The 55946-nt window shown below is 35.4% G+C and overlaps 7 protein-coding genes, 1 long non-coding RNA gene and 1 pseudogene across 8 annotated transcripts; 3 read left to right on the top strand and 6 right to left on the bottom strand.

The window, feature by feature from the left end:
* Positions 1-887: 887 nt before the first annotated feature.
* Positions 888-1490, top strand: LOC114749207 (uncharacterized). The gene is made up of 3 exons (XR_003740531.1): positions 888-1114; positions 1238-1324; positions 1411-1490. It is a non-coding gene; the product is annotated as an uncharacterized LOC114749207 (long non-coding RNA).
* Positions 1491-2690: 1200 nt separating this feature from the next.
* Positions 2691-7477, top strand: LOC114749214 (uncharacterized). Its single transcript, XM_028937706.1, has 8 exons — positions 2691-2723; positions 3240-3393; positions 3941-4118; positions 4225-4816; positions 5215-5327; positions 6207-6450; positions 7064-7282; positions 7385-7477. Exons 1-8 carry the CDS (start codon positions 2691-2693, stop codon positions 7475-7477), a joined length of 1626 nt encoding a protein of 541 aa, XP_028793539.1.
* A 1028-nt stretch (positions 7478-8505) lies between these two features.
* LOC114749206 (defensin-like protein) lies at positions 8506-8908 on the bottom strand (annotated as a pseudogene).
* A 9966-nt stretch (positions 8909-18874) lies between these two features.
* On the top strand, positions 18875-22329 carry LOC114749213 (uncharacterized). The gene is made up of 7 exons (XM_028937705.1): positions 18875-18918; positions 19158-19392; positions 19519-19605; positions 19689-19858; positions 21479-21618; positions 22171-22271; positions 22324-22329. Exons 1-7 carry the CDS (start codon positions 18875-18877, stop codon positions 22327-22329), a joined length of 783 nt encoding a protein of 260 aa, XP_028793538.1.
* Positions 22330-26576: 4247 nt separating this feature from the next.
* Positions 26577-27168, bottom strand: LOC114749205 (defensin-like protein). Its single transcript, XM_028937700.1, has 2 exons — positions 27086-27168; positions 26577-26927 (listed from the first exon to the last, which is right to left on the bottom strand). The coding sequence occupies exons 1-2, from the start codon at positions 27147-27149 to the stop codon at positions 26758-26760; spliced, it is 234 nt and encodes a 77-aa protein (XP_028793533.1). The 5' UTR covers positions 27150-27168; the 3' UTR covers positions 26577-26757.
* A 3033-nt stretch (positions 27169-30201) lies between these two features.
* Positions 30202-30872, bottom strand: LOC114749212 (defensin-like protein). The gene is made up of 2 exons (XM_028937704.1): positions 30763-30872; positions 30202-30586 (listed from the first exon to the last, which is right to left on the bottom strand). Exons 1-2 carry the CDS (start codon positions 30824-30826, stop codon positions 30417-30419), a joined length of 234 nt encoding a protein of 77 aa, XP_028793537.1. The 5' UTR covers positions 30827-30872; the 3' UTR covers positions 30202-30416.
* A 4325-nt stretch (positions 30873-35197) lies between these two features.
* LOC114749211 (notchless protein homolog) lies at positions 35198-41674 on the bottom strand. The gene is made up of 13 exons (XM_028937703.1): positions 41433-41674; positions 40989-41070; positions 40739-40828; positions 40197-40322; positions 39647-39774; positions 38885-39084; positions 37973-38036; positions 37478-37588; positions 37006-37143; positions 36118-36260; positions 35969-36023; positions 35758-35814; positions 35198-35662 (listed from the first exon to the last, which is right to left on the bottom strand). The coding sequence occupies exons 1-13, from the start codon at positions 41589-41591 to the stop codon at positions 35579-35581; spliced, it is 1437 nt and encodes a 478-aa protein (XP_028793536.1). The 5' UTR covers positions 41592-41674; the 3' UTR covers positions 35198-35578.
* Positions 41675-45535: 3861 nt separating this feature from the next.
* LOC114749208 (uncharacterized) lies at positions 45536-46466 on the bottom strand. The gene has a single exon (XM_028937701.1). The coding sequence runs from the start codon at positions 46303-46305 to the stop codon at positions 45736-45738; it is 570 nt and encodes a 189-aa protein (XP_028793534.1). The 5' UTR covers positions 46306-46466; the 3' UTR covers positions 45536-45735.
* Positions 46467-47601: 1135 nt separating this feature from the next.
* LOC114749210 (coatomer subunit delta-like) lies at positions 47602-53228 on the bottom strand. The gene is made up of 12 exons (XM_028937702.1): positions 53131-53228; positions 52961-52991; positions 52016-52055; positions 51480-51703; positions 50822-51064; positions 50552-50726; positions 49873-50177; positions 49225-49423; positions 48978-49131; positions 48503-48565; positions 48312-48408; positions 47602-47986 (listed from the first exon to the last, which is right to left on the bottom strand). The coding sequence occupies exons 2-12, from the start codon at positions 52961-52963 to the stop codon at positions 47897-47899; spliced, it is 1593 nt and encodes a 530-aa protein (XP_028793535.1). The 5' UTR covers positions 52964-52991; positions 53131-53228; the 3' UTR covers positions 47602-47896.
* Between the last annotated feature and the right edge of the window lie 2718 nt (positions 53229-55946).

The raw sequence follows: 55946 nt of genomic DNA, 5'->3' as shown, positions 1-55946 counted from the left end.
ATTATAGCGAAAACTCATGAGTGGCTTAATTTAAGTCTTGTTATGAGTTAACTACTCCTCTCTTCATCTCATGGATATAGATATTTAGCCGTATTTTTCCAGACAAATGGCTAAAGGACTTCATTATGGCTTACCTAGATTTTTTTGCAGTTTAATTTATCCTCCCTCGAAAGTGAGATAATTTCCACTTTTAACTCTTTGTTGAGTTATTAACTCCTCTTTGAAAGTTCTCTTTTATTATCGTGATCATATGGTTGCATTATATTGGAAACATCAATCATTCTAACTGGAGAAGATACCTTAAATTCTTCATTGAAAGTCTGCAATTCGTCAGCCCTGTTCTTTAGTAACCCTTTTGACTTTTAGATGGGTAGTTTTACTTGTTCAAGTCAAGTCTCAGTCCAGTGTATCAAGTGTTTTGATTTCATTTTGAGTCTATTTGGACCGTTAAATGGGCTCTAATGTAAATTATGAGCAATATGTTTGGACTCACTCCTGGCATTAAATGCTGAAATTTTGCTGATACGGGGCAATGCGGATTGCATTTGTCCATATTTCACATCTTTATTAAAATATGATATTTGAAGTTAATATATTACTATGACAGTTCAGAAGTTATCAGAAGAGAATGGCAGGTGTTGCCGGTGAGTAAAGAGAAGCGTAGAAGTGGAATAAAAAGTATGGTCTGGAAGCAGTTTTATCAACAAAAGTGTGTCTCATAGATAGATAAGATCTAGTAGAGTGTAGGACTATGGGATATTTTTTTCTGGATATGCTTGGCCACATCTGAAATCTGAACTCATACGCTTATTTTGTCTTCTGCTTAAATTCGGCAAAAATTGTTAGTCTTTAGCCATCACCAAATTTTAACAATTTTTGCAGATTCTTCAAGTCTCCACAGAAGAATTGCAACATGGCTTTGACTCTGAGCTCCCAGTTGGTGTCAAAGAACTTCTGACTTATGCTAGAAATCTCTTAGAGCATTGCTCCTATAAAGCACTTGAAAAAATTAGTCGAAGTCAAGATTATTTAAGTGACAAGGAATTTCGTCGTTTTACCTATGACATGATGCTTGCCTGGGAGGCACCCACTTGAATGTGATCCGCCACAACATGTGAGACAGTTCATTCTTTCTTGTCTTAGCATCTGTAAGATGCAATAGAACTCTATTTTCCTCTAATACATGATACTTCTTACATATTGGGTTCTGACCATGCTGCGGCCTACTCAACTGCAGGACGCTACTTCTTGCTTTAAGTCCGAAATGGTGGATGAAGATGAGGGGTCCTTATTTTATTCAAGTTCCACAAACATGGCACTTCAGGTGCTCTTTGCCACCATCACCCCAGTTTAATCAAGTTTCACCAATGATTCATGGGCTTTAATGCTCATTTTCCTCCTCTTAATCAGGTTGATGCTGACAAGACAGTTGGTCCGGAAGCCTTTGCCCGCATAACTCCTGCTTGTGTTCTTGTAGCTGATATAATGACTGTCCACACTCTTTTTGATGCACTCACGAGTTCTTCAGGACGCCGCCTTCATTTTCTTGTTTATGACAAATACTTGAGGAGCATTGATAAGTATGATCTTTTTTCTCCAGCGCGGTTGTATTTTTTTAAGTTTGAACTCTAAAGTAATTTGAGTTTTTTTTAATCAGTCTTTTTTTGGCAACAATAAACTCTTAAGTTTAATGATGAATGGATTGTATTATGTTCCTTTCGCTACCTTTTTTCTGTTTTGGGAAAAGCTGAAGACCCTACTGTGTATATAAGCATCTTGTAACTTCAACAAGATAGGGTAGTAAATTGTCCAACTTGCCATTTCTGCTATTGTTTGGCTACCCATCCAACTTATAACCCGGCTTCATTAAATAGACTGAATTGCTGCTATATGCACGCCTATTGATTTCAACTCTTCACTAATCCTTGTAGCCATCATACCTCATATCAAAACCTGATCTGATACCAAAGTTGTTGGAACCCAATGATAATTCTGGCAAATTTTATGTCACAAGGCTGGTTTGCACCCTCTGAACAGTAGTAGTGGAGGAATATAGCCAAGAGAATTACAAAATGATGTAAAACAGAGCTAAAACGAAAGGAAAAGATTTCTAAGATGCCCACCTCAAGCTTTTGAGAGTCTAAGACTCTTAAACATGTCCATCACTTGACCCCTTCTCTCTTCACCCTCTCCCCATATGCTCTGTTAGTTATCATGTTTTGTCTTACCCTACCTCCCAAGCTTGAGCACACTGCACACCTTCCTCGGACCTATTTGGGCCCTTAAATGTGATGCTTTTTGTGCAAGGCAGAGGCAACACTTAATATGTCACTAGATTTGCTGCTACACCATGCTTCGTTGAGCAAAATTATGCCACGTGGGATGCTGAAAATGACATTGCTCAATCTTGGTTAATGTATCATAATGTGAGGAATTCTCATGCATTATTGGAATAGATGCTTGGTATAATAGGAATTAAGGTATTAAAGTTGTCTTAAAATTTGCAGTACACAAGATTAAAAAGAAAAGAAGAAGAAGAAGGAAGACAATAACAGCACACAAAGGCGCCAGTCAAATATCTAGGAAAGGTGGAAAAAAAAAACAGAGAATTAAAAACAATAACCGTACTTAAATGCTTCATAAAGAATTGACCCAGCTTGCACAAGATCTAGGCTTAAGCCACGGCCGCAATGGGCCGCATTTTCATAGATAAAGGTTGCAGTGTACTGAATGCTAACACTCCCCGCTCCAGCTGAGGAGCAGATAACAATCAACCTCAGCTTGTATCCAAGCTTTTCGAACCTACTTGAGCTAGGCCTTTGTTAAGACATCCACAACTTCAGTCTTAGTTAGGATGTATGCAAAGTCAATAATTTCTGAATTCACCCTCTTTGATGAAGCGTCGGTTTATTGCGGTGTTTTTTTTGGGGTCGTGTTAGACAATGTCATTTGCTATATTGATGGCTGCCATACTGGAATTTGGCTAATTACTCTTCAGGAAGTCTCTTTAACCAAAAGCTTTAGTAAAAACATAATTAGCTTAATTAAAAGGATCACCTTATGCTACCTATTAGCACTTAGCAACTATGGTCAAGTAAGATCTTTTGAATAGCATAATTAGCTTAATAATTATCGGTAAAGAAAAATGTTTGGACAATCTGGTACTTAAATTTTTTTTTATAATGCCAATGCATCTTGTGTCAATTGGTGATTGTTATTGTTTGTATTCTTTCTAACAGGAAGCTTTATGCAGAGTCATAAAGAATTCAAAACATGTAATAGACACTTCAACGGTGAATCTTCAGCTTGCTGATGGCGAGGTTGTCATTGATCTTGATGGAACAAATCCAACTCAACCAGTTCTGCAACACATAGGGATCTCTGCGTGGCCTGGTGAGTCGTTGGAAGTCTCAAAATGGGTTGCTTATCACGGACGAAAGGAGTGTAGTTGTCATCTTTGATTAGAACATTATTTATGCAATAAGACAATCCTTCTTGATTAACAGGTAAGGTAACATGTGAGCTTGTAATTGTCCTCTCTTTAAGAGCTTTCATCACGTCCCATTTTTCTCTTTCCCAAAAGGGCATTGAGGGGCCCCAAACAAATAAGGTTAGGGAGCTGGGAAAAGCGGGATGGAAGAGGGAAAACTGAAGAATGTTAGGGATATTTTAGTCAACAAAAATGCATTTTCAAGAAAGTGGGCCTTGTGCTCACACAAAGCTTAAAGCAAGCTGTGTTTTTTATTGCTTATAAACATGGCAGCTCTATGGTAATTTCACATGATGTGCTGCATGTCGCCTCAATTTCAAGCTCTTGATAGTTGAGCGCCTGTCTGGAGTGTCTCTTCGTACTATTATTTGTTTAGGTTGGCTTTTATTGTTCATCGTCTACTGACTATATCTATATATATAAATATATATATTCTTATTTACTTTGTAGGACGATTGATCCTCACCAATTATGCTTTGTACTTCGAGCCTCTGGGACTTGGGTTGCATGAGAAAGGTGTTCGATATGATTTAGAAATGGATATGGAACAGGTCATAAAGCCTGACTTGACCGGACCCCTTGGTGCTCGTCTTTTTGATAAAGCCGTGATGTACAAGTCAACTTCTGTGTATGTTATCTGGTGATATAGATAACTAACAAGTAGTCAATATGTGTTATCACCACAGGCTTCCTTTTCGATTTACCTTTTATGAACTTTCCATATGTGTTGACAGAGCAGAGCCTGTTTATTTCGAATTCCCCGAATTTAATGCAAACTTGCGTCGTGACTACTGGCTGGAGATTTGTCTTGAGATCTTTCGTGCTCATAAGTTTATAAGGAAATACAACCTTGAAGAGATTCAGAAATCAGAAGCACTAGCGAGGGCTATTTTGGGGATCTTCCGATATCGTGCAGTTAGAGATGCTTTTCAATATTTCTCTTCCCACTATAAAACTTTACTTGCATTTAACCTCGCTGAAACTCTTCCTGGAGGAGATGTCATCCTGGAAACTCTGTCTAGTTGCCTGACAAATTTGACTTCTGTTGCTGATAAACATGTTTCTGGTACCATAGATACTAAGATGCACCAGGCGGTATCCCTGGCATCAGTTTTGACACTTGCTCGTCTTGGTTTCGTACCACTGAAGAAAGCTGATATTTATGAAGAAGCAGCTGTTTACGGCGATGTTCGGGTCGGTGAGACAACTCAATTGGAAGTGGCAGTGAAAAAATCCCTTCTTGACACAGGAAGGGCGCAAGCTGCACAGGCAACAGTGGAGCAAGTGAAGGTTGAAGGCATTGACGCAAATGTTGCAGTAATGAAGGTTGATTTGATTTTCATTTCATAAAGTTCTATTGGCGGAAACAACAGATACTTCTGGTATCAAGAAAAGAGCAAACTAAAGACTGCGAAGATTTTTGTTATACTCTAATTAGAACTTCAAACTCAGCACTGAAAATGCTCGCGGTGCATTAATTTGTATTTATAAGAACAAAAACTGAATTAATTCTTTCTTCTTTTTCCTCTTAATATCCAAGCCCAGTTTGAATTCCTCGTTGGTACCTTGAAAACATAATCTGATAGATATGCTCTATGAGTTTAGTTATCCATTAACTGGTCTAGCTTCTCATGAGCTCATGATAAGGTGTTTTCTTGAAGATGAGAGAAAAATCAAAGCAGTATATTGATTTATATATGGATAACTCTCTCTACTCCTTGCAGGAACTATTATTCCCCGTCATTGAAGCTGCTGGTCGTCTGCGATTTTTAGCCTCGTGGAAAGACTTCTATGGATCAGGATCGTTTTTGTTACTCTCCTGTTACGTGATTTTATGGTAATTGTTTTCTTGGAATGCCAGCATATATGATCATGATTACATAAAAGCATGTGTGTTTGTTGGTTGCCTGTGATAGAAATGTCAATCTGATCTACATCATAAAAATATTTTGTCGTTGAAAATTGTGGGGGTCCAGTTTAGAAATGTATTTTTTCATTGTGGTAACATTCTGTTTTGACACGAGCACGTGCCGATTTTGAACATTTTTATAAGATGGTTTTTCATATTGAAGGTACTCATCGTAAGTGACCTCATAAAAATGGATATATGTGAAGGTTGTTTTTAAGATGGATGCAAGCAAGGTAGCCTAATAGCTGCTTAGCGTATGTCGTAGTTAATGGTGGTTTATCATTGGAAGAATAGCAGCGGCTTCTAGTATGCCAAATGAATTAAAGTATGCACCGCAAAGTCCCCCCGGGGTGAAAGCACCATGAAATCTTTAGGGAGAAAGCGACCGGGGTCAATAGATTGCCACAATAGATTGTCTGAATAGGCCCCAAAGGTCAAGCACCTTTTGGCGCCTGACTGAGGGCGTCGCCTCTCCCACAATGAGAGGTGATGAGCATTTTTGGTGCGAGCAAGTGCCTTTGACAACTTTGGTTGATCTTTCATTGTCATTTATTTTACTTCTTGATTTTTAATAGTATAGTCACTACCGAAAAGTGGATCTGTATTATGAACTGTTGTACCTTAGCATGGTTACCCAATATTCTGGAAGTCACTACCTGAGACTCCTATATGGTTTCTATAGTTAATGGTAGATTGAATAACTTGCAGTGCTTTAACTTCATTCAAAATGTTCATTGGCCCCATGATGAAACAGTGATGACTTTAAATAATGATATTCTTGGCTTAAAATTGCCTTCCATTGTACAGGGGGTGGATCCAGTACATATTGCCGTCGATTTTAGTGTTCTTTGCAAGTCTGATGCTCTGGCGTAGGCATTTCAACAGTGGAAGACAAAGAGGAGCTTTTACAGTAACTTCTCCCCCAAATCGAAATGCAGTAGAACAACTATTACAATTACAGGAAGCCATCGCCCAAGTTGAATCACTTATTCAAGCTGGAAATATTACTCTCCTGAAAATAAGAGCTCTTCTACTCGCTTTATTACCGCAAGTGAGTATCCTAGTCATGGTCCATTTCCATGGGGCAAATATTAATATGATGGACAGACAGTGTGCATTTTAATATAGGTTTGTGCTATATCTCAATGTGCATAGCCTTTGCTTAATTTGGGCTGCATTGTGCAAATCTACTTGGAATGAAGAAGATTTTTTCTAGTACATGAAGTACGGAAACCCCCCCCCCCCAAAAGATATCTATGATAATCCAACTAATATGTCCTCAGCATGGAGAAAGAGGGAGAATTTGGAAATCAGACTTGAAATAATCTCGATTAGAACAGTTAACCTCTCTATCCAAGTAACCATTACACACCTAAAAGAAATACGTTAACACAACCATGATGTACCTGAATCTCTTATGTGGCCCCGAAACAAAAAATCTGAATGTCAATCTTACTGCATCATATGTGAAGAATGATTGTAAAGGAATAATTGTTCCATAATTGATGTCATAATTCTTGGGCTTGCTTTTTTATTTTCTCATAAAGCCTATTGATTCAGCTCTATCATAAGATGCGTGATTAAATGATGGGAGTTTCTGTAATGCACACATGTTTTCACAGGAGGAATTCCCTCTCACCATAAATTATCCGTTTGTCCTTTAGGCTACGGAGAAGGTTGCATTGTTGCTGGTTTTCATGGCTGCAGCGATAGCTTTTATTCCTCTCAGACACATAATTTTGGTGGTCTTTGTAGAGTTATACACGAGGGAGATGCCTTGTAGGAAACAAAGTAGTGAGAGGTGGATCAGGCGGGTTAAAGAATGGTGGGTAAGGATACCAGCAGCTCCTGTCCAGCTTATTAAGCCTGATGACGGCGAGAAAGTTAAATGATAAATGTTTTCATGTATTATATGAATTCTAGTTTTAAAATGTGCTTGTATATTCTTTTCTTTTGTTCTTAAATTTTTGAAATGTTCATTCTAGGCAGCAGCTTTACTCACATATGCCTTCTGTGCTTCCCCTTTTCCTCCTTCATGTTATAGGATATGGGGCATGAGTGTTGGGGTTGGCACTTGACAATTCAGCTCTTTCAATTTGACTGATGTTTTACGCTGCCAATAAAGGATTTAGCGCATTATTCTTACCCAATGCTACCCTTGAATAATTAAGGAAGGATGGTCCATCACATGAAAATGAGAAGGAAAAAAAAAAGACAAGATAATAAACTTGACTACCACTTAAAGTAACAATTTTACTAGTTTAGACATTATTTTTTCATGATTCAATTTTTTCATGTTCCTTCTATAAATGAAAGGGCCCACGGGCTTCTGGAGCAGTGGCAGCAATTACTGCTTTTTCTGAGTAACAAGGACGGACATGGACGTGATATCTGCTAGGAAGCGGGACGCAGACGACGACGAGAACGGAGTCGTCCAGGAGGACGTCGGACGGGAAGCCGTTGGAGGCGGCGACGGCGGAAGCCTTGTCGAGGGAGCAGCTTGAAACAGCGTAGAGAAATTATGGCACGGGAAACCTTGGGCAGGCCTACCAGGCCCGTCCTTGGAGCATCACCGAGGAAGAAATCTCAGACTAGGAGTTGGATGTAAATGAAGCTACAGAAGAGGGTCTTCTTGCAGAATAAAAATCTGGGGCTTTGAAATCTTTAAATAAGTTTCATTCCAGATGATGACCAGTTTCCAGCTCCAAAACGAGAGAAAAAACTAGGAAGAAGAGGAAAAAATGGTCAAGCATATGAAAGGATGAGTTACTTAGCCAGAACGGATAACTGAGGCCTTGAACTGCCTTAGGACGTGAACCTGCGGAAAGGCTCTGATTTAAAATAATGGTTAAAAATTGGAAAAGGACGTTGCTTAAGATGCACGTGAAGGCATATCCATAGATGAATAATCCGTTAATTATGCATAAAGTAGAAGCAAAAGGAGAACGAGAATGAACAAAGGAGTCCATTGTTATTCATACCACTTTCATAGCATCAGCCATGCTTCACCGAAGAACCTTCCAACACGCAGGAACCAAAGACTAGACTGAAAGCGTCAATAACATTATTTTGCAAGCACAAACACGACACGTAGTGGACCCCATCCCTAACATGGTTTGTCGCAGAAGCAACGGCGACGGACGCCACTGCAGTGGCCGTCGAGGAAGCCCTCGGTCTGGCAAACGGCGGCTCAGTTAGATTTGCTCAGACAGGTCCCCTTGAAGCGGTGGCTCTGAGACTCGCACGTCCTTGCTTCTGCCGCCATCGGCCCCATTTCTGATCAACACATAACGTAAAAACGGCAGCGTTACGGATCAAAGAGATAGCATTTGTTTTTTAAACGTAACAAACTCTTAATCTTTTTCTGCTTGGACAAGCAAGACATACGTACAGAAATACTGGTTAGAGGAAGAAGTGGCCAAGAGATACGTACCAGTGGCGACCAAAAGGAGAAGGAGGACGAAAATGGTGGAAAAAAGAGGCACAGATTTCGCCATGTCTGAGAATATGAAAGGAAGGGCCTTAGAACGCAATACAAAGAGGCGACGTGGTGGTCTTAAATAGCGAAGTTAGGGTGGTGAAAAACAGATGTAAACAACAACATCATCGTCATTGTTTGGGTGGAGTCTACGTCCATGCTTTTGTTTTTGTTTTTTTTCATATACATTGCTTTTACGGTAGAGAGTGAGTCTTATATTTAGGATAACTGGATATACAATTCATTATCTCTACTCACAACAAGAAGAGTTGATCTCTTACGACTCGAAGGTTGAATTAGCCGTCTGGATAAAAACTAAGTTATGGTTTTAAAAATAAATCATGATTTTAAAAATAATTTTACAATATAAAAAATAAGCATATGAAGAAAATTTTGTTTCAATTTACATAAAAATACATTTTAAAAGTACTTTTTATGTTCCCAAATACTAAGAGGGTGTTTGGTTACACTTCAAAGTAGGTTTAAAAAATATTTTCATTCAAATCGAGATAAAACTCTTCTCATATGTTTATTTTGTATATCATAAAATTAATTTTAAAATTATATTTTATTTTTTACCAAAATACTATTCAACATCCAACATTATCTCGAACATGCCTGTGAGAATATATATATATATATATATATATTGTACGTTCTCTATATAGCGTCTCCTCCTTTCTTCTTCTCTGTTGCATGATGTATGTATTGAATAACATATTTAAATATTATAAGTTGGTATTGTATAAAACTTTTATTTCCATATTAAAATTTAAAAATTAATAAGTTTAGATTACTAAAATTAATATAACTAGACGAATCAAAACTTACAAATTGAGAGGAAGCGGGTAGAAGTGAAATGAAAGAAATTGGTGTGTGATACAATAAGCTAAAGCAGTTTACTCATGTTTTTATAATCCTGTTAAATTATGTTTTTTCCAAGCAGATGGATAGGAAAATTATCACATCATTTATAGTCTGTAATAAATAATTTTATTTATTATTATTCCATAATATAAGAGCTGGTTAGAATTTTAATTTGATTCTAAATATAAGATCCCAATTTATTTTATCTCTCATATTTATTATTATTTTTAAATAATCTTTATAGTAGTTGTATATATTAAAATTTTTATCAAATTGTAGCTTTAATTAATACACTTAGTAAGAATATTTTAAAACAAATAATTAATTTAATTAACTATTTTAATTTATATCAATTAACTAAATTTTATATTAAGCATTGAAAATACTACCTTCAATTTTAATTCTAAAATCTTGTTTATAATTTATAAATAAAATTTCATAATTAGAAACGGAAGTAGTATATATTTATGTTCTGTTCTGATTCCAATTTTGAATGATTGCCCAGCGCTTCTCAGTTCTCCCATTTCTCCCATTATGAGGCGATTGGATCCGTAGAATTTTGTCATCACGCCTATGCGATCAGATCCTGCCTGACGCGTTTAACCCCCCCTCGGTCCCACGTTGCGACTTGCCGAAGAATAAAATCTTGAGGAGAAATGGAGTTTTTTAAAAAAAAATATTTTTTAAAATAGTTATTATAATAGTTACACATATTAAAAATTCTATTAAATAGTAGTTTTAACTAATATATATAATTAGTAAAAATATTTTAGAAAAAATAATATATATTTATTACAAATAACAAATATTTTTAATCTGATCAAATTAATTAACTAACTCTTGTACTAATTACAATACTCTTCCGTCCTTTATTTATAAGCAACAACTACCATTTCTTTCTTGTCTCTAAATATAAGCAATATTTACAAATTGTTTTAAATTTTTGTAGCAAATTTTCTATTTTACCTCCATTAATTACTTATTTCAATACCTAATATATTTATTATCTTTTTTTTTTAATCTTCATCTCTTTGCATCCACGTTCTCTCTTTTATAATTTTTTTTATTATAATAATTTTTTTATTCTCTCTCTTATACTCTCTTTTCTATAAATAAGAGTATTTTTTTAAAAAAAAAAACTCTAATTTTTATTTATTTACTCCTCCGGTCCTAATTATAAGACCCAATTGACTTATTTGAGGAGATTAAGGAAGTAAGTTAAGTTGGTTATTTATAATAAATAAGTGTTGTCATTCCTAAAATATCCTTGCTAATTAAGTATATTGGCTAAAACTATCATTATTAGAAAGATTATCTTGAAAAAAAATGCATAAATATAAGAGACAAAATGGATTGGGGTCTTATAATTAGGACCAAATAAAAAGTCAAATGGGGTCTTATAATTAGGACCGGAGGAGTATTATTTTTAACTTACTTTTTTATCTTCATAATTCGTGATCAAGTTCAATATTATTTATAAAGTCCAATGCAGTCCAATGTTATTCCCAGTCTTTCTTGTGGCGTCTCCTGCTCTTTGCAGCTCTATTATTGTCCTTTCCGCATTCAGAAATTGAGGTTGTTTGGGATTAGACTCTGCAGTCACCAGCCATTCATGTTCCATCAAACTCCAATCAGTACTATGAAGTGGGAACCTACTTATTGTGGATTTAGGGGAAATTGGGAAAAAAGTGGTGTGATGACTCATCATGTTGTTTTTTTTTTATTTTTTATTTTCTCTATGATTTATCATGCTCTAATGATCACTGGAAAAAAAGAAAAGGGAATGCATGACACGGGAACCGGCCCAGGAAAATTACAAAGATTTCGCTTTCACAGAAGATTTTCGCTGGTCATCCCCCGATGGGGACCGGGCAATGGCACAATATTTTTTTTTTTAATGAAACAAGAGTATTCCTAAATTATACTACCTCCGATCTTAATTATAAGAGCCAGTTGACTAATTTGAGGAGATTAAAGAAGTAAGTTGAGTTACTTATTTGTCCTAAATAGGTGTTGTCTTTTCTAAAATATCCTTGCTAATCAAGCGTATTAACTAGAACTCTTATTATTAGAAGGGCTACTTTGAAAAAAAGTGTATAAATATGAGAGACAAAGTGGATTGTGGTTTTATATTTAGGACCAAAATAAGAGTCAAATAGGATCTTATATTAAAGACCGGAGGTAGTATTAAACTTGAGACTTTTGGCCAAAAAAAAAACCTGAGATTAATTCTTTTTGAGTCTGGAATGGTTAAGGAATAGCTCTCCCAACAAGCGCCTTTCTCATGATTCAAACTTATGTTCTCTTCTTTACGAGAGTGAGGCTGTTACCACCTCAACCAACAATTTGTTAGTAGAGAATGGCACAATATTTTGTATTCATGAATCATGATTTATGGGTAAAATTACTATGACATCCAAAATCAAATATAATTATCAAAAAATTTTCCATGGGGGGAAATGGTGTTTTAACTTTTAAAGGCGAAAAGAAGGAAATGTGATGCTCTGAATGGTGTGGGGCGGGGGGGGGGGGGTGAAAGGCGGGGCCAACTTAGTGCGGGCTCCTGCCTTGGCAAAACACAAAACAACGTTTGCAGCCAAACGCACACACCCACACCACACAAAAGCGCGCGCGCGCACCACACAAAAACACACACAAAAAGCAACGTCTCCCCTCCTTTTTGTTCTGATCCTAACTGTCCCAACTTTTTTTTTTTTAAATCTTTAACTACGTATTTAAATGTCAAATGCTTATAAACACGCAAATGAGATAAAACTTAAAAAAGTAAAATAATTTTTTTTACGTTTTTATTTCATATTTTATAAATTATATCTAAATTGTTATCTCCGGTCTTAAATATAAGAGCTAGTTGATTGATTTGAATAGATTAAAAAAATAAGTTAAGTTAGTTATTTGTAATAAATAAGTATTGTCTTTACTAAAATATCTTTGCTAATCAAATGTATTGGCTATAACTATTATTATTAAAAGGATTACTTTAAAATATATATATAAATATGAGAGACAAAGTGGATTGTAGTCTTACATTTATTACCAAAATAAAAATCGAACGAATTCTTATATTAAATACCGGATGTAGTATTATTTATAAATGATTCCAAACAAACTCTAAATCTCTATAAGTGTTCAATTGGGAACCATTCTTATTGTATCCTGACAATTTCTAACTTCTTTTTTTTTTTTTTTTTACCAGCGACAATTTCTAACTTAATACATTGTGTTTAAACGGTTAAAACACTTTTTTACTAAGACCAACACACGTTTGTTCAATCCACTGTTTATATAAATTTAGTTTGTGTCCCTCTCTCTTGTGCACTGATCGTTAAATTTGAACCGTCTGAATTGTCTAAATTAGAATTAAATTATATTCTTTTTTATGAGAATATTTTTATATTCTTGATGATTTAAAATTCTAATACGTATAGAATTTAAGATAAAAAATATATTTTAATTGTTATCTTAAAAAATACTTTTTATTTTAAAATTTATTAGTTTAATATTTTAACTCAAAATTATTAAAACTATATTTTCAAGGTGGAAGTCCCACTGCGACTGAGATTGGTTGTGTGCGCGTAGATTAAATATTGAATTATACATGAGTTTTCTTAAATTTTGGAGCGTTAAAATAATTATATGATCCAGTGAATGACACATAATAATTGAATATTGCGTAATAAAAAGAGTAGATCCTCAAAGAAGGAAATAAGTTCTCACAACGCAATACATTGAACAACCCATTGAGCTAACGACAAGAAAAAAATGGCTAAAAAATTACGATGTAAGACGTTTTAAGGACCTGTTTTGTCTTTTACTTTTGTTAAAATTGAATTAGGAACCATATGATAAATTCACGTCACCACTTTAAGTCTTTAACCCGTTTATGACAGAAAATTTTAGCACCAAGATGACTAAATTATAAGGAGTCAAACCAAAATATTCCACCACAGGTTTAAAATTTAAAAAACCAAAACTAAAATAAACTTAAATTTAAACCAAAAATTACATTAACCTCGATGATAATATTATTACCAGTAATGGTAATTTCGCATAAAGTAGGAAAGCAAATTAACGAAAGAGCCAGTTTATTGATTGATCACTTTCACACCACAGGCGGTTCTCCTAAACCCAGGAAGATGAGAACCCCTAACACACAGAAATTAAAGACAGAGACAAAGCAGATGAAGCGTTACAGAAAGACTCAAAAGCATTATTCTCAAACATGCACGGACGGTGCAACTTGAGAGTGAAGCCAAAGTTGAAGGATCAACAAGGTCGGGTGCAGAAGCAGCGGCGTCGGAAGCCACAGCAGTGGCATCCGGGGAATCCCTCGGTCCGGCAAACGTTGGCGCAGTTAGATTTGCTGATACAGGCTCCCCAGAAGCGGTGGCTCTGAGACTCGCCCGTCCTCGCTTCTGCCATTATCGGCCCCGTCCTCGCTTCTGCCATCATCGGCCCCGCCTCGGACCATCACAAAGTGATAACAGATCACAGAGGAAAAAGATGTGAAGGAAGTGGAATCTGTGCGTTCCGATTTAACAAAAGCAGAACAAGAGGAACACTGTAGAACCAAAATATAAGGGCCAGATGAAGAAAGATTGGAGAGATACGAAGCAGTGGCGACAAGAAGGAGAAGGAGGACGAAAATGGTGGAAGCTAGAGACAGAGACCTAGCCATGGCTGAGAATTATGAGCGAGAGAGAGAGAGAGAGAGAGAGAGAGAGAGTGAATCGAAGGTGAAGATTGAAGCGGGAGGCAAGGAAGCTGGAGGGGGGGGGGGGGGGTTTAAATAGCCAAAAGTGTGCGGCAGGTGAGATGGGAATTGGGAAGGGCTACAGCATGGTGCCCGAATTCCAACTGCCAAGTTACTTCAACTGTTGAACCCGCCTTTTCACACTTTCTTCGGTGGGCACCCAGTCTAATTTTCGATTCATTTAATTCATTTAATATTTAGAAAGTAAACTTTTTACTCGTACTTAAAATTTATATAAGTTTTTAGTTCAGTCTTCTAATCATAAAATCGTTAATCTTAAATGATAATTTTTTATTATTGTTTTAAAAATTAAATTTAATATGTTATCATTTAAGAATATTTTATTAACATTCAAAATTTCAATACTATTATTTTTATTATTTTTAATTTCACTCACACATCAACACATTTAGATGCTTCTAAAGTCTTAGCAAGCCATCGTGTACGCCTGGAATTTTTATTTTAAAAAATATCATTATTTATAATTCACAGTATTATAATTTAAAAATGTTAGTTTAGATGTGAAAATATATTAGCCTTTTGAAATTTTAATAGCATATTTTTAATTTTAAATTAAAGACGTCTAACTATGCACACGACTATGTTATTCAGCTGTGAACTGTTTTTAGCATAAATTTAGAATCCAAAGCATTTTGATAAAATGTTCTTAACATTAATTATGGGGGGAAATAGTGTTTTACAGTAACTTTTAAAGGCGAAAAGAAGGAAATGGAAAAAGGGGGGAGTCAAACGGTGGGGCCTCATTGGGCGCAAATAAAAGAGATAAGGAAACAAGTAGACATGCTGACTTCTTCGCACGAAAGGCCCAAAACTTGATGGAAGAATATTTGAATGGGTGGGGCCAAGTTAGTGCGGGCTCCTGCCTTAAAGGCTTAAACAACGTGCCCCCTCCTTGTTCTTCCCATTTTATTTGTCCCAACTTTTTTTTTTAAATCTTTAACTACGTATTTAAATGTTAAATACTTATAAACACGTAAATGAGATAAAAATTTTTGAATGAATTTTTTCCACATATCTATTTTGTATTTTATAAATTATAACTAAAATACTATCTCTGGTCTTAAATGTAAAAGCTAATTGATTAATTTGAGTAAATTAAAAAAATAAGTTAAGTTAGTTATCTATAATAAATAAGTGTTGTCTTCCTTAAAATATCTTTACTAATCAAGTGTATTGGCTATAACTACTATTATTAGAATGATTATCTTGAAAAAAAAGACATACATATAAGAGACAAAATAGATTGAGATATTATATTCATGATCAAAATAAAAATCAAACTAGATCTTATACTAAGGATCGAATGTAGTATTACCTATAAATGATTCCAAACAAACTCTTGAATCTCTATAATTGTTCAATTGGGAGTAACTCTTGTGTTCTGACAGTGTCTAAGTTAATGCGTCGTGTTTAAACGGTTAAAAGGCTTTTTTACTAAGACCAACACGCGTGTTCAATCCACTGCTTATATAAACTTAGTTTGTGTGCCTATCTCCTGTGCACTGGGCGTTAAATTTTAACGCGTATAGAATTTAAGATAAAAATTTTATTTTAATTGTTATCTTAAAAAATGGTTTTTGAAATTTATTAGTTTAATATTTTAACTCCAAATTATTAAAACTATATTTTCACGGTGGAAGTCCCGCTGCGACTGAGATTGTTTATGTGTATATGTATATAGATTAAATATTGAATTATACATGATTTTTCTTAAATTTTGGATCATGTATAGATAATTTTCTTAACATTTAAAAATTTACAATAAAAATACAATTAAATTTTAAAGATTAAAGAAATTTATTTTACACGATTTAAAATTTAGGAGAATTTTGTATGATGACACACAGTAGCAAACTATATGCTTCTTGCAGTAACCACTTATTGATTTCTATGCCCCGGTTCATTTATATTTTATACCGAATCTCACGCCAATCTCTGATTTTTACAACCTCGCGAGAGTATATTGATATTGATTACTATTTTTTTAATTAATTATTCATGCATTCTCACCTAACCTTTGCTCCACAAAATTAAAGCCAGCCACGTTAGTCCCAAGCCCAACCCATTATGATGCTGTTTTCAATGGATACTTCATTGATGGCGATTGATTCAGTCTCTTTCAACAAATACGCTTTTTAAAGATTAAACTCGTATTTTTTTTTAATTAGAAAACTCAGATTACTCACCATCTCAGCTAAGTGTTTGTTGGTTGATTTTTTGTTTTTTTGACCAGCGTTTGTTGGTTGATTTTTAATACAACTATTTAATATTGATTTTAAACTAAACGAAAGTGCCCTAATCACGAAAGGGCCCACTTGACGTCTGAACGCGCGCGTGGGTCTTCCTTTTCGTGATCCATCATTCATCTTTGCCACTGCTCACCTCCCACTTCTCACCTCTCTTGATTTCATAATCTTTGTCCCCATCAATTATTTACTTTTCAATTTCCATTCCTTATTTTCTGTTTTTCTTTTCCACTTGGATTTTCTCTTTCACAAAGTGCTCGTCGCCTTTGTTTTTTCTCATTCTTTGGTTCTATTAGTCACAGTGAAAATGTTCGTTGCCGATGCCTCTCACAAAAGAAAAGGAACATTGAAAGATGACTGTAATTTCGCTCATGCCAAACTTTTTGCATTTTGTTTCTTCTCTCTTCTTTGTTTTCCATTTATATATTAAATTATTTTGACGCTGGCCTGAACCCCCTATGGCAGAGCCTGATTACATTTAACATGCATGATGTCACCATCTAGTAAGGGAAAAAGAAGGGATAGAGCTTGTGCGTTTGACAATGCGAGACTGGGAAGAATAATGATATCTGCTGTTAGTTATAAAAACTAGTTGACTAATTTAAGGAGATTAAGAAAGTAAGTTGAATTATTTATTTGTCCTAAATAGGTATTGTCTTTCTTAAAATATCCTTGCTAATCAAGTGTATTAATTATAATTATCATTGTTAAAATGGTTACTTTGAGAAAAATGTATAAATATGAGAGACAAAATAGATTAGGGTCTTATATTTAAGATCAAAATAAAAATCAAACAAGATCTTATATTAAGGATGAGAAGTTGTATTTTATTGCCACTCGAGTTCGCGTTATCGGAAAGTATATGTTATGCAATATGCAATATATATTAATATATGCAACGTTGGGTCGAAAAGGAATGTATAGAGATGACGGGAAAATGCGGTTTATTATTCGTTTGAATTTTTGTCCATCAGCATGTTGTTTTTAAATTCTCTGTCCTTTTGTTTTTATGAAACATCCTTTTCTAAAATTACTTTCATCGTGCCCTCCTTCATCACAGGCTTGGCTCTTAAAGGTGCAATCATATGATCAAACTATAATACTTTACCTCAAATTTTGCTGTCTTCCTAGTTCTTAGTTCTCTTTATCCCCCTTCTTCCTCAATCAAATTTGGTTTCTTTAAAAGCAGGCTATGCCGGGAAAATTCCGATCGGTTGATTTTGCATAATGCTAAACTTAATTGGAAAAAAAATGTTTCAGAAGATCCAGAAATCTAGTTTAGAGAAAGACTAAGTAATCTAAAACTCAAAATCTATCCTTTGCTTGCCCCAAAAAAAAAAAAAAGGGATTCTATTTTGAGACAAGCAGAAGTTTGGTGGCTGGCAGCAGATTTTGGATTATTCGGGAAACGCTTTCACAGAACTTCCCCTAAGCTTCTCTCTAGCCTTCTCTAGCAGTACCTCTTCAGACTTCCCCCCTAGCGTTTATCCTCCAATTATAGCGAAAACCCATGAGTTGCTTAATTTAAGTCTTTGTTATGAGTTAACTACTCCTATCTTCATCTCATGGATATAGATATTTAGCCGTATTTTTCCAGACAAATGGCTAACGGACTTCATTATGGCTTACCTAGAGATTCTTTTGCCGTTTAATTTATCCTCCCTCGAATGTGAGAAAATTTCCACTTTTAACACTTTGGTAGAGTTATTAACTCCTCTTTTATTATCGTGATCACATGGTTGCATTATATTGGAAACATTAATCATTCTAACTGGAGAAGATAGCTTAAATTCTTTATTGAAAGTCTGCAATTTGTCAGCCCTGTTCTTTAGTAACTCTTTTGACTTTTAGATGGGTAGTTTTATTTGTTCGAGTCTCAGTCCAGTGTATCAAGTGTTTTGATTTCATTTTGAGTCTATTTAGACCGTTAAATGGGCTCTAATGTAAATTATGAGCAGTATGTACTTGAATGGTTTTGGACTCACTCCTGGCATTAAATGCTGAAATTTTGCCGATACGGGGCAATGCGGATTGCATTTGTCCGTATTTCACATCCTCATTAAAATATGATATTTGAAGTTAATATATTACTATGACAGTTCAGAAGTTATCAGAAGAGAATGGCAGGTGTTGCCGGTGAGTAAAGAGAAGCGTAGAAGTGGAATAAAAAGTATGGTCTGGAAGCAGTTTTATCAACAAAAGTGTGTCTCATAGATAGATAAGATCTAGTAGAGTGTAGGACTATGGAATATTGTTTTCTGGATGTCCTTGGCCACATCTGAAATCTGAACTCATATGCTTGTTTTGTCTTCTGCTTAAAATTCGGCAAAAATTATTAGTCTTTAGCCGTCACCAAATTTTAACAATTTTTGTAGGATTCTTCAAGTCTCTGCAGAAGAATTGCAACATGGCTTTGACTCTGAGCTCCCAGTTGGTGTCAAAGAACTTCTGACCTATGGTAGAAATCTCTTAGAGTATTGCTCCTATAAAGCACTCGAAAAAACTAGTCGAAGTCAAGATTATATAAGTGACAAGGAATTTCGTCGTTTGACCTATGACATGACGCTTGCCTGGGAGGCACCCAACGTTGAATGTGATCCGCCACAACATGTGAGACAGTTCATTCTTTCTTTGTCTTAGCATCTGTAAGATGCAATAGAACTCTATTTTCCTCTAATACATGATATACTTCTTACATATTGGGTTCTGACCATGCTGCGGCCTCCTCAACTGCAGGACACTACTTCTTGCTTTAAGTCCGAAATGGTGGATGAAGATGAGGGGTCCTTATTTTATTCAAGTTCCACAAATATGGCACTTCAGGTGCTCTTTGCCACTGTCACCCCAGTCTAATCAAGTTTCACCAATGATTAATGGGCTATGCTCATTTTCCTCCTCTTAGTCAGGTTGATGCTGACAAGACAGTTGGTCCGGAAGCCTTTGCCCGCATAACTCCTGCTTGTGTTCTTGTCGCTGATATAATGTCTGTCCACAATCTTTTTGATGCACTCACGAGTTCTTCAGGACACCGCCTTCATTTTCTTGTTTATGACAAATACTTGAGCAGCATTGATAAGTACGATCTTTTTTCTCCAGCGCAGTTATATTTTTTTGAAGATTGAACTCTAAATAATTTGCGTTTTTTTAATCAGTCTTTTTTTAGCAACAATAAACTCTTAATTGAAGTTTAATGATGAATGGATTGCATAATGTTCCTTTCGCTACCTTTTTTCTGTTTTGGGAAAAGCTGAAGACCCTACTGTGTATATAAGCACCTTGTAACTTCAATAAGATAGGATAGTAAATTGTCCAACTTGCCATTTCTGCTATTGTTTTGCTACCCATCCAACTTATAACCCAGCTTCATTAGATAGACTGAATTACTGCTACATGCACGCCTATTGATTTCAACTCTTCACTAATCCTTGTAGCCATCATACCTCATATCAAAACCTGATCTGATACCAAAGTTGTTGGAACCCAATGATAATTCTGGCAAATTTTGTGTCACAAGGCTGGTTTACACCCTCTGAACAGCAGTTGTGGAGGAATATAGCCAAGAGAATTACAAAATGATGCAAGACACAGCTAAACGAAAGGAAAAGATTTCAAAGATGCCCACCTCAAGCTTTTGAGAGTCTAGGACTCTTAAACAAGTCCATCACTTGACCCCTTCTCTCTTCGCCCTCTCCCTATATGCTCTGTTAGTTATCCCCCTTTGTCTTACCCTACCTCCCAAGCTTGAGCACACTGCACACCTTCCTCGGACCTATTTGGGCCCTTAAATCTGATGCTTTTTGTGCAAGGTAGAGGCAACGCTTAATATGTCACTAGATTTGCTGCTACACCATGCTTCGTTGAGCAAAATTATGCCACGTGGGATGCTGAAAATGACGTTGCTCAATCTTGGTTAATGTATCATAATGTGAGGAATTCAGATGCATTGTTGGAATAGATGCTTGGTATGATAGGAATTAAGGTATTAAAGTTGTCTTAAAATTTGCAGTACACAAGATTTAAAAAAAAAAAAAAAGGAAGACAATAACAGAGAATTAAAAACAATAACCGTACTTAAATGCTTCATAAAGAATTGATCCAGATTGCACAAGATCTAGGCTTAAGCCACGGCTGCAATGGGCCGCATTTTCATAGATAGAGGTTGCAGTGTGCTGAATGCTAACACTCCCCGCTCCAGCTGGGGAGCAGATAACAATCAACCTCAGCTTGCATCCAAGCTTTTCGAACCTACTTGAGCTAGGGCCTTTGTTAAGACATCCACAACTTCAGTCTTAGTTAGGATGTGTGCAAAGTCAATAATTTCTGAATTCACCCTCTTTGATGAAGCGTTGGTTATTGCAGTGTTTTTTTAGGGGTCGTGTTAGACAATGTCATTTGCTATGTTGATGGCTGCCATACTGGAATTTGGCTAATTACTCTTCAAGAAGTCTCTTTAACCAAAAGTTTTAGTAAAAACATCATTAGCTTAATTAAAAGGATCACCTTATGCTACCTATTAGCACTTAGCAACTATGGTCAAGTAAGATCTTTTGAATAGCATAATTAGCTTAATAATTGTCGGTAAAGCAAAATGTTTGGACAATCTGGTACTTAAATTTGTTTTTATAATGCCAATGCATCCTGTGTCAATTGGTGATTGTTATTGTCTGAATTCTTTCTAACAGGAAGCTTTATGCAGAGTCATAAAGAATTCAAAACATGTGATAGACACTTCAACGGTGAATCTTCAGCTTGCTGATGGGGAGGTTGTCGTTGATGTTGATGGAACAAATCCAACTCAACCAGTTCTGCAACACATAGGGATCTCTGCGTGGCCTGGTGAGTCGTTGGAAGTCTCAAAATGGGTTGCTTATCACGCACGAAAGGAGTCTAGTTGTCATCTTTGATTAGAACATTATTTATGCAATAAGACAATCCTTCTTGATTAGCAGGTAAGGTAACATGTGAGCTTGTAATTGTCCTCTCTTTAAGAGCTTTCATCACGTCCCATTTTTCTCTTTCCCAAAAGGGCATTGAAGGGGGCCCAAACAAATAAGTTTAGGGAGCTGGGAAAAGGGGATGGAAGAGGGAAAACTGAAGAATGTTGGGGATATTTTAGTCAACAAAAATGCATTTCCAAGAAAGTGGGCCTTGTGCTCACACAAAGCTTAAAGCAAGCTGTGCTTTTTATTGCTTATAAACATGGCAGCTATATGGTAATTTCAAATGATGTGCTGCATGTCGCCTCAATTTCAAGCTCTTGATAGTTGAGCGCCTGTCTGGAGTGTGTTCTCTTCGTGCTATTATTTGTTTAGGTTGGCTTTTATTGTTTATCGTATACTGCCTATAGCCATATATATATGTATATATTCTAACTTATTTACTTTGTAGGACGATTGATCCTCACCAATTATGCTTTGTACTTCGAGCCTCTGGGACTTGGGCTGCATGAGAAAGGTGTTCGATATGATTTAGAAATGGATATGGAACAGGTCAAAAAGCCTGACTTGACCGGACCCCTTGGTGCTCGTCTTTTTGATAAAGCGGTGATGTACAAGTCAACTTCTGTGTATGTTATCTGGTGATATAGATAACTAACAAGTAGTCAATATGTGCTATCACCCCGGGCTTCCTTTTCGATTTACCTTTTATGACTTTTCCATGTGTTGACAGAGCAGAGCCTGTTTATTTCGAATTCCCCGAATTTAATGCAAACTTGCGTCGTGACTACTGGCTGGAGATTTGTCTTGAGATCTTTCGTGCTCATAAGTCTATAAGGAAATACAACCTTGAAGAGATTCAGAAATCAGAAGCACTAGCGAGGGCTATTTTGGGGATCTTCCGATATCGTGCAGTTAGAGATGCTTTTCAATATTTCTCTTCCCACTATAAAACTTTACTTGCATTTAACCTCGCTGAAACTCTTCCTGGAGGAGATGTCATCCTGGAAACTCTGTCTAGTTGCCTGACAAATTTGACTTCTGTTGCTGATAAACATGTTTCTGGTACCATAGATACTAAGATGCACCAGGCGGTATCCCTGGCATCAGTTTTGACACTTGCTCGTCTTGGTTTCGTACCACTGAAGGAGGCTGATATTTATGAAGAAGCAGCTGTTTATGGTGATGTTCGGGTCGGTGAGACAACTCAATTGGAAGTGGCAGTGAAAAAATCCCTTCTTGACACAGGAAGGGCGCAAGCTGCACAGGCAACAGTGGAGCAAGTGAAGGTTGAAGGCATTGACGCAAATGTTGCAGTAATGAAGGTTGATTTGATTTTCATTTCATAAAGTTCTATTGGCGGAAACAACAGATACTTCTGGTATCAAGAAAAGAGCAAAATAAAGACTGCCAAGATTTTTGTTGTACTCTAATTTGAACTTCAAACTCAGCACTGAAAATGCTCGCGGTGCATTAATTTGTATTTATAAGAACAAAAACTGAATTAATTCTTTCTTTTTTTCCCCTCTTAATATGCAGGCCCAGTTTGAATTCCTCGTTGGTACCTTGAAAACATAATCTCATGGATATGCTCTATGAGTTTAGTTATCCATTAACTGGTTTAGCTTCTCATGAGCTCATGATGATAAGGTGTTTTCTTGAAGATGAGAGAAAATCAAAGCAGTATATTGATTTAGATATGGATAACTCTCTCCACTTCTTGCAGGAACCGTTATTCCCCGTCATTGAAGCCGCTTGTCGTCTGTGATTTTTAGCCTCGTGGAAAGACTTCTATAGATCAGGATCATTTTTGTTACTCTCCTGTTACGTGATTTTATGGTAATTGTTTTCTTGGAATTCCAGCATATGTGATCATGATTACATAAAAGTATGTGTTTGTTGGTTGCCTTTGATAGAAATGTCAATCTGATCTACATCATAAAAAGATTTTGTCGTCGAAAATTGTGGGGGTCCAGTTTAGAAATGTATTTTTTCATTGTGGTAACATTCTGTTTTGACACGAGCACGTGCTGATTTTGAATATTTTTATAAGGTGTTTTTTCATATTGAAGGTACTCATCGTAAGTGACCTCATAAAAATGGATATATCTGAAGGTTGTTTTTAAGGTAGCCTAATAGCTGCTTAGCGTATGTCGTAGTTAATGGTGGTTTATCATTGGAAGAATAGCAGCGGCTTCTAGTATGCCAAATGAATTAAAGTATGCACCGCAAACCCCCCCCCCCCCCCGGGGGTGAAATCTTTAGAGAGAAAGCGACCAGGGTCAATAGATTGCCACAATAGATTGTCTGAATAGGCCCCAAAGGTCAAGCACCTTTTGGCGCCTGACTGAGGGCGTCGCCTCTCCCGCTATGAGAGGTGATGAGCATTTTTGGTGCGAGCAAGTGCCTTTGACAACTTTGGTTGATCTTTCATCATCATTTATTTTACTTCTTGATTTTTAATAGTAGAGTCACTACCGAAAAGTGTATCTGTATTTTGAACTGTTGTACCTTAGCATGGTTACCCAATCTTCTGGAAGTCACTACCTGAAACTCCTCTATGGTTTCTATAGTTAATGGTAAATTGAATAACTTGCAGTGATTTTAACTTCATTCAAAATGTTCATTGGCCCCATGATGAAACAGTGATGACTTTAAATAATGATATTCTTGGGTTAAACTTGCCTTCCATCGTACAGGGGGTGGATCAGGTACATATTGCCGTCGATTTTAGTGTTCTTTGCAAGTCTGATGCTCTGGCGTAGGCATTTCAACAGTGGAAGACAAGGAGGAGCTTTTACAGTAACTTCTCCCCCAAATCGAAATGCAGTAGAACAACTATTACAATTACAGGAAGCCATCGCCCAAGTTGAATCACTTATTCAAGCCGGAAATATTACTCTCCTGAAAATAAGAGCTCTTCTACTCGCTTTATTACCGCAAGTGAGTATCCTAGTCATGGTCCATTTCCATAGGGCAAATATTAATATGATGGATAGACAGTGTGCATTTTAATATAGGCTTGCGCTATATCTCAATGTGCATAGCCTTTGCTTAATTTTGGCTGCATTGTGCAAATCTACTTTGAATGAAGAAGCTTTTTTCTAGTACATCTGTACATGAAGTGCGGAAATTCTTTTTTTTCCCCCCATTATATCTATGATAATCCAACTAACATGTCCTCAGCATGGAGAAAGAGGGAGAATTTGGAAATCAGACTTGAAATAATCTCGATTAGAACAGTTAACCTTTCTATCCAAGTAACCATTACACACCTAAAAGAAATACGTTAACATAACCATGATGTACCTGAATCTCTTATTTGGCCCCGAAACAAAAAATCTGAATGTCAATCTTACTGCATCATATGTGAAGAATGATTGTAAAGGAATAATTGTTCCATAATTGATGTCATAATTCTTGGACTTGCTTTTTTATTTTCTCATAAAGCCTATGGATTCAGCTCCATCATAAGATGCGTGATTAAATGATGGGAGTTATTGTAATGCACACATGTTTTCACAGGAGGAATTCCCTCTCACCATAAATTATCCGTTTGTCCTTTAGGCTACGGAGAAGGTTGCATTGTTGCTGGTTTTCATGGCTGCAGCGATAGCTTTTATTCCTCTCAGACACATAATGTTGGTGGTATTTGTAGAGTTATACACGAGGGAGATGCCTTGTAGGAAACAAAGTAGCGAGAGGTGGATCAGGCGGGTTAAAGAATGGTGGGTAAGGATACCAGCAGCTCCTGTCCAGCTTATTAAGCCTGAATGCCTGATGACAGCAAGAAAGTTAAATGATAAATGTTTTCATGTATTATATGAATTCTAGTTTTAAAATGTGCTTTTATATTCTTTTCTTTTGTTCTTAAATTTTTGAAATGTTCATTCTAGGCAGCAGCTTTACTCACATATGCCTTCTGTGCTTCCCCTTTTCCTCCTTCATGTTATAGGATATGGGGCATAAGTGTTGGGTTGACACTTGACAATTCGACTCTTTCAATTTGACTGATGTTTTACACTGCCAATAAAGGATTTACTGCATTATTCTTACCCAATGCTACCTTTGAATAATTAAGGAAGGATGGTCCATCACGTGAAAATGAGGGGGAAAAAAAAGAAAAAGAGACAAGATAATAAACTTGACTACCACTTAAAGTAACAATTTTACTATTTTAGACATTATTTTTTCATGATTCAATTTTTTTCATGTTCCTTCTATAAATGAAAGGGCCCACAGGCTTCTGGAGCAGTAGCAGCAATTACTGCTTTATCTGAGTAACAAGGACGGACATGCACGTGATATCTGCTTGGAAGAGGGACGTAGACGACGACGATAACGGAGTCGTCCAGGAGGACGTCGGACGGGAAGCCGTTGGAGGCGGCGACAGGCGGAAGCCTTGTCGAGGGAGCAGCTGGAAACGGCGTAGAGAAATTATGGCATGTGAAACCTTGGGCATGCCTAACAGGCCTGTCCTTCGAGCATCACCGAGGAAGCAATCTCAGACTCCAAAGAGGAGTTGGATGGAAATGAAGCTACAGAAAGGGGTCTTCTTGCAGCATAAAAATCTGGGGTAATGAAATCTTTGATTAAGTTTCATTCCGGATGATGCCCAGTTTCCAGTTCCAAAACGAAAGAAAAAATAGTCAAGCATATGAAAGGATGACTTGTTTAGCCAGAACGGATCACTGAGGTCTTCAACTGCCTTAGGACATGAACGCGTGGAAAGGCTCTGATTTAAAATAATGGTTAAAAATTGCTGAAGGACGGTTGCTTAAGATGCACGTGAAGGTATATCCATAGATGAATAATCCGTTAATTATGCATAAAGTAGAAGCAAAAGGAGAACGAGAATGAGCAAAGGAGTCCATTGTTATTCATATCACTTTCACAGCATCAGCCATTCTTCACCTAAGAACCTTCCAACACGCAGGAACCAAAGACTAGACAAATGATGAGCGAAACGTTACAGTTACTGAAAGGGTCAATGACATTATTTAGCAAGCACAAACACGACAGATAGTGGACCCCATCCCTAACATGGTTTGTCGCAGAAGCAACGGCGACGGAAGCCACTGCAGTGGCCGTCGGGGAAGCCCTCGGTCTGGCAAACGGAGGCGCAGTTAGATTTGCTCAGACAGGTCCCCTTGAAGCGGTGGCTCTGAGACTCGCACGTCCTTGCTTCTGCGGCCATCGGCCCCATTTCTGATCAACACATAACACAAAAACAGCAGCGTTACAGATCAAAGAGATAGCATTTTGTTTTTTAAACGTAACAAACTCTTAATCTTTTTCTGCTTGGACAAGCAAGACATACGTACAGAAATACTGGTTAGAGGAAGAAGTGGCCAAGAGATACGTACCAGTGGCGACCAAAAGGAGAAGGAGGACGAAAATGGTGGAAACAAGAGGCACAGATTTCGCCATGTCTGAGAATATGAAAGGAAGGGCCTTAGAACGCAATGCAAAGAGGCGACGTGGTGGTCTTAAATAGCGAAGTTAGGGTGGTGAAAAACAGGTGAAAACAATAACAACATCGTCGTTGTTTGGGACTTTGGGTGGGGTCTACGTCCATGTTTTGGTTTTTTATTTTTTCCCCATATATATTGCTTTTACGGTAGAGGGTTACTCTTTTATCTAGTATAAGAGGAATATAATTATCTCTACTCATTACAAGAAGAGTTTATTTCTCAAAAGTTTGAATTATCAGCGTGGATAAAAACTAAGCCATGATTTTAAAAATAAATTATGATTTTAAAAGTGACTTTACTATATAAAAATAAGTATGTGATAAAAGTTTTGTTTTGATTTGAATAAAAATACCTTTTAAAAGTGCTTTTTAGGTTTCCAAATATTAAGAGGGTATTTGGTTACACTCGAAAATAGATTTAAAAAATATTTTTTACGTAAGTTAAAATAAAACTTTTTTCATATACTTATTTTGTATATCATAAAATTACTTTTAAAATCATATTTTATTTTTTACCCAAATACTATTCAACATTCAACATTATCTGGAACATGCCTGTGAGAAAATATATGTATGTGTGTATATATATTAGGTTCTCTATATAGGGTCTCCTCCTTTCTTCCTCTCTGTTGCACGATTTATGTATTGAATAAAATATTTAAATATGACACTTTGAAATTGTATAAAAATTTTATTTCCATATCAAAATTTAAAAATAAATAAGTTTAAATCACTAAAAATTAATATAACTAAACGAATCAAAACTTGCAAATTGAGAGGAAGCGGGTAGAAGTGAAATGGAAGAAGCTGGTTTGTGACACAATAAGCTAAAGTAGTTTACTCATGTTTTTATAATCCTGTTAATAAATTATGTTTTTTCCAAGCAGATGGATATGGAAATTATCACATTATTTATAGTCTACAATAAATAATTTTTTATTATCATCAGTCCATAATAAAAGAGCTAGTTTGACTTTTAATTGGTTCTCTAATATAAGATCTTAATTTATTTTATCTCTTATATTTATCTATTTTTTAATATAACTCTTATAATAGTTGTACATATTAAAATTTTTATCAAATTGTAGTTTTAACTAGTACACTTAGTAAAAATATTTTAAAATAAATAACTAATTTAATTAACTTCTTTAATTTATATCAATTAACTAAATTTTATATTAAACATTAGAAATATTATTTTTAATTTTAATTATAAGATTGTATTTATATTTTATAAATAAATAAAGTTTTATAATCAGAAAGAGGTGGTAGTATGTATTTATATTCTATTCTGAATTCTGATTCAAATTTTGAATGATTGCTCAGCGCTTCTCAGTTCTCCCATTTCTCCAAATGTGGGCCGATTGGATCCGTAGAATTTTGTCTTCGTGCCCGTGCGATCAGATCCTGCCCGACGCATTTAACCGCGCTCGGCCCCACGTTGCCGACAAGTAAAATCTTGAGGAGAAATGGAGTTTTTTTTTTAAAAAAAAAAAGATATATAAATTCAACAAATTTTTTTAATATAATCAAATTAATTAACTAATTTTTATACCAATTACAATACTAATTACAAGGAGTAGATCTCTTCTAGCAAACACGATTAATTCTATAAGTGGATCTGATCATGATATCTCTTGAACCGGCACGCGCGCCCCAGAGCAAAGATGTTCGTATTCTGAAACGACGTCGTTTCTGAATACGCTCCGCTCCTTGACCGACCCCACTGTTCCTGCTGGCGCTTCCTGCTCTTTGCAGCTGTATTATTGTCCTTTTCACAGTCAGAAATTATGATGTTGTTTTGGATCAGACTTTTACAGTACTGTGAAATGTGAATATGGATTTGCGAGAAGAGAAATAGATGCTCTGCGAGGATCAAATTGGGGAAAAAGTGGTATCATGACTTGTCATGTTGAGTTTTTTGTTTTTTCAATTTTCTCAATGATTTATGATGCTTTAATGATTACTGGGAGAAAAAAAGGAAAAGGGACCGGATGACACGTGAACGGTAGGGTTACAAAGATTTCGCTTTCACAGAAGATATCGTTGGTCATCCACCGACGGCGAATGGACAATAGCGCAATATTTTGTGGTCATGAGTCATGATTTCTGGTGATGACAGTAACAGGGTAACATTACCATGAGATCCACAATAAAATATAATTATAAAAAAAATTCTAATGATACTGAGTTATTACGAGATTTTTTTAGTAAATTTTTTCCTTTCTTTCTAAGGACACGTAGCCCACGTTTGGACCGGTTATGTTCTTAAGCCGTTTTGAGCCGGAAACTGAAGTTAGACGAAAAGCGAAGTAATAATAGGAATTAATATAATTATATGATTTACTAAATGACACATAGTAATTGAATATTGTGTAGATAATAAAAGAAGTAGATCCTCAAAGAGGGAAATAAGTTCTCTCAACGTAATACAGCAAACAGCCCATTGAACTAACGACAAGAAAAAAGTGGCTAGACAATTACGATTTAAGACATGTTAAGGACCTGCTTTATCTTTTTATTTTGTTAGCCACACAAAATTTAACTAGGAATCATATGATAAATTCACGTTACCACTTTAACCCGTTTGTGGCAGAAAATTTTAGCACCAAGATGACTAAATTATAAGGAGTCAAACCAAAATATTCCCCTAAAACTAAAATAAACTTAAATTTAAACCAAAAATTATACTACCTCCTGTCCTGTTCTTAATATAAGATCCTGTTTGACTTTTATTTTGATTCTAAATATAAAACACCAATCCACTTTGTCTTTTATATTTATATATACATTTTCTAAATAGCCCTTCTAACAATAATAGCTTTAATTAACACATTTGATTAGCAAGGATATTTAAAGAAAGACAACACCTATTTAGAACAAATAATTAATTTAACTTACTTTCTTAATCTCCCCAAATTAATTAACTGGCTTTTATAATTAGGACCGGAGTTAGTATTAACGTTGATAGTAATATTATTACCAGTAATGGTAACTTCGCAAAAGGTAGGAAAGCAAATCAATGAAAGAGTCGGTTTATTGCTTGATCACTTTCACACCACGAGCCATTCTTTCTTCACCTAAACCCAGGAAAATGAGAACCTCTAACACACAGAAATTAAAGACACAGACAAAGCAAATGAAGCATCTCAGAAAGACTCAAAAGCATTATTCTCAAACATGCACGAACGGCGCAACTTGAGAGTGAAATTAAAGTTGACGGATCAACAAGGTCGGGTGCAGAAGCAGCGTCGTCGGAAGCCGCGGCAGTGGCCGCCGGGGAATCCCTCAGTCCGACAAACGTTGGCGCAGTTAGATTTGCTGATACAGGCTCCCCTGAAGCGGTGGCTCTGAGACTCGCACGTCCTCGCTTCTGCCATCATCGGCCCCATCTCTGATCATCACAACACAACAACGGAATCATCTATCAGCAGTGATAACAGATCACGGAGGAAAAAGATTTGAAGAAAGTGGAATCTGTGCGTTTCCATTTAACAAAAGCAGAACATGCAGAACACGGTAGAACCAAAATATAAGGGTCAGATGAAGAAAGAGTGGAGAGACACGAACCAGTGGCGACGAGAAGGAGAAGGAGGACGATCATGGTGGAAGCTAGAGGCTGAGACCTAGCCATGCCTGAGAAATATGAGAGAGAGAGAGAGAGAGAGAGAGGGTATATGAATCAAAGATGAAGATTGAAGAAGCGGGCAAGGCAGAGTGCTGTTTAAATAGCGAAGGGGTGGGCATTATGAAACAGCAGGATCCTATTTTCTGAAAGCAGACGAAAACAGCGTCATAATAGCATGGAGCCTACTTTTTAATTCTAATTTTAATTTAAGTGTTTAACCTGCCTTTAAAATAAAGATGAGTTACATCACACTTTCTTCTGTGACAACTAGAGAGTATTTGAATAAAAATAAAATTATGATTTCAGAAATAATTTTATAGTTTATAAAGTAAATATGTGAAGAAATTTATCTTAATTTATGAAAAAATAGTTTTAAAAAATACTTATCGACTCATCCAAACACCCCTTCACTCTAATTTGCTAATCATTTAATATTTTAGAAGTAAACTTTTTAATGGTACTTAAAATTTTAAAGTATTATCAACCACTTTGAAAGATTTTGATTAAAGTATATATTTAATTTTTTAATTTTATATGAGTTTTTAGTCCTGGAATTTTTATTTAAAAAATATCATTATTTATAATTTACAGTATTATTTGTTAAAAATGTTAGATTATACGTGAAAATAAATTAGCCTTTTGAAATTTTAATAACATTTTAAATTTTAAATTAAAGACATCTAACTATGCGCACGACTATGCTATTCAGCGTTCAACTGTTTTTAGCATAAATTTAGAAACCCAAAACATTTTCATAAAATGTTCTTAACATTGGTTGTTGTGGGCGGGGGGATAGTGTTTTGGCACCGTCGTGATAAGCGTGGGGGTTATTTATCGGAATGATCGGGAAAAAAGGTGGGAGTGAAAGGGTGGTCCTGGCGCGTCAGTGCCTGCCTTCTGCTTTTGCTTTTTGAGTTTTGACAACGTGCCCCTCTTCTTTTTCTTCTGATCTTATCTGTCCCAACCTTTTTCATCTTTAACCACGCATTTAAGTCTTGAATGCTTATAGGCAGGTAATTGGAATAATTTTTTTTATATAAAAAAAATAAACTTTTTCACATACTTGTTTCATATTTTATAAATTATAACTAAAATAATTTCAATTGGGGACAATTCTTATAGTATTCTGACAATTTTAATTTAGGGGAGTGTTTGGCAACAATTAAAAATGCTTTTAAAAAATATTTTTTTATAAAATGAGACAAATTCCTTCACATATTTATTTTATATACTATAAAAGTATTTTTAAAATTATGATTTAATTTCTACCAAAACACTCCTTTAACAGTGAATACATTGTGCCTAAACGGTTAAAACAACTTTTATTAAGGCCAACACATGTTTGCCCAATCCAGTGTTTATATAAATTTAGTTTGTGTGCCCATCTCTTGTGCACTGAGCGTTAAATTTGAACCGTCTGAATTGTTTAAAATCTAGATTTAATATAATTTTATTTTTATATTCTTTTATTATGAGAATATTTTTATATTCTTGATGATTTAATATTTTAATGCGTATAGAATTTAAAATAAAAATTATCTTTTAATAGTTATCCTAAAAAATACTTTTTATTTTAAAATTTATTAGTTCGATATTTTAAATCTAACTTATTAAAACTATATTTTCATGGCGAAGTTCCACTGCTACTGAGATTGGTTGCGTGTGTGTGTGTATAGATTAAATATTGAATTTTACATGATTTTTCTTAAATTTTGGATCATGTATAGATAATTTTCGTAACATTTAAAAATTTACAATAAATATCTTAAAATCTTACATCATACAATTAAATTTTAAAGATTAAAGAAGTTTATTTTACACGATTTAAAATTTAGGAGAATTTTGTATGATGACACGCAGGCGCACGCTATATGCTTATCACATTAACGAGTTATTGACTTTTATGCCCCGTTCATTTATGCCTAATCCAACGTCAATCTCTGATTTTTATAACTTCGTGAGAATACATTGATGTTGATTACTATTTTTTTAATTAATTATTCATGTATTCTCAGCTATGCTCCACAAAATTAAAGCAAGCCACGTTAGTCCCAAGTCCCCACTTATTATTATTATTATTATTATCATCATTTTGCCAACAGTCACAGCTTATTATAAAGAGTATAGCTAGTAACAACCAACTTCATTAAATAATTGGTAATAAATCTTTTATAAATTAAATACTTATCTTTTTGTCTAGATGTGCTGTTTTCAATGAATACTACGTTGATGTTGATTGATTTTTTCTCTTGATTTAGGGGGTGTTTGGCAAAACCAAAACCATGGTTTCAGAATCACTTTTCCGCAAAACGAGATAACCTCCTCCACATATTTACTTCGTAATCCGTAAAAGCACTTCTGAAACCATGGTTTGGTTTATATCCAAACACCCCTTAATAAATATGTTTTTTGAAATTTAAATTTATTTCGAAATCAAGGAGTCCTAGTCTCTTTTAATAAATATGTTTTTTGAAATTTAAATTTATGTTTTTCTTATTAAAAGGCTGAGGTTGCTTACCATATATCAACTAAATACTTGTTGGTTGATTTTTAATATCATTATTTAATATTGGTTTTAAACTAAACGAAAGTACAGTATGGGCATCTCTTTCAATAAAAATTTGAACCTTATTTTGTCATATGAAAACTATAGTTTTAAAAGTGTTTTACAGTGTATGAAGCAAATATATGAAAGAGTTTGTTTCGTTTCGGGTAAAAAAAAAACTTTGGTGCTTCTAAGCATTTTTTTTTTTTAAGAGGGACTAGTCATTTTCCAACCCTGGTTGGCAATTTTTGTGTTAAAAAAGGAGAGGCGTTTCGCGACAATTATGGGCCTACTTTCCGTCTGAACGCGTACGTGGGTTTCCCTTTTGGTGATCCATCATTCATCTTTGCCACTGCTCACTTCCCACTTCTCACCGCTTTTGATTTCATGATCTTTGTCTCAATCACTCATAAAGAACTTTGTTTTTATCAATTATTTACTTTTCAATTTCCATTCCTTATTTTCTGTCTTTCTTTTTCACTTGGATTTCCTCTTCCACAAAATGTTCGGTGCCTTTGTTTTTTTTCCCCCCTCAGTCTCTAATTCTATTAGTTACAGTGAAAATGTTCGTTGCCGACGCTTCTCAGAAACGAAAAAGAAACATTCAAAGATGACTGCAATTTCGCTCATGCCAAGCTTTTTGCAGGATAATTTTGACCTGAAAGCCAGAAAGAAAGTCCCGCTCGCTTCTTTAAAACTGTTTATATAAATAAAAACAAAACTTTTTTACATATATTTATTTTGTATATAGTTAATTTGTAATTTAAGAAGCTGCTTTTAAAAATTAAAACCTCCAATTCCAATTCCAAACAAACCCCCACAGGTCAAGTCATATCTCGTGTTTCCAAAATCAAGCTTTCCACTGAACGAGTGAAGTTGCCAAACAAAAATCCAATCACTATTTTATTTAATATACTGTCATAAATATAAGAGATGCATTATAAAATAGGTTTTATATTTAAAATCATAGTACTCCTCCGGTCCTTAATATAGGACCCAATTGGTGAGTTGGTTTTGGTTCTAAATATAAGACCCATTTCTCATATTTATCAATTTTCTCTAAATTACCCCTATAGATACCCCCTCAATCATAATCAAGTGTAGAAGAGGGAGGGGGTATTAAGAAAGATGATTATGGTGTTTTAGGAAAAACATGTCACATTTTTTATAATTAACTAACTTACCTAACTTCCTTAATCTAATCAAATTAGTTAAATGGGTCTTATATTAAGGACCGGAGGAGTATATCAAAACATATTTATAAGTCACTAACAATATACTACCTTCCGTTCTAATTATAAGACTTAGTTGACTAATTTAAAGAGATTAAGAAAATAAGTTAAGTTAGTTATTTGTAATAAATAGATGTTGTCTTTCTTAAAATATTTTTACTAATCAAGTATATTAGTTAAAACTACTATTATTAAAAGGACTATCTTAGAAAAAAATACATAACTATAAAAGACAAAATGGATTGGAGTTTTATATTTAAGACCAAAATAAAAATCTAACAAGGTTTTATATTAAGGACCAGGAGTAGTAATTTATTTTAAACTCCGTGCAACAACACTATCTAACCTGGACAAACAAGTCTGACAATCTTTTTTCCCTTTTCCATTATTGAAAAGCATCTGGATCTACAAATCCACTGAGCTCGCTGTAAAGGTACACCGTCAGAAAATACTTAATTTCCAGCCGAGCAATTCTTTTCAGACTTGAAAAATTATGCTTGATTCCAATGGTCATATAACTCAATGACACAAGAGCCCGCGAAAAGTCGCGCATCCAATCCTATTTGTAATCTTATACTGCTAATATCTACTTCTTTAAACTAAGAAAAGAAAAGGAAAGTGGATTGCTATCGTTTTAGTTTTCAAAATAGCCTTGAACAACAAAAGTCATTCTGTTCATATGGCTTGCAATACATGATTGCTTATCATGTAGTTCATTGACTTTAATTTTACTTTCACTCGGTAACCTCCAAAATTAATCACTAACCACGAGGGCTAGCGATGGACAAACAAATATTGAAGCCAGAATTGTGGTATCTAACCTATTAATTATACAAGAAGAGCATATGGCTATTAGCTTCTTTAAGTAGTGCTCTGATCAATGGTTGCGCCACCCCCCACTGTCAAAATTCTACAGTTCCATGAAATCTGCCAAATATCAACCGAAGACCTCGTATCGTTCTGGATGCTCGTTGTCAAAGGCTAGCCCATCCACAACTTCAAAACTTTATCCTTACCACCAGAAGCTACCTTCTCTCCATCTGGACTCCAATCAACAGAGTAAACCTTTTCCAAATGGCATTAGACCCCAACTAGTTAGCAGAGTGTAACAGTAATCAAGAAAAAAATAAAATCATGTTTTGGTATATAAACTGACATACTTCATCTGCATGGCCTGGAAGGTCTTGCTTCAATTTTCGAGTCCTAATATCCCAGACCTTGATAATTAAACATGATATAAGGTCAAAAACAAGTTCTTGTTTCCCTTGTCCATATAAAGATGGTAGTACTTAAAGCATAAAGAGAAACTGAAGTTGCTCATTCATACTTCTCAGTATTCTTTATTGAAAGGAATGACAAATATAAGCATACCTTGAGTGTGGAGTCTTTGCTGCCACTTAATAGGAGTCTACTGTCTGCAGACCAGCTATGCAGTAAAACCCAATTTTACTAAGTAACAGATTATGAATGCAAGACCTTGGCTTCACAGTTTGAAATAAGGCAAGTCACATCAATTGTACCTGATCTGATAGACGGGCCCAACATGGCCACGAAATGCAGCAACAAATTTCCCAGTAATGCCATTCCATAATTTAACAGATTTATCGAAAGAGGCACTTGCCACCCATTGTCCATCAGGTGAAAAGTAGACATGGTTTACAAGCTGTCACCCAAAAAAAAAAAAAAAAAAATCTTTAAGCTTGAGGTTGAGGTTACATAATATGATTACTTTTTCACCAAACTTGTGATTAAAGTGTCTAACAATAAACCCATTTTCAGCCAGCCAACAACAGAGAAGAGAATCCTGTCATAAAAATGGACCAAAGAGAAGAGAGGGAAGAAATGATAACCACATACTCCTCCGGTCCTAATTATAAGACCCAATTGACTTATTTGAGGAGATTAAGGAAGTAAGTTAAGTTAGTTATTTATAATAAATAAGTGTTGTTAGTCCTAAAATATCCTTGCTAATTAAGTATATTGGCTAAAACTATCATTATTAGAAGGATTATCTTGGAAAAAAATGCATAAATATAAGAGAGAAAATGGATTGGGTCTTATATTAGGACCAAATAAAAAGTCAAATTGGGTCTTATAATAAGGACCGGAGGAGTATATTTTATGATCATTGTTTGGATCAAGATGTGGCACAACCATATGAGCCACCAGTCAATGGGATCTCAAAGGGTCCCCAAGAAATGATCACATGGAATTTACTGAATCTAGCCAAAATCCTGCATCAGTGGAAGAACTCTTCCAAAATCTACATTGCTATGCGAGTGCGGATGCTAAGTGGCAGAGCAAGGTCACGTTGCCATTTTATGAAATATTTAAAAAAAAAAAAAAAATCTTGCAGACACAGTTTGAAACTGTACACCAAAGAAGTTAGTCTTTAGAAGAAGTTTAACCTGCTGGTGACCTGTCATGCGAGTTTTAGGGTGCTTGCTGACAGATGGTTCCCAGAGGAACATGGTAAAATCATCAGATCCAGAAACCAATCTTTCAGGGCCATCACCTCTCATTTTGTTGTACCTTTCTAGAGCAACCTAAATTAAACAGCAGCATCGGATATCATCAGTAACACACATGAGAAGAAAGTTTCATTAAAGAAAGGTGTCTGTAAGAGTAACAACAGGAAAACAGAAATAGAGAAAAATTTTCAAACAGCTCAGAAAATAATTACGTACATAGTAGATAACCAAGTAGAAAGGGAGGACAAGATAAAACTTTCTCCAAAGATTCAAGATAAAATTTCAGATGAGAATAACTAACAAAGTAAAAGAAGCAGGATGTAATAAAAACCATACATTTGAAGTATGAAAAACATTTGAAGAAAGATTCAACAGGATGGCATCACTTATTAAACCAACCAGAAGTTACCTTCTTCATTTCCTCAGGAGATGAATATTGTTTTCCAGTATGGTCAAAAGCTCCAGTGCGAAGAACATATTCAGTGCTAAGTGCCAGAGAATTAACCCAATGACCATGCCCCTGAAGGAGATCAACCAACACGGAAATGATTAGAGAACAGACACTAACGTCAAACGAAAATGACCATGTTCTTAGGACAATTGATTACTATCAAAACACATTTGCCTGAAAGCCGTCATTTCTGGCTTCTCAGATAAACCATTTGTCAGACAAGGGGGAAGCTAATCCAGTCTTTGATTGTAATCTACAGACTAAGACTCTGAAGATAAAACTTGCAATGGCAGTAAAAGTGGACAAGACATTTGAAAAATTAAAGGTCAAATAATTCAAAATGAAGAAAATTTTGAAACAAGACTTAGAACAAGGAGTCTGCAAAATGATAATCAAGCATAAAATGAACGTAAAAAGAACAAGATATTAAGGCTTTATAACAACAATGTTCACCTTCAGTTCACGAATGAGCTTCCCTTGCGTTGTTTCCCAAACTTTGATAGTACAATCCTGGGAGCTATAATAACAAATGATAAAAGAATATAATTAGGCTCCAAGCTATTATACAGCAACAATCATCCACAAATAAAACTCTTAAGCTTAATAACAGTAGGAATCAGAAGTTGTCACACGGCTGAAGAACATATCTATGAACCAGTATAGCAACAGGAGGCAAAATCATAAGAACCCGTTTTATAAGGTTTCCAGTAATTAAATTTTATATGCTACTCTAATACCCCCGACTCCTTACAATCACAATTGAGCATGTAAAACATATGCAGCAAGCTTGTTATGAAAGTAGGTTACGAACAATGAGATTAAAAGCACTGCTGAGAGCACAAGAAGTGGTAACCGCACAGACAATGCACAGAAGGAAATGTAGATGAAGTAATGCACAGCATGGGAAAAGGACTGCCGGTATGATGGAGAAAAGCAGCTGCAATAATGTGCTGACGTAGCAAATAGACAGAAAATATAGGGAGAAGCAGAAAAAATCGTCAAAAAAAAAAAAAAAGGTTGTTAGGGCGCTCCCTGAAAAGTGGCTAGAGAATCCCCAAATGATTGCCAGAAACATGGCCACGGAAGGGATCCATTTTCCTCTATATCAAAATACACGAGGTTTCCCACACAAACAAAAATAAATACCTTAACAATGGACATCTCAAGTTTCAAACCCACAACGGCCCAGTGAAACAAAGACATATTTTGTAAACTTGAAATAGCAATATCTTCTCTTGGTGAGGACTTGATATTTAACAAAAATACTATAATAATATCCAGGTTTACAAAATTGGGACACGTAATAATAAAGGACAAAAAACATAAATAAACCTCAGCAAAAGTAGATAAAGATGGACACATTACCCAGTATATATCACACCATCTCCGCCCCATTTCACACATGTTATTGCAAGTGTATGGCCACTGAGACATATAACACTTCTCCTCAAAGTGATATCCCAAATACGAGCATCCCCATCCTTGCTGGCACTCACGAACCGACGGCAAGGAGCGTTCAGGTGTACAGGTTCCCAAGATATGCCAGTAATCCATTTCTTGTGGCCCTATATATATTGAAATAAAATAACCACACATGATGTTCAGATCCATATTTTGGGGACAAAAAAAGAACGAAAGTGGGCATACCAAAATTAGCCACATAATGGTACAGGCAACTGCATTTGCTAGACATTATAATAAAGCTATTTGTGCAATTTCACTCAAAAGCTTAAGCTTTTGTCTCAGATTCGTCCTTCACAAGGTATCAAAACCTCTAACCAAATAATCTAGAGTCATATAGGGCTGCGAGAAATAAGCATATGTCAAAACATTGTCTGCTTTCCCTTTCTTCCTGTCTTGCAAAATGAGGCCAGTTCACATCTAGGCTGGCCTTACCTTTTCTTCTTCACATCTACACACAACTATTATTATTGACCAAATCAAATAAGTTGGCATACTTGCATCTTATGAACTGTTAATGCTTTTGACAATGCATGGCAAATTTGCACTGCCTACTCGTTAAAAAAAATGCTCTCAGAATGATTTCAGATAAATTACAAGCAGAAATCAGTAACAGCAAAAAAAATAATTATAATAGCAATAAGCTATTCAAGCTGAGGACTTTACAATCAGTGGATTGCCAGACGCCTTTCCAGTTTGTGGGTCCCAACACTGAAGTTCCCCAGCTTTGCTGCCACTTACAAGATGCTTACCATCTGGCGACCATGCAATACAGAGGACCCAATTCTTGTGTCCTGTATCAAACAAGATTAATTATCAGTAATATGCTATGCAACTTGCAAGGGAGTGAGTTTAACTTCATCATAGTTGCAAAGATAAACTAGCATTCAGTACAAAATTTTCATTTCAAGGATGCAATAGCCAGGAAAGGAAAATGCGTGATACAGATGATCATCTTAATTACAATTTATATCATCCAAAAAGGTACAGCTGAATAAAATACATTTAGTGTGCACAATGGATCATGATTTTTTATAAAATGCCAATGTTGGGCATAATCCAAATGTTCTATTTTCTGTATGATTTCATGAATCAATCCTGCTCTTATACAGGAAGTAGATGCTTAGATATCTCCACAGTTGTGGTTTTGATTACATAAGACAAGCAGGTCTGATTAGTAGGTACCAAGATAATCTGATGGTCTTAGATGTCAAACCTGTGCAGGTGAACAATGGGGTCTGAGTGTTAAGGTCCCAAAGACGAACAGTGGCATCACCTGAGCCGCTTGCCAACTGTCGCCCATCAGGACTAAAGGCAACAGTCAACACTGCTTCTGCATGACCTACACTCCCAACAACATGAATTTCAGATTATACGCAATACTGGATAATGTGATAATCAATCTGCATATTTAGAAATGAAAAAGGGGGCAATATTGACCATTAATCTTAAATCTGCTAGAATAAACCATAGTGTAGATATAAGATAATGCAAAGAGAGTTAAAGTTGAGTGTGAATTTCTCTTTGCTATCTGATTTCAATAAATAGCACAAGGCAGAAACTATATAAGATTAACATAAGAAAAATAAAGTAGTCATAACTCTTAAACACTGACATAATAAAAATAAAACAAAGAGGAAAGCAAATCTAGGGATTTCATATGTAGTTTTGTATTAAGAAAATAGCAAGGTTTGACATGATTTATCAAACAAGACCAAACCAGCACAAGTCTGACAATAAAATTCATATCTGACATACCAGAAATAGTTGCTGAACAACGATGTACAGGACGAATCCGAAAAATGGCTTGAGGTTGATAAACTATAGACACTACCTTCTCCACCGAAACTGCACATATGTTTAAAAAAATAAACAAGAAATATAAAAGGAACGTTTGTTAGGGCCCATAAACTGCTCAAAGAAATTCATCAATCAAGAAAATTTCTGTCAATTCTGTACCGGAGGCTGACAGTTGACATCACTTTCTGTGATTGAAATTCTGACTAACCTTTGTTTTTCTCCAAGTAAGTTCCAAGGGGCACACTAAGCTCCTCATCTGATATGTAGAAGCTGTATGGTAATTTCTCCTCCTGAAATGGGGAAAATAAACTCAACCTGATATGGAAACAACGTAAAGAAGCTCTTAATTTCATAAGTAATAAAGGTCTGATATCTTCCAAGCTCAATCCAGAAGTATTCATCTAACGAGTAACTGAGACAAAACATTACGGTGGCCAGCAACTAATGATTTAAACTGCGTAAAAATTCAAAATTGAGGGTAATTGTGTTCTTAGTTATCAAACCCAAAAGAAATATTACCCGGGATTCACAAATAAATAGATTGAATGATAAGAGAAAAGGAAATTTCCTAAGTTTCTTAAGCTTTACAAGTACAAATTAGAGTAAATTTGTCAACTTTTCCACAGGAAGTATACACATTGATGGAACTTACATTCTCAAGAAGCGTATTGACAATCTGTTGAAGTTGAAGCGGACCCGCGTTTTGTGGGAGATGCATAGGAGCTCTCAAAGGAGTCCCTTCTGGGTTTGTCAAGAGACATAATACTGTTCTGGTTACCTCCTCACTCTTCTCCACATCATCAACCTCCATTGTTGAGGTTTACAAGCAGTGGCACCCCGCCGTTCTGCACTGCCTCCCCACACCTCCCTCGCAGCCCCTTATACAGAACGCGCCCCCTCACCGAAAAAATAAAACAAAAAACAACTAAAAATCCCTTGAAAAATATATATATACACACGCACTGACGCGCTCAAACAGACATATAAACACAGACGATGCGCCTAAGTGTAATATATAATACCATATATATACATACCCTTTATTAATCAATATATTTAAATAAAAATTAAAATATAACTGACTTCTCATATATTAAAGATGAAGGAGAATGATATTATACTATTTTTTTTTGAGCTGAATATACTTATATTATATATGTTAATCTTTTTTTGTAGTTAGATTATTTGTTATTTAACTTGAAATATGAATTTCCAGCCAAAAAACACTTGAACTGTGGATTGTAATTATGAATTTTATGGAGAATTGAAGATGATGTTTTGAATTATGAATTATGACTGAACTGATTTGTAAAAACTGAAAGGTTAATATTTTGACAATTTAAGTTTATGAGCTACCAATTACGATGGTAGATTTAAAACACTTATCATTGTCGAGATTCTTTTAAAATGAAATCAGTTTTTTTTTTTTTTAAAGCATGATTCATATATAACCAGGTATGTGATTGCTGGTACGAAGTCGCTGTGGCGCACTAGAGCTGCGCATGGACTCGCCTTCTGGCTTGGTTATAGTTCTTATATTCATTATTGGTCAAGCGTTTTCAGACACAAGGCACAAAAGCTTCTCTTCCCATTATCTGAAGACTCTTAGATCCTTTTCCGGTAGAGCAAAGTGCTTAGGTTCTTTCGATGCATCAACTTTGACATAACTTATGGCCAATTCAGTTTTCGATTTGCTTTGTCCATTCATGGGCGCTGATATAGATTCAAACCTTATTTTACGTGTACTTTAGAAAGAAACCCTTGGTTCAGTTCATCCCTTCCTCGTGATAATCTAATATCCATTGTTAACAAGTGTATTGAACTATGAAGAACTAGCTCATTTCCCTCTCACATCAGAATTAGAGTCAGTAGAGTGCTTTCTTACATAACAATTACACTATTGAATAACCCTGCAAGCTTGTGATGTTCCACATTAACTTTCATGTCTTTTCTAGGAGTTGCCGAGCCATGATATCCAAGTCGATACAAGTTCTACGTAAGTAGGATTCAGATCTCCCCCATCTCTCTCTCTCTCTCTCTCTACCTCTCTACTTAGTATCATGAGTCAGTCCAACTTCATTTTCAACAAGAAAATTTATCAAGGATCAAACTAATTTACACCACAAAGGGTATAACCTTTTGAATTGCCAAGCTCTATTACCAAGTATTTAATTTTTAACTGAATTAACTCGTTAGGTTTTGAAGATCAGACAGGTCATAAATAAAATCAAGGGTGCTCTTGGATTGAGAAAAATGGAAAAAAAAGAAGAAAAAAAAGACGAAAAATTTTAGTGCAGACATTTTTTAGATTTAATATGTACGTGCGTGCGAGAAACAGCCCTTCAAACATGTTTTCATTGAACAGAATTGGCAAGAATTGGTGGGAAGAAAGGAAGAGTATTTCCTATTTGAATATAAATTTATAAATTTCATTAAGAAACATTTTTAACAAGTTTTTTTTATGCAAATCAAAATAAAACTCTTTTTACATGTTTAATTCTTATACCATAAAATTACTTTTAAAACTATAATTTGGTCTTAAGCTAAAATTTCTCTTCACTTCTTCATCCTCCACAGTTCAAGCACATCCTAAAACTAAAGCCTATTCTTTGATATTCTCTAAACATTTAAAACATTACAGAAATAAGCGAACAAATCCTTGTAATGCGGGGCAGTGAGTAGTAGAATATCGAATAATGAATGTGCCCAAACAAATATTGGCATGCTTAGGACAAGACTGGCCTTAGCAGATATAAATCTATAATATATATATAGCAAGCACAAAGAAATATCAACCAACGGCCATTACAAACTTTTGGGCTTAAGTTCACAAGAACTACGATCGACTGGTGCGTTTGAAGTTTGTAAAAACATTTTTTGTCAAATCATCTCAGATCATTGAAATTTTCCTGGTCAGTGATTAGTAATAATAAACTTAAACGATGAGCAAAACAAGGCGCTGAAATTGGGTGAAAGAAAGATTCTTTTATCAAACTGGAACAGCAGTCTCTCTGAGAGTGCAAACAAGCAATTGATCATAAAGACAGTAGCAGGATTTATCGCTTAAAATAAACAGCAGTACCAACAATATCGCATATTCCAAAGGGACAAAAAGAAGGAAATTTTAGTTCACCAAAAAATTAAGGGCACCGTTTAATCTTTTATCCACATTTTTGCGTTTAGAAAAATAAAGCAAAAGTTTGATATGCACAGGAACCAAATAATCATGGTTGTGATATATTTGGCTATTTGCACATGAAACACACAACTACAAGCTATCTCAAGGATGGTGAAAACAACCTACACTAAACATGCCCTAAAAGCAAATCATGGGATATTGTCCTATCCTGACTGGATGAACTGGAGCAGAATGCAAGTCAACTTGTCAGGCATAGAAAGGAAATGCAAAACTCGCATGTATATTTCTTAACAGACAAAAGGCAGACATACATGCAAAATAGCCTCAGAAAAAACGACGTAGCAGAAAAGGATTTGGGCCAGATATATACTGGCTTCATATAAGATTAAATTATTCGGAAACAAATTCCAGAGTTGTAAAAAGCAGCAATCATAAGGGAGCAACTCGTTTGCCAAGATCTATTCATATTTCATGTCATTAAAGACAGGATAGACTGGACTTTTCATTAAGCATTACTCTGGAAAGCTACAAGAGGCAACTACATGCATTATTGTAGAACATTTACTTTGACCAGACATTAGATTACAAATTAAGAACAAATACAAAAAGCATGAAACGAGATTTTCCAATCTGAAAATCCACTAGGAATACCAAGGTTGAATTATACCAGGGACAAACAACCAGCTAGGTGAAATTCTCAGAAAACATAAACGCAAAATCTCCTCAGATGCTACTTCTTAAATAATTTCTAATGAGAGAGGATGCATGCAACTGAGCACTGAAACAGTAAGAAGTATAAGGGTTTAATATCCATGAAGAGATATTATAAGTCAAATTATCAGAGAAGAATTTAATAAAGGATGCAGTTCATTTTAATTTTAGACAACAGACACCTCCAACTTAGAAATTAGAAAGACTGAGTTTTAAATCTGCAAACAATCAACGACTATCTTATCGTGCACTTTATCAAAAAGAAGATTAAAATGTCGGCAGAATTATTCAACTTGCATCAATTAACAAATGTTTGCAAAACCTTCTGAACAAAAGTACGGATGAGTCCAGGATCACTTGCATATTGAATCAGACAATATTATCTTTCCAATTATGTCTCATCTTTTGCATTTGATCAATATCCGGAAAGCTTGCATTAACATTAACATAATTTCAGAGAGGAAATGAAGAGAAATATTTTAGCTGCTTGAATGTATTCTTTAAGAAAATGGTAATGAATTAAAAAGGGAACACACTACATAGGAAATTCTCATCGGAACATGATACAAATGCTCAAGGGAGAAAAGCAGGTCCGGAACAATTGCAAGTGATCAGTCAGAACAAAGCATAATATCACAACATAATATCATGTTTTATTGGAAAGATAGCACTACAAAATGCCCTTGTACAGGCGCTTGTTTTAAAGACACTAACTAGAACGAGGATTTGTCAAAACAAAGCAGAATACTCAAATTAAGAAAATAATAAGGGGGAGAAAAGACATAATTCACAACATGTATTATACACCCTCTACCAGCACCTCAGTCAGAGAAAGAGCACCCATCACAAAATACAAAGAAAACCTAATTCTCAGCAGCGCAGTAAAAAATCAACAGGAAGATGTGATGACGTGAGAAAACTGATTGAAGCACAATGATATAGAATCCACAGGGATTCCAAACATACATCACTGCACAGGGACATTATTCCCTATATTATAATGAGAGGAGAGAAAAATAAAGTGTGTTTGTCTGTTCGGGGGGCAGATCATCCATCCACTAATGGACTGTAAGTAAACTAGAAGAAGAAGAAAGGAAAGAGGCAGTTAAATGAACTCAAATTCATCTTCCTTGAGGTGGGCAAAGAACTTGACAGGACCACGACCGGGAATCTCAGTGACAAATTCAACCTTGTAAGGTAAATTAGCGGAGATTCGTTTCCCCTTCCAGAGCCCAACATATTGCTTTATCTCACCTTCCAAACCCGTAATTTCAAGCTCAGGAACTTTAGGAACATGGTACACCTTCAGAGGAGCCGTGACCCTTACCCGCGATCCAACATTAGCTTCTGGGGACGAAGTGGATGGAGGAGACGACAAATCATTGACCTCCACAGCAGAAGGAACGGTCCAATTTCGCGAATGCAACGATTTGCTAAAAGAAAGCTCACAATCACGGGCAACACTCGCGGGCCTCGCTACCAAGGGTATAGGGCAAAACCCACGACGCGCAATCAAGGAAGAGAAAGAAGATTTAGCTGCCGCTGATGATGGTGATGACGTCATTGTTTTCATATGGGTCTTCATGGTGCAATTAGGGGAAGCACTGACCATGTTGTTTGGGTCTGAAATGGCAAAGGAGGAGGAAGAGATGATCGGTGAAATGCAGGAGGTCATGCTTTTTTCCGATTTATGGGATTCTTGTCGTTTTCCCTATCAGTCTTGGAAGCGGAGGATGAATGCGAAGGAGTGAAATTTGGTAACTTCTGCTTGTTCAGAGATCAGCAGCAACCTCTCATTAACTGACTGTTCCCTCTCCTCGTTCAGCCACCCGACATATTGGAGTTTTTTCCTATCAGGCGGAAGATATTTCAAGCACACAAGCTATATCTTTTTTTTTATAATTTTTTTTTAAAATTCATGAATCTCTATTGTTTCACATAATTTTTAATTAAGTCCTTAAGCAAACTACTGACTTGAGTTTTGTAAATAAAAATTCTAAAAAATTATACTGGGAAAACTTCTCATCATATGAGATATGATGCAGCTCATTTAAAAAAATAATAATAATATCATACATCAGTCCACTTTTACAGTTTAAAAAAAAAATGGAATAATTTAGTATGCCATTATTAAGTTTAGCGTCATTTAGAAATCTTTTATACGTAAGCGATATTTGATGCGGAAGACACGTGAACGATCTAGCATCACAAGTCCAATATCTGAATCCGGTTCCACACAAGCTTTTGCAATTTGTTGTTATTCTGCTCTTCCAAGGATAACCTTTGTTCCATTGGGTAAATGGATAAGGATAATATCCCTATATCGTTTGTTTCGTTTTGTTCACATCACGATTATGCGTGCGCCCCCGTTCAAGATTATTCACGACTCTGGTCAAAAAAAGACTATTCATGACTGCCCCTCGTTACCTGCCATTTGGATCCATTTTGAGCGCTGAGTAAATAGTTTGAATATGAGGAAAATTACACAACTCTTGGGGAAAAAATTTAGCTATTTTAAGTTTTAATATGCCTATAATAGATCCAATCCAAATACCTCTAAATAAAGAAGGTAGATTTTTTGCGCGTAGAAAGGGAAGACTATATTACTTTAAATTCAACAAAAAAATAAGTCTATGAGCAATATTTTGATATAAACTGAATATTGGGTCCACGCATTCCCCCAGATATCCCAGGATACGGCATATAGAAACCTAGGCTGTGTGGCGGTTGAGAAGAATCTCAGGAATAACCCACTTCTCTCTCCTGCCCCTTTCCCCCGAGAGTCGTGTATGATTTTGGCTGTCAATTGGTGGTTGTGCACACGACTTGACAACTGCTAAGAGGCAGAGCCAATTACAGTAAAAGAAATAAGGGAATTCATTGGTGCCAAGAGCCAACCTGTACGCATTACTGCTTAGCGATCGCCCGATCAAATGCATTTTGGTCTTAAATTGCTGGAGTGCTTTCGGCTGTTAGACGGGCCATAGTTTTTCTTTACAATCAAGAGATTATATGCAATGTTACTCAATATCCTTTTACAAAATCTTGTTTGAGAAATCAAGCTATAGGGTAAATACATTCCAGGTTCGCATTAATGATAAACAAAATATACTTCCCTGTCTTGCGAAGCAAAACCAAGGTGCAAGTATAATCTCATGGGTATAACAAAAAGGTGAAACTTGCTTGGAAAAGAAAAACCTATTGGCAAAAGATCCGCATCATGACATCCATAAGTAACAGAAGCTCAGAATCTAAAGAATAATCTACTACACCACTTGATAGTTTTCGGTGACCAACTGAATTCTCTGAGAGTATTTGGGAGGATTGCCACCCCTTTGCGGTATGATGTTGACGACCTGCAATTGAAATTGAAACAGGGCAAGTTAAATGAAAACTTTGCCTTTACTGAATTTAACACGCTGGACAAAAAATGAACTACAGATAATAATGAAGGTGCTTCATTCAAGATGCTACTGTAACAGTTATTGTATAGACAGGATAAGTGTCTATCCACTGTAACAATGGTCAATTATGCAATAGCTTCCCTTAAAAATAGAATATATGCATCAACTTCAGCCAATCAGCCAGCAAGCTGACGAATAATTCAAGAATCAATTTACTCCCAATAAGCACAGCAAGAATCGAATGCCGAAGAAGAAGAAGAAGAAGATTTGAGCCAACCTTCAGGTCACTAAATGTTTCAGTCGCTGAGAATCGGACTGAAATTGGAAAGAAAACAGATGTATCTGCTGGTGGAACAACAAACTCCAGAGACCCACTGCCACATACACAAGAGTCAGACAACACATTCAGGACACAGACGATTATTGCATAACAAAGCTCTCGACAATACCACATCAAATTTAGTATACCTGCGGTTTGAATTGTCAATAAGGAGAATAGACCACTCCAAGAAGGAATTCCTAGAGTCATACCTGAAATGGAAATTTTAAAAATGTGTTATAAAAATGAAAAAAAGGAGAGCCAAATGAAAACATATTAACTCAACAAAACATTCCAGTCTGTCGTGAAGTACACTACATAAGAAAATAAGAGTTTAATTCATGCTCATCTGACGGTGAAAGAGATGCAAGACATGCAAACCAAACACGAATATGCAACACTTCTTAACTAAATGTCCATTTAACTAGTCCTATCTAAGAAAGCCACAGCTTGATGAAAGGGTAAATCTTGGTTAACACAGCTAGCAAATATGGTCATTGTCAAGACAGCAAATATTGACATGTACTACCAGAGATTTTACGTATATATAATCTCCATGCAGTATGCACAAATCATGGACGTAATATCCCTTGATATAATTCATGGAGCAAAAACTAAATTTACCTCCATTCCCCATCAATCTGCCTAACATTTGGTGCTTCTCGAAGAGCTGGAAGAGGTACTGAGATCACAACATTTCGCAGATCAAACATTGATGAAGCTTCATATTCAATGCTGACATAAGTTTCATTTCCAGAAACAGAAGGCCAGCAGTTGACTGCATACACAGAAAAATTTTACACTTAAGTTAATAATACAACAGTAGAACAACACAAGCAATAGATAAGATTAGTGATAAGTATGAACCCACTAGTCAGTGGCACCAGGGACTCATCATTGCTTTGCATTCTCCACTTCAATAGGCCAACACCAGCTGCATCGCCAGCTTGACCAGTAGGAAAAGGCCTATTGGGGTCCTTTAGACCTAGTATATTCTCAGAGGAAAATAATTCTTTGTTCACATTAGGGTGCGTTTTGAATAGGATGCCTGGATTGCCCCCAGTCTTGATCTGTAAATGCAAGTCAACACATTTAAAAAACCACTCTAGGACAGGGATGTAAGGTGCATGTACATCTAATTTTTATTAACAATGAAAAATACTTCTCTACACTTTATGTTCTCAATAAATTCCTAAAACAAATACCACTTGATACCAACAATGACTGTTTTATAAATAACATAGATATGCATCACACATCAGAAGCAACAGACTACTGAATATTTTCCCCTTTGGTTTTGTTGAGAACGAGTTCATCCTCTCTAATTGGGAAGCCATTGTCTGATTAAAACCTATCTTTGCTACTCTTCTAAAGAGATTTAACAAATCCAGAAAATATTTTCATCAAAAAATAAAATAAAATAAAGTAAACGACGAAGAAAAACTATTCAGGTTAAACCAACAAGCAGGAAATATATCCCTGTCAACACACCAAAGTTTCAGTAGAAAGAATAAGATACCTGAACTTGAATAAAACCATCCTCTTGGTTAAGGATCTGAAGAGATAATGTGCCCTGGACATCAAAATTGCTCACTCCACCATCTCGTTTTAGAGTCACGTTAAGTTTCTCCTCAACAGTTAAAGTTACAGGATCAGTAGCAGGTGGGGCAGCTGGTCTAGACTGGCCAAGCTTTGGCTGAACATCTTCAAGAATGACTTCACCTTCCGCTTTCAATGATTCCAAAAATTGGTTTGTCCTCTGAGATTTACCAAGCTGCATACCAGAACCTTTTGGTGGAGCAGTGGCAGATGCGGGTGGATGGCCTAGGGAACAGAATACAGGAGCACAAAAGTGAAAAGAGCAAATCTTAATATGCAACTAATAGCAAATTTATGCGTTAATCAGGCAGATATTAATTCATCTGTCACGGCAATGAAGCTGCCTTAAACAAAAATATTCGCAACTATGCAGTGAAACAACCTTAGGAATTCAACATACCAAACTATCTAAAGAAGAAAAACAACACAAGCACACACAGACAATATATATATGCAGACAAACAGTTTTGCTAAGTAATGACAGATTTTCTTATGCATGATACTCACAAACAGGATACAGAACGGTTTAATTCCTGTTCCTGTTTCAGGTCATTAGGTTTAGAGCTTAAAAGCACTCCCAAGGGATACTAAAAGCCAACCTTTTGACTTGGTAGAAAATGAATCAATGTCAGTGGTTAGTCCAAAGCCTGAGCCACTTCCAAAACCAGATCCACTGCTAGATATGCTCAAATCATTAAAGCCACTTTCAATTCTTCCTGAGCCCATCGATTGCAAAGACATGAATCCACCTTTTTCACCTCTGTTCTTTTCAATCTGTAGAAAACATGCAATGAATTCAGATAAATGATGGACAGTTAAAGCCTTTAAAATGTGAGTGCATCAGCAAGAAAGGATCGCTCCACTCATACCTTGCTCTTATCAATCTCACTAGCTTTCCGCTTCATAACATCCTTGGTTTCATTTATCTTACTCTGCATAACAAGCTTGTGCAATTTCTCCTCGTGACTCTCCATTTCACAGTATTGCTTAACTTGTGATACAGTCACGTTTTCCTTGTGCCCGAGAGAGATGACCTCATCAAATGCAAAAATCAGCTCAAATGCATTCTTGCAGATGCCCTCTTCATCAAGGGAATAAGAATATTCAGGCACCTATCAGTATTAAGGATAGAACTACTTATACGCACATCATCAAAATTATCATGAAATGATTATACACCCATCTTATAAATGTTAAAGTAACTTCCTGTAGTAAATAAGTTGATCATTTTCAAACCCCCTTAAGCCTTCCTGTAAGAAACAATATTGCCAAATGCCTCCTTAGATCAGAAAACAATCATGCACTAAATGTCCACATCGACAAAACTCCACCAAGTAAATGCCAAAATGAAATGAAGTGTTCAGAAAAGAAAGAAAATAAATTATGGATTTTGGACGTAAAACCTACACCAAAGTTATGACAAGGTCAACAATGTCCTAATCAGAAGGGAAAAAGAAAATCAAATCATCAAAAGAAACAAGATTACAAGCATGACATGTCAAAATCAAAGCATTGTTAAAAGGATACAAGCTTGGAGAGAAGTCTCAGAGTCTCTAAATCCTCCAGTATGTTGCTCTGTTTGTTTGTTACAAGAAGCAGGTATAGTGCTTCTATTGGCTGGTAAACATAGCGTACATTCTCAGTCTCAACATAAGTGTGCTGTTTGCCAGTGCCTACTAACTTGGGAAAGGCTGCCAGAAGACCCTCAATTCTTATTCGAGACATATCTACAAACTGTCTTGATACCAGGACTGCAATTAAAGCACAGGTTTGTGAACAGATTGATCTTGAATTGATAAATATTTAGCCACCATAAAATCAAAACTAATTTGTGAACAGATTTCATAGCTTTACAATCTTTGCTTATGTCAACGCTCTAGTTAGTTTATTTTTTTAAAAAAACTGAGAGCAGCTTATATATTACATTTCTATTCCCCTTAATGAACTTGCTATTTGCTGAGGTAAAACAATTGACAAGAAGCAAGCCCGACACAACCATTCAGTGGAAATTATCACAATTCCACAAACACAAAGTGTGAAAAAAAGAGGCTAAAAGAACTCACCTTTCCCAGATTTGCTCACAATGGATGCGGCGAGTACAACCTGTATAACAGACATAACGATGAATCAGATGTCGCTCCCCCTTGCTCTGATACATGAAGGAGACTACGACAGAACAAAATATTCTTCCTCGCTTTTCATTAATCTCAATCAAGGTATATACATACCAATATACAAGATGACCAGTTTAATGGGGCCGATAAATCAGGGATCCAATATTAAATTGTAATCGTAATCATATCACGATCAAATCATCTATCCTATTTACATTAATTGCATATATATTCGAATCTGATTACAGTATTTCCATAGCATTAAATTCAATGGGGAAGAGAAGCAGTCCAACAACGCAAAGCAATAAATGGATGGAATGGAATATGGTTTGGCAACCCAACTTCCAGATCCACCGTTCTTTTACATGCAAGTTCAGATAATCGATATGAACAAGAAACAGCTTTTGAAGAGGTAAGAAAAACAAGCACCCGAGGTAAACCATAAAATCGAAAAATTACTATTAATCTTGGAGAAGATTCAAGCTACAAAATTTAGGATGGCAAAAATGTCCAATTTAAGGATTCATGGATCAATTAACGTTTAAGAACTCCCATTAGATGCAATACAGATCATGTATAATGACTGGATGCAAACATAGTCACTGACTCGCGTAGACATAGGCCAACGAACAAAGTATGCAATGGACACGAATCAATAAAAAGCATGAAATTAACAGAAAAATATAATCAATTGCACAGTGAATCCAAATGGTCATAAATTACCAATATGTAACCCAAAGTGATATCAGCATGCACAATGCACTAGTATGGTGATAAATTACCAAAGCATCAGAACGGATAATAGAGTGCATTTTACAACTCAATCATCAACCAAAACGGAAGCAGCTCAAAGAATAGCAGATCAGGGAATTTAGAAGTGACAAGAAGATTTACCATCTTGTGAGGCGGGCAAAAATTCTCGAATCTGCACAGAACAAATCAAGAAAATTGTGAGCTGGGCAGTTAAGTAAACGTGTTGTCTTTGAAAAGGGGAACCATCTAATTCCAGCCCAGATTCAAAATCAGAAGAAAAACCAGAAATGCAGAGAGGGAGGAAAGCCTACTCGCACAGGATCTGAGAGTTAGAAGCACAGATCTGAAGAAATGATGCACAAAAGAGGACTCCGAGGGTGGTTCGATGGAGAGCGCTTAAAGGACTTTTATTTGCCGGGTGATTTACAAGCGAAAGGACGATACGATGCGTTTCAGAGGCACGTGTATCTTCTGCTGCGACCAGCGTGGCGAGGAGAAAATCCCCCCCCCCCAAAAAAATTGTATTTTTGGTACGGTTTATTACATAAAAATAAAATAAGATCTCACCTCTACATAAAAAGCCAAATAAAATTTTAGATTAAGAATCAGATGTAATATAATATTTTAATTTATTTTATTTCTCATATTTATTTGTATTTTTCAAAATAGTTCATGTACTCTTGTAGTAGTTACACATATTAATAAATTTCATCAAATGATAATTATAGCTGATATATATGACTATAAGGATATTTTATGAAAGATAATATCTATTTATTACAAATAACTAAATTAACAAACTTTTTAATCTATTCAGATTAGTCAACTAGTTTTTTATATTAAAGACAAAAAAGATTACAAATTTTAAATAAATGAGGGGAAATAGTGTTTATTTATTATTTATTATTAATTAAGTTTAAACTACATATGTGCTAGATAAAATTTGGAGGATGTAGATTCAATATTGACTCTTTTTTTTTGTACTATCTCGAATCGTTAATATAAGAACTAATTTAATTTTTAATTTAGTCTCAAATATAAAATTTTAATCTACTTTGTCTATTATATTTATTCATTTTTTACAGGTGATCTTTGTAGTAGTTCCGCATATTAAAAATTTTATCAAATAATAATTTTAACTAATACACGTAATTAGTAGAGATATTTTATAAAAATCAATACCTATTTATTATAAATAATTAATTTAATAATTTTTTTAAAATTATCTAAGTTACTTAATCAACTAACTTACGTGTCAAGGGTACATATATAGCAATAGGGAAGCGCTAGGTCCTGAACAGAAGTTTAGCTAGGTCCAACAATTTCTTTTTTCAGGGGACTCGCCCAGTCTAACGCGTAAGGGCCTGTTTGGATGCTCTGAAACCGTGGTTTCAGAAGCATTTTTCCGCAAAACGAGGTAACCTCCTTCACATATTTACTTCGTAATCCGTAAAAGTACTTCTGAAACCATGGTTTTGTTTTTATCCAAACCTCCCTAAACTGATTAATCTCTCCCTGGCTGTCCGTTTTCCGTTCTTTTCACTTAACTTGGCCCAAGTTAGATGGGCTTGCAAGATTTCCCAGGTTCTTCACGTTGCTGTATAATCTTCCTCCTTGGGTTGTAGTTAGAGAATAGTCTCCTCTTAAGTAAAAGAACAGTATACCAAAAAAAAAAAAGTAAAAGAACAATCTTTAGTGTTGACTTTCTGTGCGTAATGGCCCATCGATTTCCAGTTAAGGGGCAAAACACGACCTTGCTTTAAAGGAAATTTGTATTAATTTTATACGCTAAATAAAGTTTTTTCAGTGAATCTAAGAAACTACTTTCCCTGAGCTCGTAAGTAAGTTACAATGGACACCCTAAGGAAGACTCTCTCTCACACACAAACATGCATTCCTCCCTACATAGGCTTCTAAAAGCGAGTTTTGAAGAGAGATAATAAAACTAAGTGGAATAAGTTTCAGAGTGAATGTTGAGAAGCAAATAGCATATACTTCCTCTGATCCTAATTATAAGATTCAGTTGACTATTTGAAAAGATTAATGAAATAAGTTAAATTAGTTATTTGTAATAAATAGGTTTGTCTTTTCTAAAACATCCTTACTAATCAACTATGTTGGCTAGAACTATAATTATTAGAAGACTATCTTGGAAAAAAATGCATAATATGAGAGACAAAGTGGATTGGGGTTTTATATTTAGGATCAAAATAAAAATCAAACAGGATCTTGTATTAAGGACCAAGGTAGTACCTTTTTTTTCCTGACAGACCATCAACTTAAATAATCCGATTTATTAAGAAATCTAAGTGAGTTACTCAATTCTAATAAAATTCATATCATCTTCCTAAAATAGTTTTATATGACATTAGGTCATATATTATTTTATAAGTAAGACAAATTAATTTTTTAAAAAATTGTTAGATAGTTAAACACCATCGATAAAATAAAATGTACACTTATGATCAAGATTGACTCGTTAATTGGTTTTTATATTTAAGATTAAATAAGTACAAATTTGAGATCTCTGTCTTTATGGCTAAACACAAATCTCTCTAGCAAGAACAACCACTTGTAATTGAATTCACTATAGGACATAATGCAGCCGTTGGTCTTTAAAGCACGACCTTTGCTTATAATTATAAATTTAATTTGTAATATAATTTGTCTTCTGTCGTGTGCAGAGGATGTGTATCTTTTTCATATAAAAATAAATTTATATGGAGTGGCATATTATTTATAAGGCACTGATATTCTTTCCGTTGGGTTGGGTGAAGGAAGCTGCAAAGCTGATGATCTTCGCAGGGTTGTGCTGGTATCAAGAGAAAGATTAGGATTATTCCACAAGTGCTTGTTAGTTATTCCTTGATATCCTCCATCTAAGATTTTTGAATTAGTCAAAGAATCCCCTGTAATTAATGTATTTCATTTAGGACAACTTTCAAATTTAAAGCATTAACCGATTTATATTGAATTCCTTAATATATGATAAGTTGTTAACAATTCATTAGTTCACTGTATTAACCACGCAAGAGGGGCTATATATGCTCGCTAGGGTGTGTTTGTGTGTGGTGTGTGTGTTTTTTTTTTTTTACATTCCTGATCTCATTAAAAAGCAGAAGATATT

The sequence above is a fragment of the Neltuma alba genome, unplaced genomic scaffold (assembly GCF_004799145.2).
Source record: "Neltuma alba isolate B1F8T4 unplaced genomic scaffold, ASM479914v2 tig00005981_pilon, whole genome shotgun sequence".
Taxonomy (NCBI): domain Eukaryota; kingdom Viridiplantae; phylum Streptophyta; class Magnoliopsida; order Fabales; family Fabaceae; genus Neltuma; species Neltuma alba.
Note: the sequence above shows the minus strand (reverse complement) of the source record. Positions and strands in the feature narration are given on the sequence as shown.

What these genes read in the sequence shown, in the direction of transcription:
- LOC114749205 (XM_028937700.1), bottom strand. Translation starts at nt 27,149, where the DNA reads ATGGCGAAATCTGTGCCTCTTGTTTCCACCATTTTCGTCCTCCTTCTC. An exon ending in TCTCCTTTTGGTCGCCACTG is followed by an intron (nt 26,928 to 27,085) that starts GTACGTATCTCT and finishes TGTGTTGATCAG; the next exon opens with AAATGGGGCCGATGGCCGCA.
- LOC114749214 (XM_028937706.1), top strand. Translation starts at nt 2,691, where the DNA reads ATGGGCCGCATTTTCATAGATAAAGGTTGCAGT. An exon ending in ATGTACAAGTCAACTTCTGT is followed by an intron (nt 4,119 to 4,224) that starts GTATGTTATCTG and finishes ATGTGTTGACAG; the next exon opens with AGCAGAGCCTGTTTATTTCG. An exon ending in CAAATGTTGCAGTAATGAAG is followed by an intron (nt 4,817 to 5,214) that starts GTTGATTTGATT and finishes TACTCCTTGCAG; the next exon opens with GAACTATTATTCCCCGTCAT.
- LOC114749213 (XM_028937705.1), top strand. Translation starts at nt 18,875, where the DNA reads ATGACAGTTCAGAAGTTATCAGAAGAGAATGGCAGGTGTTGCCG. An exon ending in AATGTGATCCGCCACAACAT is followed by an intron (nt 19,393 to 19,518) that starts GTGAGACAGTTC and finishes CCTCAACTGCAG; the next exon opens with GACACTACTTCTTGCTTTAA. An exon ending in AGGGATCTCTGCGTGGCCTG is followed by an intron (nt 21,619 to 22,170) that starts GTGAGTCGTTGG and finishes TTTACTTTGTAG; the next exon opens with GACGATTGATCCTCACCAAT.
- LOC114749212 (XM_028937704.1), bottom strand. Translation starts at nt 30,826, where the DNA reads ATGGCTAGGTCTCAGCCTCTAGCTTCCACCATGATCGTCCTCCTTCTC. An exon ending in TCTCCTTCTCGTCGCCACTG is followed by an intron (nt 30,587 to 30,762) that starts GTTCGTGTCTCT and finishes TGTGATGATCAG; the next exon opens with AGATGGGGCCGATGATGGCA.
- LOC114749208 (XM_028937701.1), bottom strand. Translation starts at nt 46,305, where the DNA reads ATGACCTCCTGCATTTCACCGATCATCTCTTCCTCCTCCTTTGCCATT.
- LOC114749210 (XM_028937702.1), bottom strand. An exon ending in GTGAGATTGATAAGAGCAAG is followed by an intron (nt 50,727 to 50,821) that starts GTATGAGTGGAG and finishes TGTTTTCTACAG; the next exon opens with ATTGAAAAGAACAGAGGTGA. An exon ending in CAGATTGATGGGGAATGGAG is followed by an intron (nt 48,566 to 48,977) that starts GTAAATTTAGTT and finishes TTTCCATTTCAG; the next exon opens with GTATGACTCTAGGAATTCCT.
- LOC114749211 (XM_028937703.1), bottom strand. Translation starts at nt 41,591, where the DNA reads ATGGAGGTTGATGATGTGGAGAAGAGTGAGGAGGTAACCAGAACAGTA. An exon ending in AGCTCATTCGTGAACTGAAG is followed by an intron (nt 37,589 to 37,972) that starts GTGAACATTGTT and finishes GATCTCCTTCAG; the next exon opens with GGGCATGGTCATTGGGTTAA. An exon ending in GCAAAGACTCCACACTCAAG is followed by an intron (nt 35,815 to 35,968) that starts GTATGCTTATAT and finishes TTAATTATCAAG; the next exon opens with GTCTGGGATATTAGGACTCG.